This window comes from Zalophus californianus, chromosome 7 (genome assembly GCF_009762305.2).
Source record: "Zalophus californianus isolate mZalCal1 chromosome 7, mZalCal1.pri.v2, whole genome shotgun sequence".
NCBI lineage: Eukaryota > Metazoa > Chordata > Mammalia > Carnivora > Otariidae > Zalophus > Zalophus californianus.
Window position 1 is genome coordinate 123,439,693 of NC_045601.1, and position 71,243 is coordinate 123,510,935.

The 71,243-nt window shown below is 48.7% G+C and overlaps 1 protein-coding gene across 3 annotated transcripts; it reads right to left on the reverse strand.

Annotated features, from left to right (window-relative positions):
* Nucleotides 1-15,056: 15,056 nt before the first annotated feature.
* On the reverse strand, nucleotides 15,057-43,369 carry PXDC1 (PX domain containing 1). 3 transcript variants are annotated; one of them, XM_027603486.2, is made up of 6 exons: nucleotides 43,114-43,369; nucleotides 28,939-29,030; nucleotides 27,810-27,927; nucleotides 20,205-20,316; nucleotides 15,950-16,074; nucleotides 15,057-15,590 (listed from the first exon to the last, which is right to left on the reverse strand). In XM_027603486.2, the coding sequence occupies exons 1-5, from the start codon at nucleotides 43,367-43,369 to the stop codon at nucleotides 15,957-15,959; spliced, it is 696 nt and encodes a 231-aa protein (XP_027459287.1). In that variant the 3' UTR covers nucleotides 15,057-15,590; nucleotides 15,950-15,956. The 3 variants fall into 3 exon arrangements, with proteins under 3 accessions (XP_027459287.1, XP_027459285.1, XP_027459284.1); XM_027603484.2 differs by having other exon boundaries at nucleotides 15,057-15,593; XM_027603483.2 differs by having other exon boundaries at nucleotides 15,057-16,074.
* Between the last annotated feature and the right edge of the window lie 27,874 nt (nucleotides 43,370-71,243).

Consider the following 71,243-nt stretch of genomic DNA (forward strand, 5'->3'; position numbering starts at 1 on the left):
AGTTGGAGCATCTTCAGGGCTCACTCATGCAGCTCTTGCACCTGGAGTCCTCTTCACCCATCCCTCCAGACCCAGCTCAGACTCGCCTTCCATATGCTCTCCCTGGCCCAGCTTGAGCCCCAGAGCTCCCACCCTCATGTCAGCTACCACAGCTGTGCTTGTCCACTTAACACATCCGGTACTGTAGGGATGTTGTTCCTTTGCTGATGTGTCTGTTTTGTTCAAAGGCCAAGCCGCTTGGATTCAAAGGCCATGCTTTCCACACAGTAATAATGTTCCTAGTTGGAGTCAGATACATTGCTAACATACACTGAGTAGGTAATTTGTACTGGGCCCTATCCTAAACCCTCCCCAGGAATGCTTCACTTAATCAGCACAATAAATTTATGAGGTAGACATTAGGATTCCCGTTGCAGAAATAAGGACACTGAGACTGGTAGAAGCTGAATGATGTAAACAGGTTTCCATAGCCAGTGAGAAGAAAGCTATGAGGGCCTCTGCACAGCTGTGGAGGATGGGGGCCTCTGCAGCTGGAAGCAGTCACTTGTCTCATCCTTGCACTACTTTGCTTGATGACAAAGCCTGCATGAAGACAGTTGATGAAAATCTAAAACTTTTGATAATTGTTGTAATTGCTGCAAGACGGTAATTGTGGGGTGCTAATGCCAGAGCCCCCTAGCCTATATGGGGCCTCTGTGTGAATTAAGAAAAGGTGCCCCTCTAAGTGGGCCCAGGGCTTGACTGGCAGGACTTGTGAAGAGGCGCCTTACCTTCTGGAGGCTGCCTCCCTCCCCTCACCAGGCCACAGAGCCCAAGGTTGACTGTTAGCCCCGTGCCTGCCTTGGAGCACAGCACTGCTTTTGCAGAGCATGGAGGTGCCCACAGCTCAGACTAGCCGAAGGTGGGTGTGTGTGTGTGTGCTGGGCGGGGGGGGGGTGGGGGGGGTGGAGGGGTGGGAGTGGCGGAATGAAGGAGCCCATAGTAGGGCTCTGGGATCAGAGCCGAATCTCATTCCCTGTGCAACCTTGAGGAAGCGAACTCACTATGGAACTCATTTTCTTCATCGAAAAATGAAAAAGAAGGGAAAAATGGTGATGATGATGGTGGTGGTCATAAGATTGTCCCACTCATGGTGTTACTTTGAGGAGTAAATGAGAAAATGCTTGTAAAGCTCTTGGCACTGGGCCACTCTTAATAAACGTGAGTTCTCATTGTTTTCAGTCAGCCAAGACGGCGGATGGATGACACTTGAAGGGTCCCCAGGAAAAGAATGGGCCAGCATGAAAAGGGACTCTAAGGGATAGAGCCAGTCAGCGGGTTAAGTGTCTGAGTCTTGATTTCAGCTCAGGTCATGATATCAGGGTCCCGGCGTCGAGCCCTGCATTGGGCTCCATGCTCAGCGGGGAGTCTGCTTGGGATTCTCTCCCTCTCCTTCTGCCTCTCCCCCTCCTCATGCTTTCTCTCTCTCTCAAAAATAAATAAATAAATACTTTAAAAAATTTTTAAAATAAAACTTCATGGAGGGGAACCAGGCTTGCCCCTCCCCCGCGAGTATGCTGTGAGCCTATTGCTAGGAGTGTAAAATGGTATAGCAGCTATAGGAAACATTTTGGCAGTTCTTCAAAAAGCCAGACAGAATTACTATATGACCCAGCAATTCCACCTTTGGATATATACCCAAAATAACTGAGAGCAGGGACTCAAAAAGATGTTTGTATACTCATGTTCACATCAGCCTCATTCACAGTAGCCAAAAGGTGGAAACAACCCAAGTGTCCATCAACATATGAATGGATAAACAAAATGTGGTTGATACATATAATAGACCATGATGGGGTCTTAAAAAGGAAAGACATTCTGACACATGCCACAACATGGAGGAATCTTAAAAGATATTGTGCGAAGTGAACTAAGCCAGTCGAAAAAGGACAAATACCGTATGATTCTACAACCATGAAGTACCTATAGAACAGTCAAATTTATAGAGACAGGAAATCAGATGGTGGGTGCCAGGGGTAGGGAGGAATGGGTGGGAATGGGGAGACAGTGTTCAATATGGACAGAGTTTCAGTTTGGGAATATGAGAGAGTTCTGGAGATGGATGCGGTGATGGTTGCACAACCGTGGGCAAGATGAGAGAGGAGATCAAGGAGCTAAGGCTACAGTGTCACCGTCCCTGTGAGTGAGGAGAGGGGAGGTGAGGAGAGCTGCCCCCTGGAGGTCAGGGATGACTGTGGCGGCAGAGGAGTACCAGCCTTCTTTGCAAGGGGAGAGAGCTTACTGGTCTGCCTGCCCTTAATGTGCAAAGCTTGGAACACCAGGGCTGTAGGAAAATGAGCAGCTTCCACTGAAAGGGGTGCAGGGAAAGGGCTCCTGGGGTAGAACCAGGGCTCTGCTAGGGTGGAAAGGTGAAGTCGGGCAAGGGAGGGGCACAAGGCCCCAGAGAGACTGCTCCCGCCATCTGGGTGGGATATCTCAGAAAATCCCAGCCACCTTGTCAGCAGGAGTCCACATTTGTCTTGGGATTGAGTTCCCTGTCCTTGGCACTGTCGATTTCCAATTTCAGGCACTCCAGGCTGAAAAGAATTTGTGCCAAAGATCTGGTTCACGAACACATTCTACGACAAATGATCAAGAATGCAAACACACAAGAAATCTTGGCAGACTTATCACCAATTGAAGATCCAATATCATCTGGCCCCAGGAGCCATGGCCTGGGTCTGAGCACATTTCTCCCCGTCCAGAAAGTATTGGCAAAGTCGCTCTTCACACTGGCAGAGAGCCGAGCCTTGCAGTCAGGGTAAGTCATCACTGAACAAACGCCTCTGTCCATACACAAATTAAATCATCGAGGAGCCTTGTCTCCCCTGCCAAACGCTGTTCACACAGCCTCTTGTTTACTAGTAAACCCATATTGCACATGCCAATTCATCGTCTTGAATAATTAATGCAGCACATATGAATAATTAAGGCTCAGTTGAGACCTATAGCTGAGAAATCCTACAGTCATTAGGCTGTTTCATGCAGTGTGACGGAAGGAACCAAGAAGTCTTTGACAAAGGTACACGGTGACAGAGGAGGAACCATCATCCAGGTAGCCAGTCCCACAGGGAGCCATATGAGGTCACAACCACCTGCTGCCCAGTCCTCGGTGAAATACCATCTCACCCCCTTGTCATTTTATAGCCCAGTCGCTCTGGAGCTGGTGGTTCCTCGTGCTGTGTAAGGCTTCAGGCTGCCTGGATCCCTGTTGCTGCAACATCTTCTAAATTCCAGAACATTCACTCTTTGTGTGTGTGTATGGGGGGGAGTTTATGAGCGCTTTAAAAATAAGAAGGTGGGCATTCGCAAGTCCTTGGAAAAAAGAGTGTACTGGGGGAAAGGTAGCCAGTCCCATGGGGGAGTGTTAGAATGGTGCAAGGCACTTCGTATGCACTGTTGCCTTCCACTTGTCCTCTGGAACAATCTTGGGAAGAAGCTGGTAAACAAAACGCGCCCAATCACCCTTCCTGCTCAGGGGCTGTGCTCCTGCCGTTCCCTCTCCTGAGCTGTTCTTTCCTACCACCCACCCCCTCACTAACCCTCCCTCCACATTGCAGCTTAACCACCACGGCCTCAGGGAAAGCCCTCCCAGACCCTTGGGCTACAGCAGGCTCTTACTGGATTCTCATCCCTGTTGTGAGTAAACACTGCACAGTGTGCCGCGCCCCCCCTCCAGCTAGAACGCCAACTGCCCTACCCAGGCTCCCAGTGTGGCTGAACACAGGCAGGAAAGAGGATTTACACCCACATCTGTCTGACTCCAAAGCTCAGGAGCTCTTGACCACACCAAATGGCAGCAGAAGGAAAGAAGGGGAGAAGGGAGACCAAGGACATTAGCACTCATGATCATGGCTCTACAGTGGCTAGGAAGCCACTGAACTAAAGTCTAAGTGTCCTCCTGAAAACTTGTGGAAACTGCCAGACTGAGATGGTGGTGGTAGAGAGAGGGCTTGCCTAACACGCTTGCCCCGCTGTCAAGTCGGGGAAATTGGGTCCTCACAAGTCCTGAGACAACACCTGGCAGTCCACCATAGGTTTGCTAAGACAGTTCAGGGTCCGTGCCCAACACGATTTCAGGGTCAGCTCCTGGATATTGTCGTGATACCGAAACCCCCATTCTTCCCCTGCTCAGAGATGGAGCCCTGAAGTCCCACCGTCTATCTGCCCTTTGGTTTGAGATTTTGATCCCCTGATAAAATGTTCGATACCCAGAGGAGGGATGACTCCCTATACTATAATCAGGCTTTGGTAGCCCAGGGTAAATAAGCAGTCCGGTAGTAAGTGCGAGACTCTGCTATGAGTTTGCAGAGTGATACCAAAAGATGGTTAAAGCAAAACAGGGTCCTTCACCCTTTGTCTTCACCCTGTTTTTCTCTGTCTTGTTCCTTGAGCATATTCCTCAGATGCATGCAGAGTGTTTTCATCTTAATTATCTGTGAAAACATCAGAAATGCCCACTGAGTCAGCTCGATGATCTATCCAGCTCATGGTCACCAGCAGAGAACATGAGGATGCCCATGGGAAGGCAGCATTTGTTGGCACCTCAAAAGCCCATAGGCCCTTGTCCCCCTTTTCTCAGCTTCCCTTGGAAACAGCTGTAGATGCGCAAACTGCAAGTCACTTAACCTTTCTTGTACTCACATAGAAATAGAAATTTGTCTATGTAAATATGAACAGTGTGCTTCATCTTTAAGGAAACAAATATAAATTGTTTAGGCCAAATTCCAATATAAATTGCTTCCAAAATAGGGGCCCCTGGGTGGCTCAGTTGGTTGAGCATCCAACTCTAGATTTCGGCTCAGGTCATGATCTCAGGGTCCTGGGATCGAGCCCTGGTTTGGGCTCTGCCCTCAGCAGGGAGTCTGCTTGGGATTCTCTCTCTTCCTCTCCCTCTGCCCCTCCCCCTGCTCTCTCTCTCTCTCTCTCTGTCTCTCAAATGAATAAATCTTAAAGAAATGTTTAAAAAAAGTAAAAAATAAATTGCTTCCAAACAGATGCCTAGAGCAGAATCTATCACCTATTGCCCACATACTATTTTCTAGACATTACTAAGAGTTTCGCATTCCTTATTTCATTCAGTCCTTGTAACAAATCTGTGAAGGAGTTCTCATTGTCTGGGTTTCCAGGTGAGTAAATTCAGACTCGGAGAGGTCATGTGCCTGGCTGAATTTATGGCTGTTCCGTGGTGTAGCGAGATTCAGATCAGGTCTATCCAGCTCCAAAGATTATACCACAGCTATGACGCTCTACTGCGGGATTTGTAAGCTACCACAGCAACTTTGACCCTTATCATTAATACATAACTATAATAGAAGAATTATAGTAGTAACTACTTCCCTATTAAAGTGGGACAATTATGAACCATGATGATGTAACAAAAGACTGGTGCTGGAACCTATTCTAGTTAGGATAATCAGGGTAGGGAAAGTAAGAAATTATGCTTTACAGAGCAGGTTTGGCAACTTCATGTATGAGAAGGGAAAAAGCCAGGCTGGAGGAAGAAAGGGTGGTACCCGCCCCCAACATCAGGCCCCTCCAAATCCACTGAGACCAACATAGTCTTGGCCCTGCTCGGCGTCAATTTTCAAAATTGATTTTCAAGAAGATAATAAATGGTGAAATCTAATCGAGCCTCTTCGCTTTTTAGAAAAGATTTGAGGGGCGCCTGGGTGGCACAGTCGGTTGGGCGTCAAACTCTTGGTTTCAGCGTGGGTTATGATCTCAGGGTCCTGGAATGGAGCCCTGCATCAGGCTCTGCACTCAGCGGGGAGTCTGCTTGGGATTCTCTCTCCCTGTCCCTCTGCCCCTCCTGCTTGTGCTCACGCTCTCCCTCTCCCTCAAAAAATAAATAACTCTTTAAATAAAAAAAGATTTGGGAAAATAGAACTTCTTAGGAATGCTCTATTCAATTCACCAAGATTTGTTTTTACCTCACTGTGACAGAGCCAGCAACACAGGATGGATTATGTGGGTTCTAGACTGTGTGTTTGGGGGCTGGGGCAGAGGCAGCCTTTAAACAAAACATATGAAGCAATAAATCTACTGGAAATCAGAAGCCCCATTCGTGGTGAGGCGATGTTTTGCTGTTGGTGGATGACAGGGGGGTACGCTGTGGGCCATGGGGATGGAGAGGGCCATGAGCAGCATCAAGAACTGTGGGAGCGGGGTGCCTGGTGGGAGACAGGCAGGCTGTCAGGGCGCCACACAGAACAAGCTGGATTCAGGAAAGGCCCCACCCTGTCAGGTGCCTGGATGGTCCAGCAAGCCCAGACTAAAGTCTAGCCTTCCTGATGAGCAGATGTGGAAGGGGCTGGGGCACCCAGATCATAACCCAGCTGCTGGCAGGGAGGCTCCGAGTATCCAGCTGCTACCTGCTGGATGAGCTGGGATCTTCTGAATCCAAACTTCCACATTGCTTCTAGAGATCCAAGCAGCCAAAGAACCCATCCCCCACAGCCCCAGGAGAGCGTACCCAGGGCCTTCGTTGTCCTCGGGTACCGGTCACAGCTATTTTCCTATAGCAGATTAGCCAGACACAGAGAATGTATGATTTACACTTCCTCATTCTTTTTTCCTACTTTTTTTTCTGGTGAATGAGAGGAGAAATTCTTTCTGGAAAGTGGCAGGTACAAACCATGCCCCCATGCCCTGACCCCACCCGGACTACTGAAGCTCAAGTTGAGTCAGATTCCTAGAGAGAATAAATATTCCCCGGGGCAGGTGTCTGTGGGTGTTTGGGGAGAAAGTATTAACCTGTTCAGGCCACAATGACATGTTTTCTTGACACACCACTGTTTAGCAACTTCCTGCACGCGAAGCCTTTTTCTAGGGCCGGTGTGATGAGGTGAGCAAGACACACTGGGCCTCTGGTCTCATTTAATCAGATCCAAGGGGCCCTGAAGGAATTCCTGAGACTTTCAAGGTGCTCAGCTCTTGTGTGCATGCCAATCACAGACCAGCGGACTCTAGTTCTAAAGAAAGGAGTTCCCGGGCCTGTGACACTAACCTGTAAACCCCAGCTTGGAGTGCAGGCCAGACTCAAGGATAAAGACCACATCTGGTGTGGACGCTGTGTATCTGACCCCACAATCGAGGCAGATTGAAAGCTCAGACTGTTCTGTGACGTGACTGCGGTCTTGAGGCTAATCAGAGGCTGAAGGAGTCAGGGGGCGCTGTCTACAACAGTGAAGGAGAACCTTCAAATGCCCTACCAGGGAGTTGGGCTGTCCACACTTTCTCACTATCCTTGCTTTACTGGAATTATTTTTTCTTCCTTGTCCTTCTTTTCCTTCTTATTTGTCTCCTCCTTTACCTTTTTCTCCTTCATACTATGCTTTGTTCTGTGTTTTCACAGGCTAGCTGCTGTCTACTCAGGACTGAGCATCTTACACATTTCTGGACACTCAGTGCAGTGAACAGTGCCTGGGACATAGTAGATGCTCAACAAGTGTTATTTTTCTTTCTCCTCTTCCTGCTCCCTGTCAAGGATTGGGTTGACAAAACTCCTGTGGTTTCCCAGGCCTGGATGTGGGTGACAACAGTCATGTCTCATCAACCTTCATGCCTCAGGGGCTGGGAAGTCATTGTCAGCTGTCTGCCTAAATTCTCAGAGGACTAAGTTCATGGATTTTATTGCAGACTTCTCTCTCCAAAGCAAGGAGGCTCCTGGGCTGACTTAACACCACACATGAAATGAAAAAAATAAATAAATAAATTGGGTGGAGAATAAGGGTCAATCAGACTATTCTCAATGAGTCAAAATTTGAAGTCACTAGGGAACTTTTAACCCAATCATCCAATGATTCCAGTGCATTTCTGAGAGCCCTAGTTTGGATGTTGCATGTTTCCATTTAAACACATTATCAGCTAAAATCAGCAAAAGTCAAACCTTTCCTGCTGGGTTGCGTGGGATGCCAGACGGATACCTGGTCATCAAGCTCCTTTTGAGTGAAGAAAAACAAAGTGTTCATAAAATAAAAATGTACATTCAAAACCACAAAAATGAGGTTCATCCCACGTTGGGTGGCAGTCTTGCCCATGGGTCCCACTCCCACTAAATCTCTCTCTCTTCAGGAGAAATAAACTTCAGAGGGAAAAAGCTCATATTCTAGACCTGAAACTGTGCTTCAGATCCAATCAAGGAATTGGAGACCATAACTCATGTGTCTGCTACCCTGGCTTGATCAGTAACAGGGACTAGAGTGACCCCAAATACTTAAAACACAGAATTAAGATTAGGCCTTTAAGAGATGTCATAGATTCATTGCAGTACTGGCTCCAACTTGTTCAAACCTCCCTGTACCCATGTTGTTGGCCGCCATCTCCCTAACTGACTCTGGGCTCAAGCCAGTGGACAGTAACGAATATGATGGGAACAGACTTGAAAAGCACTTGCACATTGGATTTGCCCTCTTTCTGTCCTTGGAATCCTGAGTTCCCATGTGAAAAAGCCTAGTCTGGCCAGGTGGAGGAGGAGAGAGCACGTGGAGTAGGGATGATGAGCCACCGCACAAGCTCTCCTATACCAGCTCTCCACAGAGAGCCCAGCCAAGATCAGCCAAGTCCCAACCAGCAGAACTCCCCAGGAATCCCAGGACACGTTGCTGACCCACAGGACTGGGAGCTAAATAAACAGCTGTTTAGTCACTGAGTTCGGAGCTTGTGTTATGCAGGAAAAGCTGAGTGATACAAAAGCAAATTTCCTTCATTTAAAAACAAAAGAAACCAAAAACTCCTACATATCTCTCATGTTGAAAAATACTTCTATAGTCAATGAGACCTTATTCTACAAATATATTCTTATTCATGAGAAATTTTATATGTTCAGGTATACCTTTGCCTCTTCTGTTGCAATGGCAAAATATTTGAAGCAATCTCATTTTCCATTCATAGAGGCCCAGCTATATATTCACATGCATTGTTGGTGGGTGTACAAAGTGGTCTGGCTCCTATGGAAGACAATTTGACAATGTCTACCAAATTATAAATTGGTGTACCCTATAACACAGATGTCTTGCTGTGGAGGAATTGCTCTACAGACCTACCTGTGTGTGTACTGTAAAAAGGTTATTCTCTGCAGTATTGTTTGTAATAACCGAAGAAGATTGGAAACAATGCACCTGTCTACAGAAGACTGGTTAGAGCACTCCCACAATGAAATGTTGTACAGATGCCAGCCAAGGATGAGGAAGTTCTTCAGAATGGATAGAAAAAGATGCTCAGTGTAGGTTGTTAGGTTAAAAAAAAGGCATGATGTAGAGAAGTATGCATAGTATGCTACCTTTTGTGTAAAAAAGTGGAGAATAGGAAAACAAAATATATATATACACATGTATGCTTATATTCATATAAAATATAAAAGTATAGATCAGTATAAAAGTTTAGACCAGTATAAACAACCCTGATCTACAGATAAGGAACAATGAAACCGGTTATCTGGCTGGGGGAGAGGGGTTGGGAGAAATGGCATATGGGGGAGACGGGAAGCAACACTTTTACGTATCTCTTTTTATTCCAATCAGGTTTTTGCTCTCGTTATTCCACCAAAACTGTGCTTGTCCAGGTCTACGGTGACTTCCACTATGCTAACATCCAATGTTCTTTTCTCCATCTTCACCGTATTTCATTATCAGGAACATTGAAAACACTTGATCTTTTTCTGTTCCTGAAATACTGTCTCTGCTTAGCTTCCAGGACTCCATGTACTCTTGGTTTCTCTCTTACCTCATTGGCCCTTCTCATTCTCCTTTGCTGGTTTGTTGTCTTTTCTCTAGCTCTCAGGGCACAATCTTCGAGACTCTTTTCTGTCTAGACCCACTTGTGTGGTGATCAAATCCAGTCCCATGGTTTTAAATAGTTTGTCCTTTATTTTGGTAATTCCCAAATCTCCACCCTCAGATCTGCTCTCTTTCCTGAACTTCAAACACAAGTATTAGTCATCCCAAATTTAAAATATCCAAATCATTTCCTGCTCTTCCTTTCCAAAACCTGCTCTACCTTTGGCATTTCAGTTGAGGGAAACCAAATGATCTGGTTGTTTGGGCTCAAAATCTTGCAGTCACCCTTGAGTCCTTTCCTCTCATACCCAATGGCCAACTCAACCACTGCTTCCTACTTCCAATGTTACCACCATGGTCTACCATCGTCTCTTGCTGGATGACTGCAACACCTCTTTCCTAGTGTCCCCACTTCTACTCCAGCCCCTCGGGTCTATTCTCCACCCAACAGCCAGAATGACCCTTATCTATGTCATATACTATTACTCCTCCATTCAAACTCCCCCAGGGGTTCCATCTCACAAGAAAGCCAATACTTTCCAATGGCCTACCAGGTCCTCATATCACCCCCAAGATGTCCATATGGTTTGCTCCCTCATCTTTGTTCAGATTTAACCTTTGCAGGTGTACCTGCCTGACCACCCTCAACCAGCCTCAAGTTCTTCATCCGGGCTGATTTTTCTCCAAGTCCTCCAGTTTACTGTCTCACATCTATATAATTCACTTATTTTGTCTATTGCAAGCCCCTTTCTCTAGAAATAAGCTTCATTGTTCACTGCTATATCCCTAGAATCTAGAACAGTAGTACCCAGTGGGCACTCGCTAAGTATTTTCTGAACAAATAGTGAGTGGATGAATGGACAGATAATATTTTGAAATATGTGGATGGTTTACATATTTACAAAATTAAAAAAGAAACAGAAACAGAGAAAGTATTATGGGGAAATAAAAGAAAAAGGAAAATGTTGCTTAGCTAAATAAATACACATAGGTAAAAAGAATGAGGTAACTCTAAGAATCTCCAAACTAAATTATTAAGTAAAAAAGCCAGGTGCATACATTAAAAAAATATACACATTCATATATACTTCTGGAGTGGACCCAAGAAACTGGTTATAATGCTTGTCCCTAGGGTAGCCAGGGCATAATGAGCAGGAACTTGTTTTTCAAGGAGTACCACTTTGTATTCTATTGAATTTTGTACCATGTGCAAACAATAGCTGCCCCAAAACTAAAGTCAAATAATAATAGTAAAAGGTTGCCATTTTGAGTTATACTAAAAAATTAACAATTGATTAGAACTAAGATATGCAAATTCTCCTTAGAAGAATGGATCCCAAGACTTGACTGTAAGACCTGTCTGAACTACTGCAGAAGTAAACTTGTTCAGTGCCCACCAGTCACCATCCGGTGGAGAAATCTTGACCAACCCAACCAAGTCTGAGTGTTTGGTTCAGTAGGGAGCCATAACTGTTTTACCCAAAAGAACATAAAGGACGAAACCCTATGTGTCCCATCTTCCCACCAACAAACTTCCTGGATAAGTTTCTCTACTGAGCAAGGATGCTGCAGGACCAAGAAGAGGGTCTGCCCTCGCATAACCCTCATCTGAATATTTGAGTTACATCTGCCTATAGGCAAGGCCATCCTGACTTGGGGATGTTACTGCTTGGTTTTTCCATTGGTGAGTTCATCTCTATTGTCTCTTCAATCAACGCTGGGGGTTTCCAATAATCTCATAGCTTGTCCATGACAAATTTTCACTTGTCCACAGAGAAATGAGAAAAAACACAGAACAGTCACTTTTAAAAACTTAATGTGTTGACTTTGTGTGGTGTCAAAATGCCTTCCATAGAATTCTAAAGCCTTGGTACCAATGATATTTCCAGTAGTATTTAATCTAATTAATCTCCTCTCTTCTAATTTCCATACTCATGAACAAGCTTTAGATCATTATTCTACTTTTCCCACTTGCCAGGAGTGAATACACTGGCCAGCCATAACTTCTTAGGATTCTGATTTCTGGATCAGTTGTTTCTATTGTAAATAAATAAGTGGCCAGGCATTTTGGTGTTTAGACATCTGTCTCAGGATTGTTTAATGCGAATATGCCACAGAAGAAAAATTTGCTCTCAGGATTTACTATCTTAAGACCAAGAGCAGCCCTTAGTTTATGGCAAATTCACAACCCTCTGCCAACTCCTACCACCCCTATCTTCACCCCAGCCCCAAAATAGACAGGAACAAATAATAGAAATTCTAACACTTTGCCCAGCAATCTAATAAAGTCAAGCGTGTCTAAGATATGTTACGCTGCGTACCTGCCAAGTCCTTTAGTCATTCAGACGCTGATTAGAAGTAAAACTTATCACCTTTGAGCAGACCACCGAGTTCTGAAGTGCTTCAGGACACATTGTTAATGACCATGAATGCTAAGTTACATAGACTTCTAAAAAAATATGTATATTCATATTTATTTGGTATTTTCATAAAGAAATATTACAAGTGTGTGCTAGAAACTAATCAGTGTTAGGGAAGATGGGATGGGGACAGGAATAGGAACAATACTTTCTGTATAAAACCCTTTAAATAATTTTGAGTTTTGCACCACAGGCATATGTTACCCATTCAAATTAAGAAAAAGCAACATCTGTATCTATGTGGAGCTTTGTACCTGTTGGAAGATTTTTGCATGAAGCATAAAGTTATGTCACATTTTTAGTTTCCTCTGTGTCCTCAGCAGGGGATAAAATCAGATCCCTTTGTAGACCAAGGACTCATGGGGATTAATTTATGTGATAACTACATCTTCTAGTTTCTGTATTTGATGCTTAGACATCTTGGGGCCCTGCTCATGTTGGAGGGACTGCACCTCCCAGGATTAGCCAATTCCTAGAAATAGTGAACAACTTGCCTTTGAGCCCGCCTTTAAATGCAAACCAACCAGTGCAGAGCCCACACCCCACCACCTACTTTATGGGCTCTCACACTCTGGGCCACTGTCCACCTGCCCTAATCACCCCAAAGGCAGGTATCAGACACCTGGGGGCAGCCCTGTGCCCCAGAGCCCACTGAAATTATTCAACCTGGCTAACCCGAAACCTGCTTACCCTGCCTCGCCTGCTCCTCTCTGTAGAAATCACAATAAAGGCTCTTACCCACAGCATCCCCTGTCCCCCCAACCTTCTCTGCCTCTTGATCAGCCCTGCTGTTTCCCCATGTGGCCCTGCTGGTGTTGTGTCTCCCTCCTCTTGGGGTCTGTGAGTGCCAAACTATCTTTTCAATGGCTGTCATCTGACCTGTTGGCCTTGCCATGCCCATGCCCATACAATCATAAAATCTATATTTGAAACAGTATGCACCTGGAGTAGGAAACTGGTCTGCAAGAAGTACTTTAGCATCCCCGACGTGGGTGAGAAATTTCACCTGCAATAAAAATGCTTGTAATTTGACAGAATGCCCTCTTAAATGAAGACCAAGAACGAATTCGATCCCCAGGAGGAGAAAGCGGCTAAGGTTAGGATACATTGCTCAGGGCAGTTTGGCTGCCAGCACCCTGCATATATTTCTATTAATGAATGTTCTATCTGTGAGAACTGGGTGCTTCTTAATGAGCCCCCAGTCTGCTCAATTACCTGGTAGCTTGTGCCCGTCTGCTGTCCCACAGCAAGGACGTGGACTGCCCGGCATGTCAATTCTGCAGGCTCATCAGAGGGCAGACCTAGATCGTGTCCTCATTGTGCATGTTCACTTCAAGCAAACCTCATCCATGAAAGACGGCATCTATTTACAACACAAAGAGCAGATGATCCCCCTGCCTATAAATAGCATTTGCTGAAGGTTCCTTTCAAATAGAAAATGTAGGTGACTTTCATTTGATTTGCCAAAAAATCGTTTTAACTGCAAACCCCTATGCAGGGGCCTATCCAGTGAGTTTTCTGACATAAGTCAGTAACAAAGGGGACTGTCCAGGCCACCGCTGCCAAGGGCCTCCTGGTTACCAGGGCAGAACGAGGGACACGTCACAGAGGAAGAAGAGAGGCAGGTTGTTCTAAAGCAGTCTCTGGAACAATGTGTGGGCAAAAGTGCAAACTTCCTACGTGAACTTGAACTTGTCTGGTATTGATTCTCTGGACTGACAGTTTAGAAGGTGAAACTTCCTCATTCTTTTACTTGGAAAAGCTTCTTGTCCCTGGTGTTTTTTTGTAACACTTCAAAATTGGGATATTTCACATAAAACGTCAGATTTCCAGCTCCTATTGAAAACCTGGGAGGACTGGCCACCTTGGGCCCACACTCCCGGCTGGAACAGTCCGCTAAACGGAGTGGTGTTAACTGTTCCTTTACACAGTGCACGAGCTCTGTGTTGGCTCCAGTCCCCACCACTCCACACTGCCTTCCCACAGGGATGCTGAGTGCCAGCGACCAATGACCACTGCACTTAAAGAAATATTTACCTGTACTTCGGATTCTTTCAAATGTCAGAATGAGAAGAATGAGGCTACCTGTGTTTTTTCCAGGAAAAAAAAAAAAAAGGAAACCAGAGAATGTTCTGATGTGCTTCATAGGAGAACAAATATCCAAACACCTGACGCCCTAGTCGAGGAAACTCATGGTGCACTGACTGGAACCAGTGAAGAGGCTTGTGGAGCCAACCTTGGGCCCCGATGGGGAAATGCGGTCCAAGTAAGCAGAGGAGCTTGGCCAGCTGCTGGGTAGCGTGGAAGAAGCACCTCTGGGGAACAGGGATCCTGAGGATCACCAACTGAAACATAGATGGTCATTAACTAAACATGGTGATTGATTCTGATCTTAACTGCGAGGCAAGCAGCCCTGTCCTTGTAAAGAACTGAATTTACCCCGCAAGAGAAGAAAGGCAACTGGCCAACCCCCATCAGCCAGCCAATAGCCTGTTTGAAAGCAGGATGCATTCAACGGAGCACAACCAGAAGGCAGAAGGGAAAGGCAGATCTCATGGAAATGCCATATGCTAGGCGACTGGGTCAGAGGAGGGTTCCTGGGGCTGCCAAGAGGAACATGGAGAAGGGGGGCAACCCCAAGTCAGAAAAACAAAAATCAAAAAACATAAGCTGTTTGTTCACTTTTCAGTTTGGACAGGTTATTCCCTAGGGTGAGAACAGAACACATTTCCTAAGTAACAATGAGACCAGAGTGCTCAGGGCTAGCCCTGAGGCAGCAGGGAATAAAAAGAAGCCATACCTTTAGACACCAAACATCCTAAATCCAGGAGCAGAGTAATGCACTTTATTTAATTAAAATAGATTAAAAAACAGACTGTGTAAAAGAATTAGGATTCTCAATAATTTACTATTATTTACATTAGCAAATGTTGGTCGTTAGTAGACCCCATGAGGAGATAAGCACACAGAACCCAGACCTGCCTGCGCACGCCCCTCCCCCCCGCCCCCGCAAGGGGCAAAGGGGGACTTGGCCAGTGCTTTCCTGCTCATCTCCCTGCCCCCCCCCCCCGCAGGTAAATATGGCAATGACGTCACTGAGAGCTTGGTAAACAGCAGGAGAGGTGAACTTCCCACAACCTGGGGTGGTTACAGCACGGCTACTCCACTGAAGGGCTTTAGAGATGCTGGCCGGCCAGGCAGGAACTCTTTTCTCTGGAGGAGAATCGGTACTTCTCAGCCCCCGCTTACAGGCACCTGATCGGCAATGATTTGCCCTGTGTCTGTAGCCAACCCTCGCCGTCCACAGGGAACCTTCTGTAAAGAGCCCCTTTGGCTGACGCCAGACCCACAGCTTCTGGAGAGAAAATGAAAACCAGAAATGAAAGCCACACATCCGGGTTCCCAGGGAAATCCTGGATTACCTCACATTCCCTGCCCGTGTTGTCCAGACCGTGGCAACTTCTCACCACCTCCCAGGCCATGTCGTGTGTGCTTGTCGTGTGAGGGAATGGTGGGGAGCAAGGGGTGGCCAGGCGGCTGTGGGAGGCCCTGCACCGGAGGAAAGCCCCGCTGCTCCAGGGGCAGGACACCCAGGCCTCCTGGGCACTGTCACCGAGGAGATACCCCCTGACCCAGGCCTGGGGCAGCAGGGGGGCCCCTGCAGCCGGGGCAGAACCAGCAGTCAAGGGCCTGGGGGAGGTGGGGGCCCACCAGAGACTCAGTCCAAAATGTCCGTCTCGAAGGGGACCAGGTGGTAATAGGATAGGTTGGTGACATAAGCTGCTGGGTCATCACCATCTTCCAGCTCTGAGGTAAATTCACCGCCATTCTCAAACCTGAAAAGGAAAGTTCAGAGGTGAGGCTGGGGCTGGCTCACTGACCAACCGCCCCCGCCCCCCCACCAGGCCCACTGACATGGAGAAAGAAAGGGCAAAGGTCATTGGCAGGAGGGCGCTTAGGGGTCAATGCCAAACACTGTGGAAGGGCTTTCCACAAGGCTCCTCATGAGGTACGGGCTCATCAGACCAACGGGCACGGCCTTCTCAATGCAGGTTTAGGAAGAGTGGGAAGAACCATGGTTACAAATCAATGAGGCAAATGGACCCTTCTCTAAAAAGCGTGACAGCTCTGGTTGTTACTGCCTTAGACACTGCTATCCCTATTTGGGAACCAATATTTATTGAGGCATTCATTCATTCACTCATTCACAGAGTGATTCTTTTTCTCTGTCCAGGGATGGCTCTGCGTCCAGCTCTGGGGACATGAGGCAGGAAGCAAGGCAGGGAGCCAGTCCATGGGGACGGGAGACCACCCCATGTGGGGCCCCCACAGACAACAGCATAGATGAGTGGGAAAAGCCACGGTGGTCACAAGCTCACAACCCAACCACATCCGGGGGACATGTGTGCCGGTGACTTCGGGACCGAGAACAGCCATCCAGAGAGGATCTGGGTGGGGGGGCTGGGGGAGGTCGTGGAGGGAGGGTTCCTTCTAGAGGGGCGGTGTATTCAATGTGGGGGCTTCCACGGGGGAGGGCAGGCAGGAAGTGCTGAGGAAGAGTATGTACTCCAAACATAAGGCGACTAGTGCCTTCCTGATAGGGATTCACGAACTGAAACCATTTCCACGCCCCTGTTTAACCCAGACATGGCCTCCTGAGCTAGAAAACAAGGCTCCAGATTTTTAAAACGGAGAAACAAGTGCCTGAAGGACATTCTGCCCAGGAAGGGACACAGAGATGCTGCTTGTGCTTTCTCCATTTTCCTCAACTAAGGATCAGTCCCAACAAAGCGGGGGCAGGGTGGAGGCGGGCAGAGGCTCGCTCGCTGCTCTCCGGGGCTCTCCCTGGAGGAAGGGGCCCGCGTAGCCCACAGCGCACCGTGTGTCCCTGAGTTGATTCCTGGCACTTGAGGGCCTCACTAACTAGGACAGTTAGTTGGAGGAGCTCCACTCTACCTGGAGCTGGAGCTCCAGGTTGGGTGTGACCAGGTAAGACTGGAGCCGCATGGGGGGCAGAGAAAAGGCCCAGCCCCCGCGCCACGCAGAGCGCCTCTTGCAGCGTCCCACTGATTCTGACCATGGGGCTCACTTCCTCTCAGTCTAAGCTGGAAGTTAAACGAGGAGGAGGTCTGCAATCAGCTCGAAAAGGCCGAGGAAGCACGTTGTCCTCTATCTCCACAGTGAGGGGTGTGTGGGGGGATGCGCGGGGCCTCCCCTAATCGGCCGCAGGGGCAGGGGCAGGGCCGGCTCCTCCCCGCCCCCCCCCCCCACGGCCGGCCCCGGTCGGCAAGGCTGCCGAGAAAGATCTAGCCGCGCACCGACACAAGTGTGCACAGCCTCCCAGGCAGCAAGTCTCACGGAGGTAAGACCAACTCTCCGACTTTATTCCAGGACGTGGTCTCTTCCCGGAAACCAGCACTGGGAAGAATTAGAAGAGGACTCTTGGATGCAGGCCAAGGGGAGGGACAGGGCCAAGATGAAGGCCTGCCCAGTTTCCTACCCTTCCTCCACCTCCTGTCCTCAGATCAGATGACCCTGAGAACCCAGGGAGGGAGGGGAAGCTGGGACACTGGGGGAAAATGAGTCACCAGGCCAAGTCCAGTGGCCTCCGCCAGTCCCCAGTGGCCCTCGGCAGGCCTGGCAAATAGCTCTGCTCTGAACCTGTGAGGACAGAGTCGGGGACTCGCCTCAGCCCTGGGTGGATTTCCTGGGAGCCCGGCAACCACGCCAGCCAACCAGGAGCATCACCAGGCAGAGGCCCCCACAGGCCCGCTGACTCACACCCTGCTCCCGGAGTGCCGTGGGGTCTGCGCCTGGGTTCGGGGACCTCCCTGCCCCAGAAGCGTGGACACCGCCCTCTTGGCTGCACGACACAAGTCCTGATGGCAGGCTCGACAGCGCCGAATTCACAGTGTCGGGGTCAAATGGTCACCCTCGGGTACCACCGAGGACGGCTGTGGCAGGGAGGCAAAGCCTTGTTCCTCAAACGTCATCTCTCTGTGACCTCCCGTCTCCATCGTCAACCCCCATCACCTGCCTGACAGCCCCGTGGAGTGTTAAAACAGATTGCTCCCGAGAGACAGCCAGTGGCCGACCATCAGCTCAGCCCCGCTGCCCTACATCAGCCACCCAGAGAAAACGCTGGCAAGCCCGCATCAGGAATTCCCTCTCAATGCTCCCCTGAGCCGTACGGAAGCCACCGTTTCTTTGTTAAGCCTTTCTGGGATCACGGAGGCTTTTCTTGCTCGGTTTCCTGCCAGCCAGGCATCCTGGAGCCAGGGGGCCCCATGCTAAGGGTGTGTCATCCCTGCCCATGCCAAGCATGGGGTCACGTTACTACCCTTGCTTTCTCTCTGTGTGCTTCTCACAGTTCAACCTACTTGTCAAATCTGGCCAGGTGCAGGAAGGCCTCTGAGGCCTCCTGACGACGGAAAAGGCCCCCTGGGGAATACTGTGGAGCCAGAGCTGGTGATGAGGGAGGGTCTGCACCTGTCCCTCATCCACCAAGACAACCCCTCACTAGAAGCTCCCCCCATAAAGCTAAAGGACCTCTCCTCCAGGTCACACACTTAATACATAGCAATCTCGTACCCCCTCAGTGCCAGCCCTGTGCTATCATGAGGACCCCCGGCTCGTGAACGAATGAGCTATCTATAGACACACACCATGGGTAGGATGTCATGTGGTGTCACAGCAAGGCATGCAAAGGGACAAGGGCCTTTCAGAGAAGGGCCACCCCCGGCAGCCTTACCAGCATATCCTCTTACACAAGCGTTTCATGACATCCATGGTGAGGGTATCCTTGTGCCATGCACCCCAGAGACATCTGAGAAACAGAAAGTGGGAGGTGCTGGCCAGGGCCGGTTCCACGGGCCTGTCGGGGCTCCTACGGTGCCCGATCACAGAGCAAGGGTCCAGCGGAGGCGGCTCCAGCCGCCTGCAGGAGCTCAGGGACATCCTGGGCCTGGGTGTGTCTCCGCACAGGAGTCTGTCCTAGTGCGTGTTTATTTGCAGCTCAGTGGGTGGGGTAGGATGTGGGACTCCAAGGCCCCTGCAGCCCAGAGCACACTGCTCATGGGCCCACAGGGAGACTGAGCACCCAGCACTGCCTGTGGGGGCTCCTGGGCCAGGGGGGCTCCCATTTACCATCTGAGACCTTAACAGTGACCCTGGGAGGGCCTCAGGGGCCCCACTCTGAAGAGAAGAGAAACCAGGAGAGGTGAAATGACTTCCTGAAGCTCACATAACCAGGAGGAGCCGTGGTGTTGACCTTGACAGTCAACGGAAGCCAAGCTGAGATGTCCCTCAAGCTGCCTCCCAGTAAGTCCCAAGGACATGACCTGGAAATGTACCAGGGATGAAGGAGGCTGTGCCTCGAGGGGACCCCAGGTGTCGGGCTTTCCTAGAGCACTTACCGCTTATCATGCTTAAAAGTTCTGTTATTAGAGAAGGAGGGACAGGGAAGGCGGTGGAGTCTTTGGCTGTCCTGTCTTCACGAATCAGACACATCCTCCCTCCCCTCAGGGCCCCAGCAGGTCTAGGCTCCAGCCCGTGAGCCCTAGAGAGGTCACCTCAGAGCCCGGAGAGCCTCCAGACCTGTGATGTGACACCATACAGGTGACACTTCTCCCCATCCCAGGAGACCAGGCCCTTGGAGCGAGGAGGCTTATGGCCGCCATACCTCCACAGGGCCCAGCACAGACCAGACCCTGAGGGCTGGCCCTCGATGCCCCCTCACAGCCAGCACCTTGGTCAAAGGAACTCTGTTCCCACAAGGTTTATGAAGCAAGCTCTCACTGCCTCTAGAAAAGGCAAACACTTGAAACAAGTATCCAAATACAGGTAGGATGGCTCAGTGTCTCTGGCCACATCTGCTTCCTCTATGGACCATGAACTCCAGCCTCTGGCACCAGCTGACAGTTCAGGGATCCCTTCTATAAAACTATATTCAAATCAATCTACTTACAAATGCTCTGTCGGATCCACACCCAGATGTTGGTCTTTTCCGTTTGGTATACTGTGGTCAATAACGATGGTTTCCGTATTTGCTAAGCAAAATCCATTGGATCTCATGATTTCTGAAAAAATGAAAGCAATGAAATAAATATGGAGGAGGGGCCAGATTTTGAAGTTTTGGGCTTATACCAATCTCCCTACTTTCCCCTCCATCTAGTGCCCCAAATTCTCCCCCACACTCCAAGAGAATGCTCTACACCCCAGAGACCCATCCTGGAACTCTGCCAACACAGACAGGAGCCGATGCCAACCTCCACAGAAACCACACCTGAGGACCCTGTGCAAGCCAAGGGGCACATCCCTCCTTCCAGAAAGATGCTCTCAATTGTACCAGCACCCTCCCCAAAAGCCTTCCCCATTGGTTTAAAGCTGGGGTAGAGAGAGTACTGAGCTCACGTCTATCGGTCTGGGTTTGGGTCTGGGTCCATCACACTGCCACAGGGCTTTGCACAGGTACCCGATCTTTCCTGTGCCTGAGATGGGGATGACGGTGTCTACTGCCCTGGGTCGCTGTGAGGGTCAGCTGAGATCAGTATGCATTTTAAACCAAATGGGCAACCTCATTTTTTCCCTTTATATTAGTTCTATACACAAATTGATTTTTTTTTTACCTGTACACACAAATTTTGGTAATTTAAAAAGGCCAACAAAGTAGTCTACATTGGCCTTACGGAGTGAGCCTCCAAGCATGGAGGTCTGGTGCTTACCCAGCCCTGGGAGAGTAGAGGACAGGCATGCCTGGATGTGTGTCAGCTGACACAACCCCAAGCTGGGAGCCTGGACACCGAAGCTCAGCCCAACCATGAGCTCCATGGTCTTGGGACTCAGTATCTTCAACTGGAGAATTTCAGAATAGTACTGGATGATCTCCAAGGATCCCTTCAACTCTAAACTCCCAGGAACTACCGGATTCCATCAAGCCACCTGGTCCATTTAAGTATAAAGAGTCAATGTGGCTTGACTGACTTCTCATATCTGGTGTAGCTTTTATTTACGTTTCCCCAGGGAATGTGTTTCTGTCACTTTGGTAGATTAAATATGCTCCAAGAACTGATCTGGTGGCCATTACCAGTTCTCCTTGGTGTTGGGAGTTCTCCAGCCCTCTGGGAGGCTGCCTGAGCCCCTAACCTCAGCTCTTAGTCAGCTAAGCACCAAGTTCACAGCCCTTGTCTGTCCTCAAATCAGGTCCTCTCCTTGCCTCGTCTTAAAAAAAACATGCTTAAAATTGATTCTGAATTTCCGGGGCATTCTCAAATCCAAAGGTTTATATCATCTTCCCATTCAGAGCCTCACACACTGAAACACACAGCTCGAAATAGCTTTCCTCTCCTACTGGCCTGGCACAGGTGACAAAAACATTCCTCACTGTCCACGGTCTCCCTGGGCACCTGCCACAATCGTTTAGGGGATTGTTTTCTTTTAATTTCTTTCTAACGTCTCATCATAATTTAGAATTTTTTTTATTCCCATGCATGGATTTGCTTTTCTCATAAGTATAATTGTAACTTCCTATTTCTTTTTAATCTTTCCAGATATCTGGTTCTCAGTTCTTCGAATTTCTCTCCATGCGAAGAGAATTAGGGAAACAACACAAAAACGAACAAAGAAAAAGAGAAGATTTCCTCCTCAGCCCCACAGGAATAAAACGACACTTCATCAGTCAGATTTGCCAAGTAATTGCTACCATCTCCCCTTGACTTTCTGCAGAAGTGACAGCTCATGGCTTTGGTCTTTTGAAACACTAGCCCCCTTAATCACACTCTGGGTGACATCAGCACATGCCCTTCCCTGCCCTTCCCTGCCCTTCCCTGCCTACCCCGCCCCTCCGGGTTGAAGCCCCCACGCCCTCCCAGTGCGAGGACAAGCATGGAGAGCCTGAAGTCATGAGAAGGAGCACCAAGACCCTATGAAAAGTCAGTGCTTGGAACCTCCGGGATCAACGACATTTCTACCTGCGAGATGTTTACCCAAGTCTGAGTGAACAGACTCTGAAGAGGACTACATTGTAACAAGAAAGATTAAGGTTCCCTTGCCTCTCAAATCAAAATGTACGGGCAGCACAGATCCACTTTCTTTATTGCTTTTCATTAACTCTGACTCAAATGTGTGTGTCTCAGAAGCACATCCAACCTCAGCCGGCTGACAGTCCCCAGCACTTTCTGCCACCCCTCTGCTAAGGGAGTTTAGAGGGGGAAATCCTAAAGTGAAAGCACATGTCAGTGCAACAAAACATTTCTGACCATGACGAAGAGTGACCTTGCGGAGGAACTTTCGAACTTCCTAATCTGTCTTAAATGTGAAATTTGGAGCTCTAAAGAAATGGAGTCTTACCAGCCCCCACAAAACAGATTTGTAACAAATCACTCCTTAACTCCCCCTGCAAAGAAACCTCTGTACACAGTCATGTGGTTTAATGGTTTGCAAAGCAAGTTGTAAACTCCAGTTCTGCTCATGCCTGGGGAGCAGGTTGCTGCCTGCTCACTTTCTTCATCTGTAAAATGGGCACACTGGTATCCATCCTTTAAGCACAGGTGTAGAAGAAATGAGATGGTGTTTATAAGGAATCTAATAAATGTGGGGGCCTGGGTAAGGGGTAGTGGTGACTATCATTACTGCTAATGTCTTCATATCTGTTCTGTCATATGCAAATAAACAGAACCAAAGAAGGTGTTATGATTACAGAACAGTGCTCACATCTGAAGCCTATCTCCAAACATGCATAATGTGAACATCTTAGAAGTCGGCTTAGTCCCAAAGGCAAAAAGCACTGGCCAGTGTAATTACTTTAATCCCATACATGACTGATTCCATGAAACAGTTCACTTTCAAACTACTTTTCTGCATTCATATTTTTTTCACATGAAGAGCTCTGCTTTGCCATTTCTTAACTTTCTATTTTGAGCTAATTTTAAATTACAGAAAAGTTACAAAAACAGTATAGAGTTCTCATGTATCCTTCACCAGCTTCTCCTGATGTTAACATTTCAGGTAACTATGGTGCAATGAGCAACGCTGGACTTAACTAGACACCTCCCTTATTGGAGTGTCCCCGGATTTTCCACCGATGTCCCTTTCTTCTGTTCCAGACCCAACCCAGGATCCTCTGTTGGGGAACCTTGTGTTGCTGTGTCCTAGTTTTGTGCAGCCTCTGACGGTACCTCCCGTCTCTCCTCATCTCTCATGAAAGTAACACTTTGGGAGGGGCTGGTGAGTTATTTTATCGATGGTCCCTCAATTTGTCTGATGCTTTCATGCTCTGACTGATGTGGAGCTTTCCAGGCAGGAATCCTGCAGAGTGACCCTGCCTCCCCTCCCTGCATTCTGTCAGGGGGTGTGATGTCAACAGGCCTTGTTCCTGGGCTGTGCATCAGGATCACTTGCATAAGAAGTTTCTGCCAGGTTCACTCTCTTTGCAGTGAATAAATATCTTGGGGTAGATGCGTTGAGACTGTGCAAATTCTGTTTCTCCTCAAAATTTTCCCACTCATCTTAGCATCCACCAATGGATAGTTCTTGCAACAATTACAGTTGACCTTGAACAACACAGGTTTGAAATGCATGGGCCCACTTACATGTGGTTTGTTTTGTTGGAAAAATACAGTACAATACTATAAATGTATTTTCTCTTCCTTAGGTTTTCTTAATAACATTTTCTTTTCTCTAGCTTACTTGTGTAAGAATATGTAATACATATAACATGCCAAGTATATGTTAATGTTATCAGTAAGGCTTGAGGTCAACAGTTTTGGGGAAGTCAAAGTTATATGTGGATTTTCAACTGTGCAGGGGGTCAGAGCCCTTAACCCCTGCGCTGTTCAAGGGTCAATGGTACGACTGTGGCATGTACCCGGTGATGATCTGTCTTATTTTTTTAGGTGTAGAGCCATGTTCTCATCTGCCCCATAGGCCATCATTCCTCCAGTTTGGTAATTGCTATGTTCTTCTTTTTCTGCGGACATTAGCTCAGTCCTGAAAGCATTCACAGTGTAGCTTCTCTCCATCCAAATCCTCTCTCCCATTGTATTTTCAGTGGAGTCCCGTAATCTAACAAAACCTAAAGCACCGTCTTTTTATTAATTGGCGAACTGGACTAACCTTGTACGGTGAAAATTAAGGTTGAGATTGTACAGGTGTTTGGTTAATGAAATACAAAATCAGAATTTATTTCCAGCTCCCCACCCCCCCGCTCAAACCTGAATAATTAGATTTTTGCAGCTTATGTAATTAGTCCAAGTAGCCAGATCACGGCTGGGGTTTATGCTTCCTTTTAAGCACAGACACAACCACCATGTATAAGTTTTTCTGATTCCAAAAACATTTAGATTCACGTAGGAGGAAGACTGTTTAAGGCTGTACTGGCCCAAAGCATCCCGAGGAGGCCACAGTGTCTCTCACTGCCCTGCTGCGGCCGCGGGACGTGGCTAGCGCCTGGCGCCATCTAGCGGAGCCCCGGCCCCTAAGCCGTCTCCACAGCTGTGCGCTCGAGCCTCTATGCACGCCTGGGTGTAAAGAAAAGCCCTGGACAGCCTAGGTCAGCGTCTGTCCCCCATGGTGCCACCTCCCTACGTGCCACATGAACAGTATACAAGGCATTAAGAAATCGGAGAGAAAAGTAGGAGGAAGGGTGGGGTGAGCCGCAGGGAAGAGGCATTGTCAGGAATGAGTGGAATTTAGCAGGACAGGATGGATGGGTGGGGTTTGTGTGAACAGAGGGAAGATGGGAGCCCACAGAACAGCAAAGCCCCACCAAGGGGAGGCTGACAGTCTGGAGCAAAGGGTTCTATGGTGACAGCCTCAAAAAGCTAGAGTGAGCCAGACTCTGGCATGCTGGAAGGACTAGGGCACTTGGCCTTTATCGTAAGTGTAAGGTTTTGAGAAAATGAACGAGCCCAGCAAGTCAGAGTTCCAGGATGACCGACCTCAGTATTCAGGGTCTGTCCTGGGGCACAGGGGGAGGCTGAGAGAGAGAGAGAGAGAGAGAGAGAGAGAGACCTGTGGATATTCCCAGGTGTGGTCATGCTGCCCAGAGCCTGAAGTTTCGAGCCTGGGGGGCCCCGAAGCCACAAACACCCACATGGGAGAACAAGACTGAAGAACACGGCTTGCCCATGTGTAGACTAGTTCTTCAAAGGGATGTTAGTGCTACTGTACATAAAGGTTTCATTGGAAAGTATTTTTGAATTTACCATAGTTCACTGTCTTAATATATTTCTTTCCTTACTCAGGGAATAACAAAAGTATATCTCACATCCCAGGGGGACACCCCATTATCGTCTGCATATCTACACACTAACTTATGGTGAGAAACACTCGCTCAGACAGACTGAGGGCTGGCTCGTCCTGGAGCAGAGATGGGGAGGTTGGGATGCTTCCAAGGGAGAAGCCCCAGACTTGGTGCCCAATCGACTGGAGCAGATGAAGAGAATGAAGGCCCCAGGAGACAGAATCTTAGCTCTGGAAGGGTGGCAGAGGCTTCTCCCAGGCTGCCAACCCTGCGAGGGATGCCTCTGACGGGCCCCCTGGCCTTTGCAGGGAGGCATGAGGCTTTCCGAAACAGACTTGCAATAGGTATTTCCAGACTCCATTGTTGGGCGGAGCTCAGGTTGTTATAAAGTGGTCTGTGCTGAGCCAATCACTGCAGTTACTCCCCCCCAACAGCAGTGTCCCTGCAAGCTAAAACCTGCCCTCACTTCTCACAAAAGACCCAGAGAATGGGGGTAAAGCCTCACATGGGAGGCTACAATTACCCCTGTTAAATTTCACCTCATTATTTTCAGTCCTTTAGGATAAACGTGGGTCATGCGTTTATCTCTGTCACAGGTAAAAACAGGACAGTAGACAGAGAGCTGGGAGTGTTCCCAGGTTGCTGCCCTCCAGGAATTAATGAGAAGCAACTCCACGCAGCCCAAGTCTGTCCCTCTCATGCTTGGGGCCTTCAGGGTCAACCAGAAGCCAGTGTCCAGCTCCTGGCCCTCAAAGAGTTCTGGTGCTCTTTGCTCTCCTATTGGCTCAAAACAGAAAGAAAGGAAGCAAAATGGAGACACCAGTGTTGGGACTCTTCTGCTCGGGACGAAAGAAGAGAGACTTGCCCAGGCTCTAGGTGACAGCACATAAAACCCACCATGAGTGACAATTAGTGTCCCAGAGCCCTCGCTGTGCCCTTCAAGACTGGGGTCCATAGACACCCAAGCAGGATAAATGACTACCATTTCTCCTATGAAGAAGGTTCTGGATACTAGGTGCCAGTTAAGGAGGGATGCCCAAACACCCCTGCTCTTCTTCCTAAGAACACACAGGAAGCTATGTTGGATAGACACCAAAAGTAGCAGACCCCAAAAAACCTAGGCCTGCCAGTCATCCTGCACACACACAGCCATACCCTAATGCAATTTCCATTCAGGTCCGCCGAACATGCCCACCCTCTCCACCCATCCCCCACACACAATTAGCAATCTCACCGCTGCTGTGGCACACAGCTCAGTAAGGACACTTTTCTACCAAAGACATCCGCCACCACCATCCCAATTTGTCCTCTGTCTCCCCATCACTGCGAACCCCCAATGCCTTCTCAGGAGAGAGCTCTGGGCTCGGATGCACTCTCATCTCCTTACTGTTCTTCATCAGCTTCTGGGGTCTTCCTCCTGCACTGCTCCTTCTGCTCTCCTCCCTCCTCCATTTGGAAATAGAATGCTGGGCGCAGAATCCCTCTTCCTCTCCTTCCTTCAGATCAACATCTTCTGCAGGCTCTCCCCTTGAGCCAAGCTCTCTCTCCTCTTACAGCTGCCTTACCTCCCTTTCCACCGGCCACACTCCTGCATGACCCCACTCACATGCCACCTCTTTGGCCCAACCAAGCTGACTGTCCATTGCCTGGGGGAGCCCCGTGTCTGAGACTCCGGGATGGAGCTCTCTTCCCCACAAAATGCACGTAGCCTTCACCAAAACAGTAATGCAAAAATAAAAAACTAGTGCTCTAACAACACGTGCAATCCAGATGCAGAAAGCTACCAAACAGGGAGAAGTCCCAGCATTCCGCGCCCCCTTCCATCCACCCCAGCAGCTCCTCTCAGCCGACATTCGCTCTTACTGCTGCGGACATTCGTCTTTTTGGTGCTCGAAGGCGTGGTCCGGTGTCAACGCTATTGACATCTAAACTGTGTGCTCCCCTTTCTGTCCTGGGTGCCCTAAAATCAAAGTCACTGCCACATTCTGTGAACGATCTTATTTCAGCAGGCTAGACTCCTGATTACAGTCGTTCGCTTCCCAATGCCGCATTAATGTGTTCATCATGACACTGTTTCTTAAGAAAGTTCCAATTGATATACCGAGTTACTCCCTTTGGAAATTGGAGAAGTGTAAACTGTAGGTCGGTGGGTGGAAAACACTGTTTCATGAAAATCCGGTAACAGCCTCCACCCACTCTTACCATTCTTTTGGATCGTCTTTCTGGATCCCAAGGGTAGAAGGTGTGCCCAGCGAACTGGGAGAGCTTCCGGAAAACTATGGCCATCCACAGCAGGACCTGGCCTCCCCATGCCTTCCCTCTAGCTCTTACCTGATATTTTCACTGGACTCTGAAAGCTGGGTTGAATTTTATGTACGTTGTCATTTTTTAACACCTGATCCAGAGGAGATCTTTCAAAGAAGGTGAGCACAACTTCTGATCTGGAATACTGAGAGTAAGTGCGTTAATGACTAAACTTGAATCCTCCCTGGAGATGACCTCGTGTGAGGCGAATGCCCCTGCGCCGTTCAGATGCTCGGGGGGACTGTGTGGCTCTGCAGGCCATACTGATGAGGCTGCAGTCACGGCCCACCTTTCACTTACTAATGTTCCCACGTGGCAAAAATGCAGGGCCCCAGGGACGGACAGGATGGGGTGAATGGAAGCGATGGTGAGATTTTCTTTCCTTTTTTTTTTTTTTTTTAAGATTTTATTTATTTATTCATGAGAGACAGAGAGAGAAGCAGAGGGAGAAGCAGGCTCCCAAGGAGCAGGGAGCCCGATGTGGGACTCGATCCCAGGGCCCTGGGATCATGACCTGAGCTGAAGGCAGACGCTTAACCATCTGAGCCACCCAGGCGCCCTCGATGGTGAGATTTTTCTAAGCACTTGGTATATGCCAGGGTTTCGCACACTTGTCCCTTCACCTTATGATAAACTGTGAGTGTCCTGACTTTCCCCATTTGCAGAGGAGGAAATGGACCCCACGGGAGTGATGTGGGCCCCAAGTCCACCCAGGGTCTTAACCACCACTCCACACAAAGCTTCATTTAAAGGCCATCTGCCAATGTGGATGCTAACACTCTCCTTGGCTCCCATACACCCTCTTCCAAAACACCCTCTGCAAGACCGGTGGGCTTCTGAGCGGAGGGAAGAAAGCAAAGACCATGGCAGTGGACTGGCAGTCCCAGACAGCCCTACCAAACCAGGCTCTGGACCATGTCTCTTCCTAGTCAGCATCTCCTCGGCCCCTTACTTCCACTTCTTACCAAGGAGAAAACAATGGAGCCGAAAGAGCCCACAAAAGTCTTCCTTTCCCCTGGTTGTATCTGCCCCTCCCCATGGCCTGATACGTCCAGGGAGGGAGCAAGCAGGTAAGTGAGCAAGTGCATTGGTTATCTGGAAGCTGGCAGGATGTGTCCCGAGCTCCCACCCCCAGCCCTGGGCAGATCGTACTTACTTTGCACGGCATGCTTATGATGGTCTTTAGCAACTTCTCCACCTCATTAAGCCTGGTCTCTATATCGTGGGCATCCTTTATGGCCACCAGTCCTAGAATTGAGACAGAAAGCCGAAAGTCAAAAAAACAAAAACAAAAACAAAACCCAAACCAGGAAATGTGCTCCTAAATTAAATACAGAACAACAGATATCCCCATGACAAGGAGGCCATGGCCCAGCGTTCCCCCTCCACCTAAGATGTCTGGGTGTATTTATTCAGCCCTACTCTGAAAGCCCTGCTCTCAACCTCATTTTAAGTTTCAGTGACTGAATGAATGATTTACATGTGCGCTAGGGTGGATGATGCCCCCCCCACCCCCAAAAGGAGAAGTCTGGCAGGCTGGGAACAGTGGAATGAGTGGGGAAGGCAGGTGTAAGCCAGGGATCAAAGTCCCCTCTGAATGGGACAGTCTGGGCCAGCCCCGTGAACAACCTGGACAAGCCAGGGGAGGTGGCCCACACCTGCCCAGCCCCAACCACATGGGGAAAGGGCTTGCTCAGCTGACCTCACCACAGAGCATATGTAAATGGAGCCCATATTTAGATGAGTCATTTAAATGCTTAGGTTTGGAAGGAGGAAAGTCAGATCTTCACCCAGAAAAAGAACCAAAGTGGGTATGACTCACAGCATTTCAGGAATCTGAACATCTACCCTCGTTACCCATAACAGGGGCCCCGAGTGGCGGTTGGGAAGGAGAGACTTTTGTTTGTAAACTACGACAGCTGGTGGCCTGGAGCCCTGGGTGCGCTTCCGTCTCCCCGGGAGCAGGAAAGAACCCGGTCTCTCCTCATTTCGGTTTCTACACATCAGCGTCCTAGAGATGTGGGAATGACATTCCCCAGGACATTGGCCTCTTGGCCATACTTCGTGCCACCCAGCATGATGGTCCCCATGAGCCACTACCAAACCAGGCTCTGGGATCATCCCAGAACTATGATCAGTTGCTGAGTCTAAGGTTTTCAGTTCCGGCTTGGTTTGGTTTTGCAGGAGAAAGGCTTGGTTTTCAGGCAATTAATCGACTGAGCCTACCGAAGTCATTGAGCTAATTTCCTATAAATTACATGATTGAACACACAGTCCCTGGAACCAGGGGCAGCCCCAAACACAGGGCGAGGACATGTCTGAACACCCGCACTGTCGCAGGGGGGATCCTTCAAGCAGCCTGAATCGTGGCCAAGGCCAGGAATTGTTCTCCCAACTTCCTAAAGCACAGGCCCCCTCGGGTGTCAGAGGGACTGTCTGGGCCTGCCTGCGGGCCCAGGCGGCCAGCCAGCAGCTGGTCAGGGGTCAGGAGCCCAAGGCAGCTGGCTGGGCCGTGGCTCACCTGCTGAGCAACCTGGGGCCTCTGTCCACATGGCCCAGGCACACACCCCAGCATGACACCCCAGCAGTCACCGGAGAAAGGGACGGGGCCTTCTCTACCTTCTCCCCTCTTCCTTGGGTTACCAGGCCCCACCACGCCCCCTGCACATTCTGGGGAGCAGAGAGAAGAAAGAAAAGAGTGCCAGATGCTCAGGATGCTTCTTCCCCAGGCCCCGAATTCCTTGCTTGGAAATACACACACACACACACACACACACACACACACACACACACGCGCGCGCGCGCGCGCGCATGCTTGGCACCAAAATGCTTTCATTTTCTGCTTGCTACAAGGGAGTCTACACAGGAAAGATGCCCAATGCAAAACCCTCTGGAGAATTGTTTTTAAAGAGAGGACAATTAAATAAATCATCCCCACCGAACACTTTATTCTAGGATGAACAAAACTATTATTCAAGTTCAACTTTCATTACCTCTAGAATACAAGTTTTAAACGAATCAAGTTGATGACATGGTGGTTGTATTTTTATATTCTGTAGGTACATCTGGAGAAAGATTGGATGCTTCTTGGATGATCAATGTATGCAGCATATGTATACCCATTTTATAGGATATAAATCATAACTGAACAATCTTTAGTAGATTAATAATTCTTGCATTTTTGCCTTAGTGATGTATTTTTTGGGTACATCTTTGATTTAACTAATGTTCAGCCCACAGTTGGGTTTATTTATAACCTCAAAGTTATATATATAGTCAGATAAATACATTCTGCTCTATACTGATCTTTTTTTTTTTTAGGATGGCTTGATTTAGCAAATAAACAGGACACCTATTTAAATATAAATTTCAGATAAGCAGTGAATAATGCAATAGTATGGATAGACTTACACTAAAAAATTATTCACCATTTATCTGAAATCCAAACTTAACTTGGTGTTCTGTATTTTATCTGGCAGCCCTATCTTCCTGGTAGGGTATTCTATTTTCCAGAATGAAGTATAAAAAGGCTAGAAGTACCCTCCCTGATCAACCCCAGCCCACCTTACCAGCTCTGTGCCCTGAGACTCCCCATACCCTCCTACCAACCTCAAAGGTCCACACTAACCAAACACACCCCCCTGCCCTCCCTGCACCTCCAGGCTCACAAATGGGAACATCGCACCCATCCCTTAAGGGGTGGGCGTATGCCATCCATTCTGTGAAGCCTTCCCCACATCCGAAGAGGGAACTCGAGCTGCCTCTGGGCTCCCAGAGAACTTTCCTGACCTCTGCAGTATTCACTGCTCAGCATTGTGACTGCTCCTGGACCCGCGGGTCTCCCCAAGCCCACCGTGTGCAAACCTGAGGGGAGCAGGTGCCTCTGTTCCGCTCAGTTATCATCAGTCAGCACAGGGCCTGACTCATGCAGGGGATTCGATGTTTACTGGCTGTTTGTTGACTGATTAAAGTTGCAGAAGAGGGCACAGAAGTCAAGCATTAGTGATTTCTGTGGGTGTTCTCCATCTTGCCCCATAGGATAGTAACCCGAACTCATGCTTCTCAGCACCATGCTCAGCCAGCCCCCGACCAGAACCTGCTGCCAACCAGCTCGAGGTCACAGGCCTGACAGCCAAGTGGCATCGTGTGTGAGTCATCAGCCATGCCAGCTTGATTTTGTTTGTGGAAGTGTGCAGAACCATACTGCTTCCTTTGACCTGTCTTTATGTTCCTGAACAGCAGCCAGATGGTACTCCTTGGAAATGTAAACATGCCCCCAAATAAAAGGAGGCTCTGGAAATTTAACCAGGCAAAGGAAGATGGCTGGAATCTGTCGCTGCAAGAACAGAAATGACAGGTGACTGCTTTTTAACTGGGTCATACTTCATCATTTGCTTCTCCATCCTGGCTTCCCGGGTGACAATCAAGCTGACAATGTGGATCAGCTTCCTTACGGTGCTGTCCTCCTTTCTCTAAGGAAAGGCATCCACCGGGCAACAACCAGCACTGGCCTCTTCCCCAGCAGGGGCCTCAGCTAATCAAAGGCAGAGGGATTCAGGAAATGATGGATCCAGCTGAATGCTGTGAAATCCCCCTAACAGCAGCAGATACCTCAGCCACCACCACCAACCAGAGCTCAGAGCACAGCAAGCTCCCCCAACACCCCAGACATGGGCATGAAAGAGTCACTACCCTCCAAGTGGCTCCCCGCAGCCTGACCTTTCCCTTCATTCTGGGGCCCCGGACATCACCCTTCTCAATGGTTTTAAAAATGCCTCCCATCAAATGATGGCTACCTTACATGTGTTAGGAAAATATTTTTAAGAAAGACAGACCCACAACGGCCACAGTGCAAATATGAACTAAATCTTCATTTTGAAATTTCATACGCACAGGGGTTCCTTCCTTCAGACTTCTCGGTTTCATAAGGGGTGGAAAATTTAGACACCTACGGCGAGACCCGAAATGATTATAAATTCTCAAAACGTGACAGCGCTGAAAGGTGAAGCTGTGAACAGAACATGCACGTGGGACATTGTATTACTTTCCAGGGGCAGGTGGCAAGAACCGAGCTCATGAAGGACTGCTACCCCAGACAGATTATACGCACTGGGGTTTCCTTCTACCCTACCTGCTGTCTTTTTCCTTTGTGACCCAACAGCTTCGGTTTTTAATGGCTGGTAAAGCTTCTCCAAATAGGAACTGTTTACAGTAAATAATACTTTTAAAACTTATTTTCAAAAATAGGCTTAAATACAATAATCTAAATACTTTTGGCTTTTATGTTCCAAATATTGCGGATGGAACAAGAATTGTGTGGGGATCTTGTCTGACTCCGTTTTCCTATCTGTGATGGTAATAACAAGAAGTGTAGGCTGTCAAAGGGTTGTGATGCTGCACAGTTGAACAGAAAAACTAGAGCGTCTATTGGTTATGAGACTGTCATTCCAGAAGTAGCCAGCAGGGGGTGGTAGCACTCTGTGGAACCAACCGGGTTTAGCCTAGGACAGAAGGGAGGAGAGTCCAACTAGCACATTTTAACTGTTAGGAGGTAGACTCAGAAGACTTCACAGCCCCTGGAAATTTTTCTAATTTCTGATAAAGCATAATCACTAATATAACCTCCATTTGTAAAATTTCACTCTACCCAGTTTGTGATGCAGAAGTTTTAACCAGATTAGTCTCAAACAAGTAAAGATTTGAATCCGAAATCTTTGATTGATTGATTATATATCAATTACAGTGAGTTGATTTAAATATATATGGGGGCCAAAAATCAGCCTAGAGCAGCCAGGGTGCCCTTTCTTTCTAAACTACTTTAGCACTGAAAATTGAGAAACTAAAATGTGATTCTGTCATTTTCAGGATTAGCTTTTTTTTTTTTCTTTTTAAAGATTATTTATTTATTTGACAGAGAGAGAGGGAGGGAGCGAGCACAAGCAGGGGGAGCGGCAGGCAGGCAGAGGGAGAGGGAGAAGCAGACTCCCTGCTGGGCAGGGAGCCAGACGTGGGGCTTCATCCCAGGACCCTGGGATCATGACCTGAGCTGAAGGCAGATGCTTAACTTACTGAGCCATCCAGGTGCCCCCAGGATTAGCTTCTTTATGCAAACACAAACACCTGACTTATTCTTGGAACTGAAACTGAACATGCTGGAGTCAGCACAAAGACTTATCAGTGAGAGCAAACTTAAACAAACCAGTTTCCTAACCTCAGAAACCCTGGGTCCAAAGTCCCACATTTTCAGTAAGTGGAGGCTTTGGGATGAACACTCTGGTAACTGTGCCAGGCTTCCTCCACGGCTGGACTCTGGAGGTCGGAATCTTTTTTTTTTTTAAAGATTTTATTTATTTATTTCAGAGAGAGAGAATGAGAGATAGTACAAGAGGGAAGAGGGTCAGAGGGAGAAGCAGACTCCCTGCTGAGCAGGGAGCCTGATGTGGGACTCGATCCCGGGACTCCAGGATCATGACCTGAGCCAAAGGCAGTCGCTTAACCAACTGAGCCACCCAGGCGCCCTGGAGGTCAGAATCTAACCTGAGTGCCTTCTGCCATCATTCCTGAAATAAAGACAAGGTGCCTCTTGGATCAGTTGGTAAGGAAGAATGTCCTTTTCAAAGCACATTAAGAAGTGCCCATTACCCCCAAGAACACATCTCTTAGAGGAGACTCACACAATAGAGCTCTAGGGAAATTTTCTGTAAAGCAAACTTTCAAATTGAGTCAAATAATAAATTAGGTTTAAAGATTTCCTTCTCCATTTAATAAATGTGTCCATCAGCACTCCGTACAGCAAGGCAGACACCTCCGGTGAGGCGAGGAGTGCGGGGTCATCTTGCATGCATAAGAAATAGGTATTCTTTAAAGGTGGCCCGTAATAAGAATTTTAGAAGCAAAATATTTTAAATCTTCTAGGGAAATTTTCAATGCTGATTTCCTAAGTACCTGTTTTCTAAATAGGTAGCTGACATTCAAGAAGTGGAAAGTAAGAAATGATGTGCTTGAGAGCATAAGGGTTCTTCAGTGCACACTTAAGTGTCTCAGTGGGAGTCCTAACTCCCAGGGAGCCCATGGTTCCTCTACTCTATGGAGGTCTCCCCGTTCCATGTGTGGGGTGTCACGTAGCATTTCTGGAAGGACAGAAAGCCCGTTTCCCCCTCATTCCCGGTGAGGTTCTCCCTCCCACCCTCCCTGCATCAGGCTGCCCGCTTTGGCGATGCTCACACCCAGCTGTAAAAGGTGGGAGCTGCTGGGTATTAATTTCTCCTCTGCATCTTTCCGAGAATGAAAAGCAGGGCAGGGAAACGAGCAGGAGGACACAGAAGAGGCAGAGAAGAAACAGCACTTCCCAGAGGATCCAAGAAGGGGCTCAGAGGAGAAGATCCTCCTTTCTCTGCTTCTTCCTGCACCTGGGAGGGGCCCCCTTGAATGATGTGTTCTTTAATCAGCAGGAGAGAATGAGTGCCAGACTCCAACATACTGCACCCTTCCCCAGTCCCTCCTTTCCTGCGCCTCTTCATTATTCTCTCCCAATAAAAGCACAATTCCCTTACTGAACTTCCCACTTAAAGCATTTCAGAAGCCACTCCCGCAGCAAGTCTGTCCTGGAACATCAAAGGTAAAATTTAGGGCACACCATCACCTGCTAGGCTTGCAAAACAGGAAGCACGCATTCACCCACTCATCCTAAACTACCCACTGGCTCCCAACTCTGTGCCGGGCACCCTATCGCGCGGTGGGGGGACTGGGGCTGGAAAGACAGATGGACCCCGGGCTCCCCAAGAGCTTTCCTGCTAGCCAGGGCAAACACTGGCCACAAAGAGCAGGGTGTCACCTGGGGGGCCAGGAAGACTCACAGCAGGACCACCCTCGCCAGGCTCAGAGGTCTGAAGGGCGAGCAGATACAGGGGTCCAGGGAGGGACGAGAGGAACGGGGAGTGGGGTCAGGAAGTGTGGAGGTCCTAAGGAGGCCTGACAAACTGCATTAAGGGGTTTACCCACAGCGGGCACTGGGGAGTCTTGGCTTCCCATGTAGGCTCTGCTCACAGGAACTCTACCCACATGGCAGTTGTATTTCTTCCAGTAATATATAGTCACCCTAAGCTTCCACAGTTATCTCTGCCTTGTGAAATTGCCCCCTGGAGCACAGTCCCCAAACCTGACCCCTGCCAAGCACCAAATTCTAGTTTCTGGATCGGCAAAGCCACAGGCCTCGTCTGCAGGGGTCCCATTGAGGTATGTAACAGTAGTGACCCCCTTTGTGGGCTCCCTCTTTTAGCCTGGGCAGGGGCTGTCACCATCCCTGCCTCCTAGGGACCCGAGGATGGGGTGGGGGGTGCCCGGGGAGCGGATGCGGTCAGGAGCAGCAGGTGGGGCGCCGGACCCACACTCGCCCATCTGGACGACTCTCAGTGAGGATGCTGTGTGTCCGAGAGCAAAGGGCAGAAGCTCTAGGGACCCGTGCTCCTGAGTCCAAAGCCGGCAGCTCTCAGGTCTCAGGTGTCCAGCCTGGTTCTGAGTACTTTGTGGCTGTCAGTGCTTGGGCCCTCCAGCAGCCCTGCTGGGATATCATCATGCGATTTCATCAATCAGGCACCCAGGACTTGAGGAGCTAAACGATGGCCTGAAGTCACTGCACGAGTAGCAGGGGACAAAGCAGGCCTCTGTGTGCTTCCAGAGCCTTCCACCACTCAGCTTGAGCCTCTCCCACAGGGACCGTGAGATATCCCCAGGAGAGTCACTATGACCCCGACCCCTCCCACCTGGGGACCTGGTGTCCCCGGGTGGGTCCCCAGTCTTGCAGGGCCTGGAGGATTTTCTCCCGCAGGAAGCAGGATGGGCTTCTGCTGGGATTAAGATACTCTATGTAAAAGTTTTAATCACATGTTATTCCTTCCCTCCTCCCTCTTCTACCCTCTGTCCAATTACTGCTCATCAGATTTTTCCTGCTGATTCTAAGTTACGTATCAGCAAAGGGTGATTAAGATGTTTTGTTCTTAAAACAAATATGAAAGCCTGCCAGTATAAATTAGCCACAGAGCTAAGTGGCCCTGTTCACGGTCATGACTCGATTTAGGGGGCGGGGTGAGGAGGGCGGCCTGGAGGTGTCTGTCTGGAGAATGTCGCATCATCCAGCCCGTGGGTCTGTGCTGCTATCACTGAAGGGAGGCCACAGTCCGGCCAGCAAAGAATGGTATACAGGCCCCTCTGCCCTGTTTCGCCCCCCTCCACCCCGCAAGGACAGGATGCAGATCAGGTCATCCTGGGGAGCTTCTCAGCCTGTTCCAGGACATGGGGGACCCCTTTGTAGTGATGACAACCAAAAGTGTCCAGTGGATGCCTAGTGTCACCCAAGAAAGTAAAAGTGAACACAAACACCAATAAAAAGGGATTTCAGAGGACCAGCAACACCAACCACCGGTCCAGACACACTCCTCAGGTTACTGTCACCTCACTCCCTCCCCAGGATGGCACAGAGGGCACCCAGGGCAGCGGAGTCTACTAGTGAGGCCACACGGGGCAAATGCATGTGGGGCTCATACTCACTACCAGCCTGTCTTCCCGTCCTGAATCCTACCGCACTCCATGCTGAGCTTCGCTGACAAGTGGCAAACTGATCAAATCCCCACTATTTCACTTGCGAGACGCTGTCACCTTCCACTGGCATTCAAATCTACCCTCTCCTTGACTCTTCACCACGCAGGAACATCTTTCACCTTTTGGAAAAGTGTTTGTAGAAACAGACAGCAGAGACACATGAGGCCCAGACTTGTTTTAGAAGGGAAGGGGACCCGTGTCCCTGCAGGCCAGCCCGAGGGCACCCGGGAGGCCACCAGGAGGCTCACCGGTGCTGTCTGCTTGAGAAGCAGGCAAAGTTTCTCCCTTGGAATTTGGTGGAAAGTAACCGTGACCTAGAAGCAAGCCACCTAACCACCTGTGTCAGTTTCTGGCTGGCTCCTTCTCTAGCGGAGAGGTGAGGTCGGGTCACCTGGGGCCCCCCGGCACAGTCGGAGGGCTGATGGGATGAGTTCACAGGACCAAGAACCAATTCAGCTGCGTGGCCACTTGCAGAGAAAGGAGAGGGCCCCGGAGCACCTGGAAAGGAAATGGCAACGAAGGCCCGGTGCACGTTTGGGGAAGCAAGATAAAACAGAAGGCAGAGAGAGATCAGGCTACATGGGGGCAGACACAGGGGCGTTGGACTGGGACAGCATGCTGCCCCGGGGGCCTGGGAAAAGCCCACGCACCACGGATCTAGAAGAGCTTCAAAAATACATCTGTGAATCAGAAATCCCCAAAATCCCTGTGGGAAGTAAAAGCTGCCCGTCTGAAGGGGCAGGATGCCCTAAAGTGAAGCAACGCAGGGGCTGGGGGATGGGGAGCAGTGTTGGAAGCAAAGGGCAGAGCCACCCCCAGCAAGCAGGAACAGAGCTTCTCCCCTGCAGTCCATGTGAGAGTAAGTGCGCAGGCTCAGGGCCTGGGAGCATGGTCTGGGCTGTGGGAGCTGGGCAAGCATATCTGCGTCCAGCCCTTTCTGGTTCTCTCCTGGATGCCTTAACTCCGGTCCTCAGAATCTCAAATCTAAGACCATACCATTTACGTGTCTGAAGGTAGATTAATGTCCTTGGTGATAAAGGTGAACAGGGACCTAGATGCTAGCACCATACCCCGGCCCTCAATGACCCGACCCTATTTGGAGAAAATGCTAAAATACCACATTCAAGCTGGGGCCCTCCACCAGCCCTCCTGCAGGCTCCCCCACCCCTCCCAGTGAACGGCAAGTTCCACTTTTCAGGCCAAAAGCTGTAGCAGGCCCTGACCCTCCTTTACTCCCACATTGGGTCGCTCAGGGAATCTCCTGCCTCTCCCTGTCAGACACATCAGTGTTTGACCACTTCTCACACCTGCTCTGCTGCACCTGGCCCCACAGCCTAGCACCTGTCCCCCATCTCACTGCCTCCGCCCCCCCGCCGTGTCCCCCTCCAGTCCTTCTCAGCACAGCAGCTCAGATCTGCCCACTCCCTCCTCCCTGATCACCTACTCTCCACATCCTTCTCCCAGCTCCAGCCATGATGGCCTCCTCCGCTCATTCCTGGAAGCCACCAGTCCTATGCTGGCCTCAGGGCCTTTGCTCTTGCTCTTGCGCTGCCTAGAATGCTTGCTTCCCTAGGTATTGACAAAGTGGCTTGTTCCCTTCCTTCCCTCAGGTCTGGACTCAAAGGTCACTTCCTTTGAGACTTTCTGGAGAAGCTTATCTGAAAGTTAATTCCTCCCCCTTGAAGTCATAGCCCCTTTCCTTGCTTACTTTTTTCCTTCTGAATATTTATCATTATCTAACATATGATTTATTTATCTTTGTTTATGTTTGGATTTCTCCCAACCACAATATGAGAATCACGAGGGCAGGAATTTTGGGGGGGGGGGTCTCTTTTGATCACTGCCGTGTCTCCACCACCGAGAATGATGCCTGGCACGTAGCAAGCACCCAGCAGACACTCACTGCAAGAATGAATATGAAACCAAAATGTTAGATTTCACAGTAATCAAGAATCAAAGATCACCTGACTACTTGGGAGATATAATCTCTTGCTGGAGTGGTGACCAGGATGGCTCAGACTTCACAAGGCCTGAAACCGGTGCTATTAAAAAAAAAAAATCAAAATAGTCAAAGAGCCCCAAACAGTCAGTCAGAGAGTCTGCATGTTTGTGTTTTAATGTGTAAACCTTCTCAGATGTAAGAGATGGAACGGGCAGGAGACCCTGACCACAGGCAGGAAACCCAGACCAGGCAAGTATTATGCGGAGGGAATTCTGGTTCAAGACTCAGTCCCACTGGTGTAGGGTGTAGAAAAACCAAATGGAACCCCTTGATCACCCAGAGATAATATCCACAGGAAGCAGCTATCTCCATCTCTTTGGGTTGGGGCACCAGAAAGCATGGGTGAGGACCTCAGATCCAGAGGGAGAAGACGGTGAGGTGGAAAGCCAAGACTCTAAGAGAAAAGCATGGAGGAGCACAGACGCAGGACAAGTCCTGAGGTCAGCCTTGCCCAAGAGAAGCCAGGAAGGTAAGTGAGTGAGCGAGGTCCCTCCACTCGTGCAGGGCCTGAAGCACCTTCGGACGTGCGTCACTGTGAAACATTCAAGGCCACGGATGGTCCCCGAGCCTAACACCACATGTGTGTGCCAAAGGGAAAGAAAAGCACATTCTCTCCACTCTCCCCCACTGCAAGACTTGAGGGACTAAGAAAAAGGCTCAGCAACCCTTTAATATCGGAGGGGGAGATGAACCATGAGAGACGATGGACTCCAAGAAACAAACTGAGGGTGTTAGAGGGGCGGGAAGTGGGAGGTTGGGTTAGCCTGGTGATGGGTATTAAGGAGGGCACGTCCTGCATGGAGCACTGGGTGTTATATGAAAACAATGAAGCGTGGATCACTACGTCAAAAACTAATGATGTATTGTATGGTGACTAACATAACATAATAAAATAAAATTAAATTAAATTAAATTAAATTAAAAAAAATGCAGTGGGGGCTAAGGCTTTCACGCCCCGTGAGGGCGTTCAGTCAGACATTTGTAAGAGCTACCAGCCTGCTGCAGCACGAGCTCCAAAACCCAGATCTGCTCACAAAGCTTGTTAATGAAAGTAGAGGGCACAAATCTAACCCAGCCCAGAAGGATTTCAATAAATTTCAAGCCAGGGAATCTGATGGGGAATTATCCTGAGGAAACGTGACATTTCCCATACAACACATGCATCTGCTTGCCTTTTGTATTTACAGTTTGTATATCCAGACAACCTTTTTATGCAAATAATAAATCTGCATGGAAGTCAGGTAGAATCTTCTCCTGACATTACTATTATGTATTTGATTCAGTGAACAATTTCCCCTGGACTTAAAAGAATCTAAGAAAGGAAAAGGGCTTCCCCTGGGATTCCACAACAAAACTCAAGGGGTGCCCTGGGGCAGCACCAGCTTGCCTCCAGGCAGAGAATCAAGGACCGGAACAAAGAATTAAGGTCATCCCTTCCTCTGGCCTCAGATCCCCACCTCCTTCCCTCCAGGGCTTGCCGGCCCAGCCCTCACAGAGGTCTCCGCTGAAGAGGACTCCAGCCCAGGCAAACGGGGCCAAGAGTTCCAGTATAACGCCCTTTCCACCCAATCACTGGTTCTCAGCCTCAGCACCTCTCCCCATCGGCACCTCTACCAGCAGCACAGCTAACACCCAGAACCGGTTTCTCCCTCCTTCAGATACTTGAGCAGCTCTCCTGTCCCTCTGAATCTTCTTTTCTCCCTGCTAATCCCTCTCTTCCTAAACCTGTCTTCACTCTCTCTTCAGAGACACTCTCTGCGTCTACACTTCAGGAACCCAGAACTGAGCCAGCACAACTAAGCACAAGCCATGAGCACAGGTGGGTCGGAGCCAGGGCGTGTGCAAGGCAGGTTGGGTATTTCACACTCACCACCCTTCTGCTCCAGGCAAGTCTATTTCACTACCAGATCCCAGAACTTCCCCACTGGCTACAACCCTTGCCTGGAGCAGCTGATGCTGAGGCTAACAGTCACAACTAGTATGTATGGAGGACTTACTGACTATTACGAGACACTATACTATGCATTTGAATCCTCACCAAAAAGAAAAAAAAAAAGTAGCACTATTACTTATGTTACAGGGGAGGAGGCCAATTCCAGCCCATCTGCCTGCCTGGGGTCCCAGCTGAGCTGTGGCACCTGACCAGAGTGAGACCTGGCAAGGACAGGGGAGGGCATATGCCTCCGCCAGCCCTCAGGGGCTCTAATTTGTTAATGGCCAGCCTTGTTCCAGAAAGGAGGTAAGTCACTGAATTAACCATTGTTCCTTCAGGCAAGCTTTCCTGATTTTGGCATTCATTTGTTTAAAAACTACAACATACACACCCAAATAGCAAAGCCAAGGAACACTGCTGCCATGCTTGAAATGACACTCAACTATCTCTGGAATGGCAATAAATGTGAGAATCTGGGGAGCAACGAGAAGCATGAAAGGCAGGCCATCTCACTCAGGGCCTTCAAACTCACTGGCTTTGGGAGCCTTTCCAAACGATGTGTCTGCCAGAGGATGTGTCATGAGAACTGAGCTAATTATCCATATAATTCACACACTGGGGCGAGGGATCAGCAGGAGGAAGTAGAGGTTATCTTCAGACCTCAGGCAGACCAGCAGCTAAGGAGACTTGTTTGCGCCACCCTGAGCTTCGGCAGATGCCCCCAAAGGTGCCACCAGGTCTGTTTAGGAGATTGTGGAAAGGAAGGCCTCTGGGTGAAGTGTGACCATTCTCAGAGCTGCAGGTGGTCACAGCGGGTGGCGGAGGGAAGGACTGCTCAGAGCCCTACAGACTTCCCCGGCCCCTTCTCCCCCAGCCTTCTCCCGCCCCTCCCCCTTCTGGGCTCAACTTCAGCCTCTCTCACGCTCTTCCTTCCCTCTTCCAGCCGCCTCTCCTCCTGGCCTCCGAAGAGCAGCCTGTGGGATGGGCGCCAGCCTGGAGTAGGAAATGGGAAGCCACAGCGGTTCTCTGAGAACTCGAGGCCCCAGGAGCCTGCGCAGTCATAAGGCCAGGGAGGAGGCGGGCCGCAGTTCATCAAACCCCAGTGCGGTCCCACCCCAGGGGTGGGGACCTGGGCTCTCTCCCCTGCCGTCGGCAGCACGGAGGCCCATCCGTACGAGTGACAGAAGGCTGCGTGGCACCTCGGACTCGGGCTCCTCTGTCGCGGGAGACCAGAGGCGCAGCCCCTTCCAGCAGAGCACTCCGAGGGGGGCGGCTGCCAGACACGACGCGACCCCAATCGGACACTGTTGTTAACTCTTCCCAAACATTTCACCAGCCCTCTCCTGTCGCTTTCGGGGCGGGGCGGGAGTCACAGCCGGCCCTCCCGAGGGTGAGGAGGGAGGGAGGCCGCCACTCCGGAGCAGGGGCTGGGTTGAGAGACCTGGGGGTCACCCCGACACTGGCCGCTGTACTGGTACTGGTCAGTGACTCGTCCTTGGGGACAGTCGGGGCTCCCGTCTTGCCGATCTCCGCCTGCAGGGCCTCAGGGCTCCAAGAGCTGGCTCCTCGTCCTCCGACCACTGCCGCCCTGGGCGCCCTTCATTTGGGGGCGCAGATCTAAGCGTCCCCCGTCCCGTGCCAGGGACGGAGGGGAAAGCCGCAATCTCGGCTTCAGTAACTGCCCCTCCGGCCTGCATTGCACTGTAAAACGACCTCGTAACCACACCTCCCCGTAAGACTCCATCCGAGGCGCCCCCCCCGTCCTCCTTCCCCCCACCCGGTGCCCGCCGCCCCCGAACCTTGCCGCAGCGGCACGCGCGCTAGCTCCGGCCGGTCCTCGGGGAAGGCGTCGCGGAGGCGCTGCCACAGGCGGCCGAGGTCCGCGAAGCTGCGGTGCAGGTAGAGCACGCTGCGGTCCGACCACTCGGTGCGGATCTCGAAGAACTCCTCCTCGTCGCCGCGCCGGCTGACGATGAGCCTGCGGATGCCGTTCACCCAGCAACCGCGCACGAACATGTTCACAAGCGAGGTGCCCTCAAACACCGCCGAGGCCATGCCGCGGGCCGCGCATGCCCCCGCCTCCGGGGGCGCCTTCGGCCCCCGCCCGCTCTCCGGCCCGCTCGCCGGGCCGGGGGTCTGCCTGAGGTCTGCCCGGAGCCGGGATCGGGCCGGGATCTGTCCCGGGCCGGAGTGCGTCCGACGTCTCCGGGGCCGGGATCGGGCCGCCGCCGTGTGCCTGCGGTCTGCCCGGGACCGGGGTCTCTCCGGGGTCAGGGTCCGTCCGAGGTCTGTCGGGAGCGGGGAGCCGGCCGGGGTCTGCCTGCGGTCTGCCCGGGGCCGGGATCCGGCCGGAGTCCACCGGGAGCCGCGGTCCGTCCGAGATCTGTCCGGAGCTGGGGTCCGTCTGGCGGCTGTCAAAGACCGGAGTCCGTCGTGACCCGGGTCTGTCCGGGGTCCGCCCCCAGCCTCCGCGCGCACTCGCGGGGAAGCGCGGCGACAAGTCGGTCGGGCCGGGCCGAGCTGCGTCTTTATAAGGCACTTCCCATCGCGGGCGGCGCGGTCGTCGACGTCGAGGCCGCCGCCGCCGCCGCCGCTGCCGCCTTCCTCCCTCCACCGGGTGAGCGGACGCGCCGCGGGCTGCGAGCGGAGGGGGTGGCCTGGCCCGCCGCGCCCCGCGCCGCCCACGCGAAGCCCGCGCTGCTGGGGCAGCCGGCACCCCCGGCCGCCGGGAGCCGGCCCGAAACCCGAGCGCAGGGCCCCGCCTCCGCGCCCCCCGCCCGGACCCGGACCGCCCCCGCCGCTTCCTTCCCCTCCCGGCCCCAGAGCCGCCGGCCCGTGACTGGACGAGGAGCTGGGGAGGGAGGGCGGGGCAGGCCTGCGCTCCCGGGGTTCTCGGGGCAGACTTTCTTCTCTTCCGTGTCTCGCTCCTCGGCAACCCTCGGCTTGGGGGCTGCGCGCCCTGCCCCGCCGGCGACAGCGAAGGAAACTGCACGGGGGTCGGGGCCGGGGACCCGGGCTGGGCGGAGCGCGAGGGAGGCTGCGGTGCCGGGGGGTGGGGGGGGAGGGCGGGGGTCCGGACGCGCCGGGCGTCGGGACTGTTGCTCTCGCCCTAGTCTCTGCACCGTCGCCCACCCACCCCGGGCTGGGCCGGGGGCATGGGCTGGGGACCGAGGTCCGCTCGCCCCGCGTTCGCCCCGCGCTCAGCGTCCCCTTCCCGCCCGGTGTCCGCTCCCCGCCCCGCGTCCCCCCCGCGCATTCCAGTCGTGCCACACACAGCCCGGACACCCGCTGCAGACAGACCGGGACGCGGCGGGACACACAGACAGGGAACGGGCGTCCATTAGGACTTGGCCAGCCAGCCAAGCGGTCGCCCTCCAACAGGAGAGGGGGTTCCCCCCCCCCCGCTAAGAAGTGGGACAAACCTTGGTGGGAAAGGAGTCTCCTGGGAAAGAGCCCCCCGGAGTGAGCTGGGAGCCCTTTGTGAGTCTGGGATTTTGAAAGTCGAACTGGGGAAACTGCCCACCTTGGAAACTGGGATTTATAGCAGCCGTGATTCACAGCCTATTTTTTAAGCTGTTCCTAATTGGAAGATAATTTCAAGCAATAATTTAAGAATTGGAAGCTGGTTCCAGAAGTGTCTCCTGTGACCTCACATCGCCCTAGGCAGGGGTGGGAGAGCCAGGGCTTAGGCCCCCCTTCAGCGCCTTGCAGAGTTCTAGAAAGCACAGAGAGCCCACCTAGGGCACAGAAACGTTAGAGGTTGAGGGCAGGTTGCTGGTCACTTGACTCAATCCAGCCCGAGATATGTCCCCCTTCCCACCCCCCCCACCCCCCCCACCTCCCATCACGGCCACCAGGGTTTATTCAGACTGCTCCAGTGACTTGAGGTGTTCTATCTCCACGGTTCACCATCTAGGTTTACCTTTATCTCCCTGTGCTGGTCTTGGTCCCCGTTTGCTGTGTAAACTGGGAGAAGGACTTTTCGGCAATTTGGCATGCCCTGCCCCCACCGTGGTGGCAGTAAGTGTGGTGCGACTGATAGGCTGACTGTGGGAGTCTGCCCTGGGCACCGAGGGGCCTGAGGGCAGGGGCTCAAGGAGGCACGCAGGGCTGCGTTCCTCCTTCCTCAACAAAGCCCCATTGAGGCCTCCCTTGCAGCCACCCTCCCAGGACACACACCCTTTTGCTCTCCAGGCCACTGGGCTGAACAGCCATTGCTAGGACTTTAAAGGCCAGAATTAAGGTGCTTTTACGCATTCTGTAAACACTTTCCTAGGAACAATCATGTCTGGGGTCCCCCGTTGCCAAGGAGACCTAACTTTGTGAGACTGCCCCTCAGTCTGTGCCAGGCATTCCTGGTCACCAAAGAGAAGAAAGTATTTTCCTATCAGTGATGTTTGTTTGAAGAGACCCAGAAGGAGGGAAAACCAGAAATAACAACTGCCCCAAAGCCATGAAAAATTACAGAAATTCAGATTAAAACACAGTGAACTATTTTTCATCCATTGCATTGGTACAGATTTCTAAAAATCTGTTAAGAAAAATTATCCCAAATCTGAAAAGAAGACCAAGAGGATGGTCACCCCCTCTCAGTGTATGTCCTTTCAAAGTTACTGGGTGTTGTTTTAAAGCCCAAGGATTACTTAATTTTCTAGGAGAATGTACCATTGTTTGATGTTACTATTTACTATTAATGAAAGGGTAAGACTCTGTAGGGTTATATATTAACGTGTAGATTTGTGCTTGATGGAATGCAAATAATTTTTGCCCCAGAGATAACTTCACAGTTTATCATTCATTGCCCTGTAGGACATTAACCATTTTTATATCTAGTCTAGCAATCTTATTTTAATATATTTTAAGGATGATATAAACCTTTTTCTCCAAATGGTCGTTGAGTCAGCTTTGTCATCTTACAAATTTTCACATTAATTAATGAGGGGAATAAAATTTGTGACACATGTTCATGCCATATTTGTAGAAACATTTGACAGTCACATTTAACTTTTGAAAATGATACTCGGGCAAGTCTGACATCAACAAGAATTTTTGCAGGATTATGGACAGATAGATTTTTGAGTGCATCAGTTGGAGCAGGCTCTTTGGAAAGCGGATTAGCAGTGGTTGTTAAAATTGAAAATGTGAATGACTTGTCACCCAACAACTGCTAGGATTCAATCCTAGAGAAGCATTTCCACACTGGCACTGACAGAAAGGTACCAAGACACTCCTCACTGCAGTGTTTGTCACGGTAAGACATTGGAAAGAACTTCAATGTTCATCAAAAGTGGGGTGAATAAATTAGTGACACGACAGAATACTATATAGCTGTGAAAAATGGATCAGCTATAAGTATGGATAGATCTCAGAAACAAGATGACTGATGGATATAGCATAGGAATAAAGATATATATAACAAAACAGTACTAAATTTGGGAAGATACCTGCCAAATTCATAAAGGTAACCTTTGGGGTGCTGAATGAGTCCAGATTACAAGGGTGTCGAGAACATTTATCTATAATGTTCTTATATACATTTCTGAATTACATGAATGTGCACACTAATTTTTAAAAAGGACATGGGTGCTGTGGGAGGCTGGAAGTCCATAGCCAGAGTGCTCCCGAGTGCTCACTTCTGGGTAGTGGGAAAAATCGCTAATAAGATTTCCTTCTTTAAAAAAAAAAAAGATTTTATTTGTTTATTTATTTGAGAGTGAGAGAGAGCACGAGCGAGGTGGGGGGGCAAAGCGAGAGGGAGAAGCAGATTCCCCACTGAGCAGGGAGCCCAACCCAGGACTCGATGCCAGGACCCTGAGATCATGACCTGAGCCAAATGTAGATGCTTAACCGACTGAGCCACCCAGGCGCCCCGAGATTTCCTTCTTAGTATATCTCTGTTACTTAAATATTATCTAATGATGATGATGAAAAAAATCTCTGAAACAAGTACCAAAGCTTCTGACTCCTGGTCCTGCCCAGCCCCTGACAGACTCCAGCTGTTGAATCTCACACTGCTCACTTGAACTTTCTTGGCCTGGACTTTCCTTTATGTGAATTAGGAATTGTAAACAAGAATGTTGAAAAGCCCATGTCTGCCACAAGGACAAATAACGTGGAAGATGGCAAAAAGTGTGCAGTGGACACCTTTGCGGGCCCGTGGGATGTAAGCGTGAGGACCAGACACAGAGGAGGAGGAGCAGTTTCAGGCTGTAAATGAAGCTGAGTAGCCCGCTCAGGGCCTGCGCTGACATAATAGAATGTGAAAGGGAGAACGAAGAGGAGCTCTTGGGGTCACCTGCGCATCTTCCCAGCCTGGTGCAGAGTTACACAGGTGCAAGAGAGGGAGAGCCCTGGTGTAGGTGAGAGCCTGGGAAACCCGATACGTCCATCCGATTAATAAGAGTCAATGAAATTCAAGACCTTACTTTTGAACGGATGTTTGTTTCCCTGTTTCTCTTCTTCGTCTTCTTCTTTTTTTTTTAGATTTTATTTATTTGAGAGAGAGAGAGAGAGAGAGAGAGCGCGCACGTGTGTGCGCGCGCACACGCACAAGCGGGGGGGGGGGGGGGGGGGGGAGGGGCAGAAGGAGAGGGAGAAGCTCCTCCCGGCTGAGCAGGGAGCCTGAGTCAGGACTCAATCCCAGGACCCTGGGATCGTGACCTGAGCTGAAGGCAGGTGCTTAACCGACTGAGCCACCCAGGTATCTCTCTGTTTCTCTTCTGCATTTGCTTTGTTTTGACTTGTTGTTATCGTTTTGTTTTGCTTTAAGTTCTATCCTTTCTAGGCCTCACTGTTAACAGAAAAACTGTGCAGAGGTTGGTAGCCACTTCTCTGGGTGGCCCTCAGTGTCGCACTCCTTCTGCGTCTAACACCATAGGAAGCTGGGGGCTCACGCCAGAAAGTGAGACGGGGATGGGGGAGGCGTCCTGGCCGCAGGGCAGCCCTAACCCCACCGGCTCCACCATGTCTAACCCCCCCTCCTAACACTCTACGTCCACCAATATGCAAAATCACAGCTAAAGAGCCCTTTTTCGTCACTGCTGCTTGGGAGCGTTTGATAAACTGTTCACATCAGCACCAGGATTTACTTTTCAGTTTCACCTCCCCAGTTCCAGGCACGGTAAGGAAATTTGGGGAGCATCCCGCAGACCATAGCTCTTCTCTGTTTTTCTTCAAAAGAAGAGCAGTGGGAGGGCCTACAGCTCTGAACATTTGCAGTACATTAACTGATCTGATCCGCCCAACAGCCCGCGGCGATAGGGGGTGGGGAGGATAATGGTCCCTTGGCCGATGAGGAAACTGAAGGCTCCAAGAGGATCTAAAGTGGTCCCAGCCCATAGCTAGCCCCAAACTGAGGGTCTCCCTTGCTCATCCCACCAGCCTTTGTCTGGCGTTGGTCCATCCACATTGGCCTGTCTTCACCATCTCCAAGTGCCAGGCGCCTCTACCCAGCACCCACTCACGGGCCTGACAGGACTTCCCCATACCCTCTACCACCTGCCTTGGCCGGCTGATTCCCACTCACATTTTCGACCAGTGCTTCTCAAACCCTAATGTGCCTATGAATCCCTGGGGAGCTTGTTGAGAAGCAGATCCTGATTCATTAGGTCTGGATGGGCCTGAGAGTCTGCATCTCTGCCAACTGCCCAGGAGATGCCAGTGTTCACCGTCCGCAGGCCCCACTGGGTAGCAAGGCTAATTCTAGCATAAACCAGACAAAGTGAGTCTGGGAAATGTCAGGAGACACCGTTGTACAATCTCATAATGCCTGCCTTCATTCCTAATCGTAACTAAATGTTAGTCATGTTTTCCTGGAGAGAATGTAATCTCCATGGGGACAGGGACGAAGTATAACTGTCTCGTTCATATTTGCGTACCCAATGCCCAGCACAGGGCCTGGCACCTGAGGAATGCTCACTCAATACCTGTGGAATGACTGAACAAGCCAGAGAGCCAATACCGTTCTTCCCACCAGAATGCCATCCCTTGATTTCTGACAATTAGACATTTGGGAAATGTCATCGTGTATCATCAAACCCCGGGCATCAAACCATTTTAAAAAGGGACAGACCAAATTGTTCATGATGACAATCTCTCAGGAATGGGATTTTATTTTCTTGTGTGCACTTTTATGTTTTCCAAATTTCACGCAGCAATCAGGCATATGAAGGTCATTTAAAAGTTCAAGTTCATCTAAGCTGATTCTTTCTTGTACACTACGTGGTCACCTCTCCTTTGTCACTGCAGATGCTCAACTAGCTGTGTTCGTAGTGTATCCGTTTCCTGACTAGGAAGGAAGGTCAGACTGCAGATGAATACTGAGGCTTGCTCAGGCCTCAAATCTCTGTGAATCTGTCCATACAGTCCCTCTCATCCTTGTTACCCCCAAGGGATCTTAATATTATTAGTATAGTGGTGAAAGAAAAAATTCTCCCTCTATCTTTTGAGGTCTTCCAGCTGGACTAAGAATTAAAATTACATGAGCAAATTAGCAGAAGAAAAACCCCTGAAGTTTTATTAAATGTGCATGGAGGCCCAATAATAAAATTCTATTTTTAGACAAAGACAATAAATCTGTGAGGAATTGACAAGACAAAGAAAACTTAACTTTGGGAGCTTTAATTAGTAAGAATTTTTTTTTAAGATTTATTTAAGAGAGGGAGAGAGAGAGAGAGTGCGCATGAGTGGAGGGGGAGGGGCAGAGGGAAAGGGAGAAGCAGACTCCCTGCTGAACACAAAACCCAAGCTCAATCCCAGGACCCCGGGATCATGATCTGAACCGAAGTCAGATGCTTAACCGACTGAGCCACCCAGGCGCCCCACAATCAGCAAGACATTCTAAACAGAATTTGGGCTGGGCAGTAGATTAGTTAAAAGTAACAGGGGTTGTTTATACAGACTTCTCAGCCCTGAATTCCCTCTTTCTGAAGGTAAGGATGTCTCTTTACCTTCTGGTATAGGGAGGGTACCTCTCCCATGGGAGATTTATTTCCTGCTTGCAGGGAGAGAGAGGAGGGTCTGAAAGTCCTTGCACAGGCTGTCTGTTAAATAACTTTTATTTAAAATCGCACATTTTGGGGTGGCCTGCCTTCAGCCCCTACACTGCCCACCTCAGCTTTGTTTTTACTGCCAAACTAAATATTGTGTCACACTATCCCTTTTCTGAGGATGGAATTTCTTTACTTCAAACCTAGATAACAGACTTTACTCATCGCTACTGCCAAGGTGCTCGCCTAAAGTTGCCATTTTTGAGCAGGACACTCTGAAAAATCAGTGAAAACCCAAGACTGTTTAAGACTATCAGCTTTTAGGGCACCTGAGTGTTTCGGCTAAGTGTCTGCTTTTGGCTCAGGTCATGATCTCAGGGTCCTGGGATTGAGTCCCAAGTTGGGCTCTGTGCTCAGTGGGGGGCCTGCTTGTCTGCTTGTCCCTCTCCTTCTTCCTCTGCACCCCTGCCCCAGGCTCCTGCTCTCTGTCTCTCTCTCAAATAAATAAATAAATAAATAAATAAAATCTTGAGAAAAAGGGGGGGGCTGTCAGCGTTAGTCTCGGCACTAAATAATCCCATTAGTAAAGGCTGATGGAGTTCACACTTTTTAGTTACTGGCATTCAGTAAATATGCTTAGATGTATAACCTGTGTGAGGTGATTCAGCAAACAGCCTGCGGACAGGCAAAATATATGTACCTCTTCCCCCGACCCGTTCCATTTTACCCAATGGTACAAATGCATGAATACATGAGATGATTAACATGATTTTCTGGTTTGAAGATAAATGCTGTTTTCACATTTATTAACTCATTGAAACATCCACTCAAGCTGTTTTCTACAGGCTACCCTGAGCAGAATTAGTAAGCCAGTTTGTGGAAACTATACAGGAAACATAAGGAAAGTTTCAAGATCAAAGTGGAAATATTAAGGGATAGACATCATAGCCTGTGATACAGTGACTGCCCATAATATTTATATGAGGGCTATCTATTATATTAGGACAGATGTCAGGCCTCTTTGAATGGCTAGATTAAATAAAGGATCATGGTTACTACTAGGATTCTGTATTCCACATAGAAATAAAATTTCCATGCCTGAACTTTGTTTTTACCGTTTTGAGCCAACATCGCTGCTCATATTTTTTTTTAAAGATTTTATTTATTTATTTATTTGAGAGAGAGAATGAGAGAGAGAGAGAGAGCATGAGAGGGGGGAGGGTCAGAGGGAGAAGCAGACTCCCCACTGAGCAGGGAGCCTGATGGCCTGATGTGGGACTCGATCCCGGGACTCCAGGATCATGACCTGAGCCGAAGGCAGTCGCTTAACCAACTGAACCACCCAGGCGCCCCCGCTGCTCATATTGACCAGCAATGTTAGCCCCAAACAGGTAATATAATTTTAAAATCTTTACTGTTTAGGTAGATCATACAGAGATATAGATATGTATTTTTTGAGTCCACGAAAGATTTAAGATGACTTGCCAAATTATATATACAATAAAAAATGCATAAATTACAACTGAAAGCCTAAAAAAATATAGTAGAAGAGAAAAAGGAGCAAAGGAAATTTGCTACACAGATACACAGGCCATAGAACCTTATTCGGGGGCACCTGGGTGGCTCAGTTGGTTAAGCGACTGCCTTCGGCTCAGGTCATGATCCTGGAGTCCCGGGATCGAGTCCCTCATCGGGCTCCCTGCTCAGCAGTGAGTCTGCTTCTCTCTCTGACCCTCCCCTCTCTCATGCTCTATCTCATTCTCTCTCTCAAATAAATAAATAAAATCTTAAAAAAAAAAAAAAAGAACCTTATTCGGTTACCAAATTTGGATTGTAAATGGCTTCCAATCTCCCAGTTAAACTCCAAAATGCAGCCTGTCCTCCAAGACCTCTATAGGACCTGCTGCATCATCCTATGCCCCCAGACCCCTACCCCCCAGCCCTGCAGCTTATCCCCTGCCATTCTCCCCCTCCCACAGTGCGCTCTGCCACAGATAAGCCAGGCAGACCACTGCAGTCCTTCAGTTACTGCTGCCTGGGCATGAAGGTGCCCATGTCCTCCCCGAGGGCTCCCTCCCTCCCTGGTCTCTACCCAAATCTACCCCCTTATCCGAGGGGCCCGCCCCCGCCACCCTGCCAAAAGAGCATGAGGGTTCCGCCCATCACTAGCCCCTTCTGGTGTTTTCCTTTTCTTCAGAGCACACGACATGATCTGTCCCCTCCCTGGCAGGTAAAACTTGTGAGAGCCACGGATGGCTAAGGTTCTGACTCTGGCCGGGGACAGAGTGCAGGCATTTTTTACATGAGAGAAGGTCCATCCTACTATCTGATGCTCAGTTGGTACTTTTTTTTTTTTTTTTTAAAGCACATGGATATGCTCTCAATCGACAGGACAGATTTCTTGTCTGGATCTGGGTAATTCTCATAACTGTGATGTCCCAGGAGCATCCAGCTCTACATGGTGTAGGGCAAGGAGGATCTGCCGCTAAAATTGCCTGTAGCCCAGAAGCTGCTCTACCGTGTGAACAAAAGAACCGTCAAGACCCTGGGGTTGTCTACCCTCGGGCTGCGCCGTGGTGATTTGGGTCTTGGAGAATTTCAAAGCAACGTGTAGTAATTGCTGCATGTGTATACATACAGACAGATAACCAACATGGATTATCAGTGATCCTACCAGGCTGACTTCATTGTCAAATAAAAGATGCCTTCAAGTAATTGAGTTTGGAGTACATTTACCACAAATGAGAATTTGGGTATTAGAACAGACATGCTTTCTGCCAACAGCGGGAACCGAGTGTTGATAAGGTCACCTCTGGCACATCAAAACAAATCTATATAATGAGCATAAAGAATAAGTTTTAGACCATTGGAAAAAGACAATGCACAGGATATTAAATGGTATTCCAGAATTTTTGTTTATTTTCGTAAGTATAATAATGGTATTTTGTAATGAAAATATCCTTGTTTTTAGGCTCTGCATGCCATAGTCCTTAGTAATGATGTGCCATAATGTTAAAAATTGCTTTCAGTTGGCTCCACAATAAATACACAAATGGATGGATAGATGAAGTGAATACAGCAAAATGTTAATAATTATTGAATCCAAGTAAAGGATTGCAGTCCTTTATTACACTATTTTATTCTTTCAACGTTTTTGAATATTTGAAAATTTTCACAAGAAAAAATCAGAGAGGGAGAATATATTTTCATTTCTACTCCTTTATAGTACCCAGATAATCTAAATGTGATTTCAAATCAGTAAGTCATAAATTAACAAGAAGAGAGGGGAAAAGTCCTGTTTTCTTGCCTTGAGAAACCATTTATTTCTGCTGATAGTCTCAAAGTGATATTAAGGCTCAGATTGTGTATAAGCATCAGTGGGTAAGGATTTTTATCAAGCACATTAAAATTAGTCCCAGAGTAATTCCTATTCACTGAGTTAAAAGTCAACGAAAAAGCACAAACAATCGGCATCTTGTGTGTAACTTATAGTTATATTTCAAGGCTCCTTAGTCCTGAGACACCCAGGCTTGCTGGGTGTCCTACACCACCATCACCGTAGGACACAAGAATCCTCCCCCCAAATTAAGTCCAGGATATTGCATTTTATACCCAAGTTCCCCAAGTTAGATATTCAACAGACTTTAATAGAATCATTTCACCTGCTAGCTAAAAGGGACTTTAATGATCATTTCACTGTAGTGAATGTTGATTGTACAATTATTAATGCTTCTGAGGGTAGAAATATTGCCCTGAATGCACCTGCATTAGTTGAATGACAGAGAGACTCTAGATTGGTACTGGGTAAACATTTTCTTCTACGAGTGAATGAAAAGGAGATTGGGGCACTTTAGGCTCATTCAGGAAATTATGGGGAAAGATTTGGGTCAAGTTTACTCCATTTGATATGTGCTCATATCTGTCTACCCAACACCTTGTCCATTTAGTGCCTTTTCAATCTAACACGTCAGCCATCAGCCATGTAGGTGAGGTGAGCAAGGGCTCCTACTCAAGAAGAAGAGATGCTTCTGAAAAGATTCGATTGCCTCAATTTCCATGAATTTGATTAGAATGAGCAGGCATTTGTAATGGGGGTGATATTTTTCTCCGAAATAATCACATGCTGGGGATTTTCCTTTTGGCTTTTGTGCATATTCATCTTTTCCTCCCCAGATTTGTTCAATGCAGGTATGGCCATATTGATGAAATCCTCTGCTTTTACCCTTCTCTCCTCTCCATCTGGCCTGAATATGTACTTCCAAGTAGCAGTCCAAATTACTTAATTGTCTGCCCATTCCAGGTATTTCAGCTTAATTGTCAAATTTCTCCTATACGTTATCCCATGACTGTGAAGCCCTCACCAATGGGGCTTAAATTCTGCCCAGACATAAAGGGCTCAGTGAACTGAAATCAGAAAAAAGCTCAGGGCAACACAGCCCATGCCACTGTCTTGGTTCAAGGAATTGACTTTTATAGAAGTAAGTACATTTGTATTAGTTGTTACGATGGATTGTTCTGGCACTTACCCAGACAGGGAAAATAATGGAAGTTTCTTTTCCCAAGGGCTCTTTAACTCAAACATTCAAAATGACCTGGCTTCAGTTCGCCCAGAGCAGAAGTCATAAGACTGAAAAAAACAAGTAAATAAATTTTTAAAGGGATGGGCAGAGCACTGCTTTCCAAAAAAACCTCCAATTCAGGCCAATGATTGAAAAGGAGCTAAGAATAGCTCCTGGAATGTTTGCTTCCTCCTTACTTAAATTTTTGTGAAGTTGTTGTAACACTTATACTAAACTTCCAAGTGAGAAGAGCATGTATGTGTGGGAAGTATATGCTGGAGGAACTATCCACCACCAGCACCCCCCCGCCCCCGCCAAATTACATACATTCCGAAGACCCAAAGCTAGCTCTGAAGACCAGTGTTGGGCTACAGCTGTAGTTTAGAAGCTAAGCAATTGCAGACTACTCTGGTAGGTTTTGCTTTTTGTTATTAACCTATTTTCAAGTTCAGCAGACTGGCATCCCCTTTGATTCTGATTATAGTCCTAAATCTCCAAGTTCAGTGTCAGCAGATAACAGTGTAATAGTAAGTGAGATTGTTTTCCTGGTTTGCTGGTGCACCAACTGGCCCCTCGGGGGTTGCTGCGTGGGCATGCTTGGGGCAAACAACCAAGGGTTACAGGTTAGCCACACATTGCACACCCATAACCACACCCTCCTGAAATGTAAGCACGGTCTAGTCTTCCGAGGCCTTTCTATAATTTTATATTCAATGGTAATAGCTCTTGGTGATTAATTTGGCTGCTTTTGGTCACTTCCAGGAAACGGGTTTTGACATGTCGTCAGTGTTTTTCGAACTGAGAGAAAATGGAGTCCAGGAGAGTGTTTTCAAATTGATTCCAGTGATTTTAAGTCCCATGTTGAAGCAATGTAATTATTCCTTGAATGCAGCCACACACATATTGTTCCATTATTTATTATAACTATTTCATTCCGAAAAGGGTTTGAAGTGGCTTCCAACACCACGAATAAAAGAATGATATTAATAGCTAAGAATATTAGGTAGAAGCAGAGCATATCCAAATTATTTCACTTCCCTATTGCGCTGGCCGTTCATTTTGGTTCATGAGGTATAAGGGTGATTGTCCAGGGAAAAATGACTCTGACTCTGATAATACCCTGTTCCAGTGAGAAGCTTCGGGCAGGCAAATAGGACTAAGTGTATTATTCAGGCCATTTTTTTACACCATTTAACTGTCACATACAAATATAGAATTAAAAGCATTTTCATAAGGTAGGTAAAAATATTTATGCATATTCCAAATTATCCCAAATTAGATATTCCATTGTGTAGGAAGCTTGCCCTGTCTTCTTGCAAGCTCAGACACCTCCTGCCTGCAAGGTTTATTCCTGAATAGCTGGACTTCTCCTCTGAACTGGTTCTGAGCTGGGAGGCACTTCCCGGAACCCTTATATCAAAGAAAGGATTAATACCTAATTCTTTTAGTGGGGGTAGTGAGCAGGAGAGAGGGAAAAGAGGGAGGGTCCTCCTGATCCAGTATGTGGTGGTCTCCCGGGTTCTTCAGTGGAACAACAACATGGTAGAAAATCCTTAAGAATAAGTTTCTATGTGGGTGTGGTATGAAGGAGCACACTTCCTAAGGAAATGAAACTTCTAAGTGCCTCTCTCACTTTATTGGTGATCTTAAGAGGAGGGTTTTTTGTTTGCTTGTTTGTTTTTCAGTTTGCTGGTTATAAATCCAGGTTCAAAACCTATGACTGTTTACCCAATTAACCACTTATTTTTTTTTTTTTACATGTATAAACTCCTTTCACTCCCATTTTAATTTCTTTAAAATATATTCACCCAACCCTCTCCTCTCCCTGTGAAAGTCCCTCTTGGCCCACATTCCCATCCTTTTACCACTCATTCATTCCTTCATGCCACAGATTTTTTATTGCCAGGTGGAAAAGCAAGTAAGAAGAGCACCAATATGTGTGTGTGGAACTCTTCTGTATTTTTGGCTGCTTCTTTATGAAAGATCAACAGTTCCTCTGGGCCCTGAGGAGTCACCAGGTGGTCAGGGTTTTCATTTATACTTTTTCAATTGACATTTGTTAGCCTAAGAGATCATGAATTACCGGCTCTTGGGGACTGAGAGAAAAGAAAGTTGATTTTCTAGAAGCTGATCATCTGGTACCTCTGATAAGTTCATATATCAATTTTTAATTCCACCACTGTTTAATTTTCTGGAAGAAGAAATCTGTGCTATAACGTGAGCAATACCTGCCTCCTCCCTGACTCTAATCCATGTGAGCTCTTTAGGATGCTATTTCGAATTTAGTAGGTAGGTAACTCTGCTATCTCTACCTTCTATAGACTGCTACCCGGAAAATAAGTATTGGGATTTTTTTTTTTTTCTACACTTCCCCAACCATCAGACCGTTTACTTCTGCACCAATTTTCTCACTTATTTTAAGGTACACATGCTCTGTGGTAATGAGCTCATGTACAGATTGAGTTTACATTTTGAGAGGAGGCCCCCATGTTAGACCTCTCTAGTAAGTTTAAAACAGCACATTAGATTTGTCATAGCAAATTATCTCATGTTCTCTTTATCACATTCACATGCATTTTTCTTGTCCTGAATTTCCTTAGCCTATGGACTAGGGGAAAAGCTCATCAAGGAGAGAAGCTATGGATATGTACTCTTAATGAATAGCAATGTCCCAAACTTCCCATTTCATTCTTCTGATGAAAAGAATTATCACCATGTGGCATACTTCTGCTGTAAGAATTTTTGATGAAATATGCTAATAATTTGTAGCAGTTAAGAGCGTTGTGTCTGAAAGGAAGGGAGAGAGAGGAACACACAATGAATTCTAACAATGGATCGAGAGTAGCCATGCCCAACTGCAAGGGATAAAGATGAAAATAATCACTTCATTCTTTACCCTGCTTTTTTTTTTTAAAAAGATTTTATTTATTTATTTGAGAGAGAGAGAGCACAAGCAGTGGGAGGGAAGGGCAGAGGGAGAGGAAGAAGCAGAATCCCTGCTGAGCAGGGAGCCTGCTGCTGGTGGCGGGGCTCGATCCCAGGACCCTGAGATCATAACCTGTGCCAAAGGCAGCTGCTTAACCCATTGAGCCACCCAGGCACCTCTCAACTAATAATCATTTTTAAGAACTACCAAAGTCAGACACTGTCTGATATGATATGATATCCTTTGCTTGATTTCCTATCAAGCAAAGGATAATCCTTCATCCATCTTAAATAATTCTTTCTAAAAATTATTTTTAAAAAGTTGATGCAAAAAGTATAAAACAAAGTTAATACATGCAGTGGTAAGAAAATTAAGCAGTGAAAAAGGGAACACATGGAAAGTAATCCCCTCTCTCTTCCCTGACCCCCTCCCCCGTCCCCAAATCTCTCCCATCTTAAGCAACCATTATCACTTGAATTGAGCTTCCTTCCAGAATATTCTATACCTACACATCCACCTTCTTTTTTTAAGATTTTTATTATTTATTTATTTATTTTATTTAAATTCAATTAGCCAACATATAGTACATCACTAGTTTCTGATGTAGTGTTCAATGATTCATCAGTTGTGTATGACAGTTGTGTAAAAGACACGCCCTCCTTAATGCCCATCATCCAGTTTACCCCATCCCCCCACCCACCTCCCTTTCTGCAACCCTCAGTTTTTCACTTTACTGCTTCAGGTCTTGTGCCTGTCAGCAGCCAGGTGGGGCTTCATCTGCATGTGCCTTCCCAGAGCTACCCATCCATGCTCTGCAGAGCCAGCCAGGGCCCAGAGATGAAACTTCCTCTTGGGGCGGGGTTGGGGGGGGCAATTCTGAACCCACCACAGCTTTTCTTTAAGGAAAAGAAAGGTCTCAAGATGACTTTCTATTTTTTCATTACTTCCCAAACTAATACAGACACATTGTATTTGCATAACATATTTTTGTCCACTCCGGGACCCCATCTCCAGCTTCCTGAATATGTATTTTAGTCTGTGGGATCTGGGAGCTGAGTCTCTAATCTCATTACCAGCCCGTATGCTTCCAGTGAGTTAGTCTGCAGGCTTTAGAATAGGACCGCCAGTTTGTAAAGCCTAGCTAACAATTACATTTTCATCTCTTAAAGATGGTAAATAAAAGAATGTTTTGTGGTGAGAAATATATCAGAGATCTCAGCATACGCAGCCCCCACCTCCCAGCCTGGCTACTTTGCTTGCTCAGCGGAGGTGGGCGTTGTAAAACTCCCTTTCCAGAACCTTCATCTTCACTGGGAGAACCTTGCAGAAACTACTTGCAAAACACAGCGTTGTTTAACCTCCTTCACCAAGACGCTCTAACTCGATTGCCCTGAAGAATCATTTCCGGGCTTGGAGACAGCGTTCAACTATTGAATGAAATGGCATGGGGTCCCAGACTGATTATGAATAGACTGTCCACCCCTAAAAGAATGGGACAATGGACAAGTTACAGTTTCAGAAAATATAATAATAATTTTGCTGTGACAGGTCAAAGACAGAGTCAAAAATCATTCTTCAAAGTTATTCCCCAGCCTCTCTTTGGCTTCTCTCCTTGGGGCTGCTTTGGGGCCAAATGCCTTGCCTGGATAATTTCTTTTAACCCTTACCACAATCCTAGGAGGTTGGGTTTTTTTTGTTTTTGTTTTTGTTTGTTTAATCTTCATCCAGACGAGGAACATGAGGCAAGAGGTCCCACGGTAAGAGACCGTTCTGAGACAAGTGATTGGATCTGCTGGCTTGCGATAACCTGCAGCTTTAATCCTCACCAAATCCTAGCTCTATCCCTTCAGTGTCTTCCTGCCTTCCCTCCAGCTTTCTAAGATCTTCCAGGGCAGGATCATGTGCAGATCTGGATGCCTTCTGCCAGTTGTGTTCTGCCAGCTGACGCATTTGCTTTCCTGGCTTCTTTTTGCTTCGAGAAACTGCTTTCTGACAAGATGGGTGTTTCCCACAGCAGGCTCATCATCAGAATCATCTGGGGTGCGTATAAAATATAGAGGGGCCCCAGCATCTCTTAGAAGTTGATTCGTGGGTCTGGGGGTGGGGACCAGAAGTCTCTTTATTCGACAACCTCCAGGATGATTTTAATAATCAAGTTGGAGAAAAGATGCCATTTCCCCAAAGTTTTTCACTCATGCAACTCCTTTTTCTTTTCTTTTCTTTTCTTTTCGGGGGAGGAGGAGGAGGAGGGGTAGGAAGGGGCAGAGGGTGAAAGAGAATCTTAAACAGGAGGCAGACTCGGGGGCTCGATCCCACAACCCTGAGATCATGAGTTGAGCCAAAATCAGGAGTGGACACTTAACTGACTGAGCCACCCAGGCGCCCTGCACCTCTTTCTTATGATGTATAATCTGAAGAACTCTTTCAAAAATAAGAAAAATAATTTTATTATTTTTGCATGACTTTGACCAAAAGCTGTTCTCATTTTAGTATCTTATTTTAGATCAATGTGATATCAAAGATTGTCATAAAGTATTTCTAATGTAAGAGTAATGCTCACAATTTATAAGGTGCATTTTATTTTTCTCACTTAATGAGTGGCTTGTGCTATTTAATATGCTTTCATTTTATATGAGAAAGCACAATTTGTTGACTTTTCTTTTTTTTTTTACAGAGAGAGAGCGAGAGCACGCACAAGCAGGGGGAGGGGCAGAGGGGGAAGAGAGAGAATCTTAAGCAGACTCCACACTCAGTGCAGAGCCTGATGTAGGGTTCCATTTCATGACCCTGAAATCATGACCTGAGCAGAAATCAAGAGTTGGACACCCAACCAACTGAGCCACCCAGGCACCCTGACAAACTTAATATTTAAAATGACCTGTTATATTGTGTTTGGTTTGGGCAAACAACAAATATTAAAATGCAGCTTGAAAGTTAGTCATGTTATGGACATCAAAAGTAGAACATTTTATCATTTTCCTATTTTGTTTCAAAATGATTAAGATAAGAGAGTGGATGTTTCTTTTTTTTTTTAGATTTTATTTATTTATTTGAGAGAGAGAGAGAGAACACAGGAGGCAGAGGGAGAAGCAGACTCTCCGCTGAGCAGGGAGCCCCATGTGGGACTCGATCCCAGGACCCTGAGATCATGACCTGAGCCGAAGGCAGAGGCTTAACCGACTAAGCCACTCAGGTGCCCCAAGGGTGTTTCTTTTGTTAAGTTTTCTTTTCAGTAAATGGAAAAGAAATTGGTAAAATAGTTCCTGTATTTTCTCTGTTGGACAATGGTTTTGAGGTACCGGAGACTGACGTCCTTTAAGAATTTTGATTCAGTGAATGTGACTGGTAGAATTTTTGAGGCTTATTTAAGGAATGATTATGTCATAATGATTATGAAATATTATTTTCTTTATACACTTGTATTTAAAAGTCAGTATTTCAAATGCTTTATCTAACCAATGGCCCATTATGGGCATGAATTTAACAATGTCAAACTAAGATGAAGAATAATGTAAAATCTGGTGGCCGTCACAAGCACCAGCATGGTTAGCTGTCCTCAGCAAACAGAGTGACAAAATCTGAACACTGCTTCCATGCTCCACCAGGCGGGCTCACTCCCTGAAGACTTAAAAATGCAAGCTTTTAGGTGGGAAAGGGAAAAATCTCTGGATAATTGCTTTATTTATTATTTTATTTTTTTAAAGATCTGATTTATTTATTTAGACACAGAGAACCTGAGCAGGGGGAGAGAGAATCTCAAGCAGACTCCGTGCTCAACGTGGAGCCCAACGTGGGGCTCCATCTCAGGACCCTGCGCCAGAATCAAGAGCCTGTCGCTCAACCGACTGAGCCACCCAGGCGGCCCTCATGAATTATTTTTAAAATGAAAGTCGAAGCAGGTGCCATTAGCACCTTCAACAGTAGGAACCCCACACTGTACTAACACTGGTCAGGAGCTGAGAAGCAAAGGTCTGTGGCCCTGGTGCATTAGCGAGGGTTCTCCATCCTGATCGCCCACCCCAGACCATCAACCAGAACTTTTGGTGGGAGCTTCCAGTGTCAGGACTGAGCGCCTCAGGCGATTCAAATGTGTAGCCGGGGTTGAGAACCATAGTTGCAAAGCAAAGGGATGAATCGGACACTTTGACAAGCTTAGTAGGGGAAAAATATTTGGGGGCAAGTAGGTCTTTCTCGGATGTGAAATGCCATTATAGGATCCTAGCCATCTCCCCTAGACCAGCCCCTGCTTCAGTGTCTTCAAAGAGTCCACAGTGGGATGGATTGGCTTAAGGAGACCGTACATCCCAAAAAAACCATTTTGCCTGAAGGATTTTGGAAACTTACCTTTTAAAGTTCACAAATTTGCAAATGCAGGCTCATGGGGGCTCGCACCCACATCACTGAGCACCATCCTTGCCATGCTCCCTGCAACCCAGTATGAAAGTGCTCTCCAAATCCTCTTTCATTATAAGAGATCGCAGGGGATCCCCGCTGGCTTGTGCCGTGCTGAGCACTGAGAACAAACTGATGAAGAAGATGCACCCTCCCCCCTCACCACCACCCCGGGCCCAGTCTGAGGAAAACCCATCCACCTGGGGACAGATAAGCAAACGTGGGATTACAGTTAGCTGTGGTAAGAGATGTGATGGGCACCAGCAGTGAGCTGGTGGATCAGCATCTGAATCCTACAGAACCTCACCACTGCCTCGACTCCAAAACTTACGACAGAGACCAGCATTTGGACAATTTCTCCTTCTTCATATACACATATATAGTACATGTTATATATTTTGCATTTCTACATATGTGTATATGTGCTGAAGTGTATATACACATATGTAGTTTTTGTTGTTGTCTACAGAACAGGTAAACAACCACAAAATATTCCACTGAAAATTTTTTTCCACTGCAAGTGATGAGCTTATTCCAAATTGTCCCTAAATGTGTCATCTCTGGAGCAGGGGGCCAGTGGGAGAAAAGCTAGGTAAGTAGGGGGGGTTAACTGTGGGAGGCTTTGCAAACCAGGCCGGACATTTCACTCTGGATATTATGAAGAGCTAACAGGAGTTTTTAAGTGTGTGTGTTTGTGTGTGTGTATGTGTGGTGTGTGCGTGGTGGATGTGTGTGTATTAGGTGTGTGTGTTGCATGTGTGTATTTGTGTTGGATGGGGTTTTGGGTGTATGTATGTGTTGGGTAGGTATGTTGGATGAATGTGTTAGAAGTGTGCATGTTAGGTAGGGTGTGGGGTGAGTGTGTTGGGTGAGTGTTGGGTATGCGTGTTCAGGGTGTATGTGTTAGGTGAGTGTGTTGGGTGTGTCTTGAGTATGAGTGTGTTGGATGTACGTACATTGGGTAAGTGTATTGGGTGAGTGTTGAGTATGTGTGTTCAGGGTGTGTATATTAGGTGAGCATGTTGGGTGTGAATGTGTTAGATATGTGTGTTTTGAGTGAACGTGTTGAGTGTGTGTGTATTGGGTGAATGTGTTGGATGTGTGTGTTGGGTGGGTGGATATGCTGGCTGTGAGTGGTGTATGCATGTGTGTGCAAACACAGGCACATGTGTGTGAGGAGTGGACTTATCCTGGTGGATACCTGGTCTTAGTTTGTGCGAGGCATTGTTGGTGGATATTCTTTAGTGGTTTGTAAGCGGCATTGTCAAGGACAGTCTCTGGCTGGGGGCAGAGAGAGCTGGTAGGGGGCTGTTGGGAAAGGGGCTGGGATAGGAAACACGGAAAAGAGATTGGTGTCAGAAGTTGACACTAACCAGATGGGGGGCCCCCGGAATGGATAACATGGCTTTGAGCTGTGCTCCTGACCCTGATGGGGCCTCTAAGGGAGGTGGGGAGCACAGGAAGGAACTGGAGAGAAGCCTTAAGCTCATGTGTGGCTTGGCCGAGTTAGAGGTACAGAACTTTCTTGCTCAAGGGACCACGAAACTCAAGATACTAGTTAGAATATTGTCGAAGAGAGAGGAATGGCAGGAGGAAATGTTTGGCCAGGGGCAGGAGGGGCATTAGGTGAGGCCACAGACCTGGGCGGAATGGCTAGCTGTTCGAGCAGCGCGTCCCTGAGCTCTTGGGCCCTCCATCTGGTCAGCTCTGTGTCCCAGGCAAGCACACTGTCCTTTGAATGTGGATGGAGATAGTAGTCAGGACTTTGAAATGGCCAAGAAACTCTAAGGAGAAAATCGAAAGTTGCCCAAGTGTCCCCAAGAACCACCAAGGACAGTAGAGAGCTGCATGTTAAACAGCGCCCCCCCACCCCGGGGTCCCTGTCAGAGGGGCCTTCTGCGTGGTCCATACAAACCACCTGGAAGATGCACCCAGGCCACGGAGCAGTACTTGCATGGGGCTCTTTCCTTCTCGGTGTGATGTTGCCTTCTTGGTGTGAAGCAGCTGGTAGTGAAGTTTCTGGTCGAGGGCCTGTGGGGTGGCCCGTGTGAGGGGCAGGGAATGCCTGGGGCCCCTCCTCTTGACTGCGTTCCGCTTCTCACCATGTGCTGTTCCTTTCAACAGCAGAATTCAGGAGGGAGCCCTTCAAGTCAATGCTTTTCTCCTCCAAATACATAGATCAATAGTGCCAGTTGCCAGCAAAGCAGGAAGAAACAGTTTTCAGACACCCATTCAGGACCCATCTCCACTACCGAAAGCTAGGCAAGGGAAAATGGCTTTTTTTGGTTTGTTGCTCTTTCCCACCACTAACATGTCATTTTCATGCAGCAGCTTGAAGTTCCTTCTAAGAAAATAAAATGAGATGAAATCAGCAAGGATGTGTAGCTACACGCACGGCTAAATGCTGATAGACTGTCCGCCTGCCAAAGTGTAAGCTCATCTCATCTGAAGCCTCCTGCTCAAGATGAAAATATAGCCCCTTCTTTACCCAGAAAAGCAGTATGTGTTTAAGGGAACCCAGTTCAGCCTACAGTAATTTCAACTTTCATTCCCTCACTCATAGCTGAAATCCATGTCTACTTCTCAAACCATCTTCACATTAATTTGTTATTTTTATACGACATCGAGGCATGAACCTCTCAAAGTCTGGCAGGGTGTTTGTGTGTGTGTGTGTGTGTGTGTGTGTGTGTGTGTGTGTGTGGCTTATTCCTCATTCATCCAAGGGTACTTTCTCTCTCAGACTTTCCACAGCTATGGACACCCACAGTCCTGCTCTGCTGAACAAACTGAGGTCTGGATGAGGAATAGAAGACCCTGGGAAGACCCGGGAATGCGTCCTCCCGTGGGCTGTGGCATTGATCACTGGGCACACTTGTCATTCCACTCACACCAGCAATAGCTCCCAGCCCCCCAACCCCCTTGGCTGTGTAGCAATTAGCATGAAAGGCCATATCGCGGCACCCGAAAAATTGCACTGATTCCTGTCCTAATTAATCCTGAAACCTTTACTGTTCTCTGCTTCAAATCTTGCATGTCTGAACCAGCCTGAAGTTACTCAGGGTGTCTGCATTTGACGGTAAACAGCGATGATCTCCTTCTTAAAATGCTAAGTATGCATCATTTCTGGGTTGTTGGGAAAAAAAGAGAAAACTTCCACTTGGATATTACCTGAAAAAATGCTGCATTGTGTTCTAGGTGGACTCTCCGCAGGGTCGGCTCAAGACAGGACAGCAGTCTGCCCTTTGGCCGGGCTGGGGAGCTCCTCCCAACACTGATTCCAGAAGGTCCTTGTCAGAACTGTCCCAGGTGGGCACTTGGCAGAAATCTGTCCAAAGCCACGTTCGATTCATTCCCCGTGGTCTTAGAGCCAAGAGCACTTTTGTGCCCAGGAGGCTGCCTCCCGCTTTTGCTTCTTGCCAGGGCTGTCACACCCTCCTCATAGGAGTGCGCGAGCTCCGGAAACTCATCTGCCAGCACCCGGGGCCAAATTGCCGTGAAGGGCCCCCGAGAGGCTCAGGCCAGCGTGTTCTGGACTTGTGGGTGTGCTGGCAGTCCTTATATTCTCTTCTTTTGTTTATTCTTACCTGAAGCTATCAACACAAATGGAATTTTTACCACGAAATATATAATCACAGGCAAGGTATGGGCATCCGAGGATCAGATGGGGCCCTTCTTGAGGACAGTTTCCAGAGGCTCTCTGCTGTGCTGGGGGTTACCCATTAGATGATGGGGAGATCTAGGGGTGCTAGGGGAGGGACCATGGAGGCCAGAGCGCAGAAGGGGTCTCTGGGGGGTATGGCCTCCAGCGGATTACCAACAAGTCTGAAAGCACTGCAGTGTTTTAACAAAATCACTATGGCCTTACTGAAACATGGTGGGACACTTCAGGCCTGACTGCGCATCAAGCAGTTGCCTTTACTCCCGACCCACTTCCATTAGAAATGGAATTGGATTCTATTAGAATCCAGGGGCTCCGCACAGTGATTGGAGATGAACGAATGTGCCCTTTCCTGCCCCCCTGCCCCCCGCCCCAGGCAAGCTGGGCAGGGCACTCCTCACTCCCACAGGAGGCACTGAGTGCTGAGCAGAAGCCACGCTCATCAGGGTGGTGGCCGACCCTGAAGGTCCGGCAGGCGGTGGGAAAAGAGACTGCACAGCTCCGAGCAGCAGGAACCCAGGGCTGGGTGATGGCCACAGAAGCTTCCTGGAGGACATCCTCCAAAGAGGCCCTGGAGCGTGGGTGGGACCATCAGGTGAGAAATGGAAGGCAGAGCATTTCAGGGAAGCTGAATTTTCCCAGAGCGGTAAAAGTAAGGGGCACTTCGCAGAAGGGCTTAGAAATCCATAAACTTCGGGGGTGAGGTTGGTGGGTAAGGTGGGAACGGCACTGAGGACTTGGGCTGGAGACAACTCAGGAACGGGTTGTGAGCATATAAGAGACTTTGTTGTCCAATATTTTATTATGATAAAATACACATAACATAAAATTTACTATCTTAACCTTTTTTTTTTTTTTTAAAGAGGGCAGAGGGAGAGGGAGAGGGAGAGAGAGAATCTCAGGCAGACTTCCCGCTGAGCGTGGAGCCCGACTTAGGGCTTGATCTCATGACCCTGAGATCATGACCTGAGCTGAAACCAAGAGTAGGGTGGCTCAACCGACTGAGCCACGCAGCGCTCCCCGCCCCCGGACTATCTTAACCATTTTTAAGTGTACAGTTCAGTAGCCTTACATAAATTCATTTCGTGTGCAGCCCTCACCATATCCACCTCCAGAATGCTTTGCATCCCGTCAGACTGAAACTCTGACCCCGGTACACGTGGACTCCCTGTCCCCCGCCCCCAGCCCCTGGCAGCCACCCTGTACTTTCTGTCTCTATGAATCTGATGACTCCAGGGACCGCAGATAAGTGGACTCATACAATGTCAAACGTTTTGTGACTGGCTTACTTCATTTAGTGTAACGTCCTCAAAGCTCATCAGTGCTGTAGCCTGTGTCCGACTTTCCTTCCTTTCCTTTCCTTCCTTATATATTCCACGGAGTAATATTCCGTGGTATCTAGACCACATTTCATTTCCCATTCTTTCATCAGTGGACACCTGGGCTGTTGCCATGTTTTAGCCTTGTGAATGATGCTGCTGTGAACGTGGAGGTACACATGTCTGCTCCGGACCCTGCTCCCCATTCTTTTGGATATACACTCAGGAGTGGAGGTGCCGGATCAGACGATAATTCTATGCTTAATTTTTTGAGCAACCATCAAACCATGTCCCCCAGTGGCTGCGGCATCTCATGTTCCCACCAGCAGCACAAGGGTTCCAATTTCCCCATGTCCTCGCCGACACGTGTTTCCTGGTTTTGGGGTTGTGGCCATCCTAACCGGTGTGAGGTGGTGCCTCATTTCAGTTCCGATCCGCATTTACTTCATGATTAGGGTAGAGACTTTTGAACTCCTTCCCGTTCTATTAATTACAAATACATAGGAGATTTGAAAGAGTAGCGGGGATATCTAGATCCAGTGATTATTGGTATATTGAGTGTAAGCTCTAGCCTCTATGACACCTCGCCCCTGAACACTTTGGCATGCATCATTCTAGAGCATTTGAACCTTGGCTCATTGGTAATGGAGGAATTGTCAAATGTTCTTCACTATTGCAGACAGAGGGTAAAAATAATGCAGCAGAGAGATGTTTACAGCGGGAAAAGCAACAAAGAGGCCACCAAGATAGGTTGGACCAGAAATGCTGGGGGCTGCTGAAGGTCGGGTGCCCCAGAAGCAGACCCTGAGACAAGGATTCATGAGCAAGAGACCCACTGAGGGGGCAATCGCGGGGAGACCTGCGAGGGTTGGGGGAAGCGGGACAGGGACAGAGGCAGGACTCCAAAGCCTGCATCTGTAGAAGGAAGCCTCACCCCCTGCCATGGTTGTGGGGTAGGCTTGGGTTTAGGGCGTGCGCAGTCTCAACTCCAGACGAGCGAGCTTGGCGATCCAACTCTGGCATGGCAGGCAGGCTTGAAGGCCCTGGAGTTGGGGGGCGGGCAGGGTCCTCACGTGGCTCGCTACTAGGGCCTCAGCTAGGCAGGGGCTGTGGGGAGAAGCAGAGCAGAGGACTGTGCCGTGAGATCCCGGGAGACCTGGTGCCTACTGCGAAGGGCGAGGAGTGACATCCCGGTGTCCTGCCAGGGTGATGGGAAGCCGGGGTGCCATTCTCTGAAGGAGACCAAAGGGAGAAGAAGCAGGTTGGGGGAAGAAAAATGGTAATTGCAGGTTGGCATATGTTGATTTTGAGGTATCTGAGGACATCTGGGGGAAGTTTGGACGCAGGGAGCTGGAGGCCAGTCTATACCTGAGGAGGAATATAGAGCCCTAAGTCCCACATGATCAGACATAGGAGCGCATGGGATAGGATGCCTGTGGATTCTTGCTCGTCTGGGCAGGCAAGGGTTGGGCAGTTGGAGAACAGACAGCAGGGAGGCAGGGGCAGGTCACGTGCATTAGGGGGCTTTCTCCAGAGGAAGTAATTAAGTGATACAGCAATAGCACCTGGCACTTACCAAGCCCTTACAATGCACTCTGCATGGTGCTAGCGGAGCCGTGTGCACATTATCTGATTTTCTCTCCAAGAGATGCGTGTACTATTTTTATTCTAACTTGACAGAAGAGAAAACTGAGGCTTAGTGAGATCTGGCACTGAGATCAAGGCCGTAAAGCAAATAATGAATACAACTTCGGCTTTAATTCCCCAGTTTTAAAAACGTTTCTTCAAGGAAGCAGTCCTACAGTGGGAATGTGACCTGGGCATTCTCTAGCTGTTTTGTTGTACAAACAACTATTTAATGCTGATCACTCCTCGCCTGCCCACAAATGTCTCCTATTTCCTGTCATCCCGAGAGCTGAGCAAGCCTCCCTACAGCAAAGCAGAGAGTCTGTAAAAAGTCATTCATGGGGGCTCCTGGGTGGCTCAGTCAGTTGGGCATCCGACTCCTGATCTTGGCTCAGGTCATGATCTCAGGGTTGTGGGATAGAGCCCCACGTTGGGTTCCACACTCAGCTTGGAGTCTGCTTGAGATTCTCTCTCCCTCTGCCCTTTCCCTTGCTTGCTTGCTCTCTCTCTCAAATAAATAAATCTTTTTTAAAAAAGTCATCCATGGGGTTCCTGGGTGGCTCAGTTGTTAAGCGTCTGCCGTCGGCTCAGGTCATGATCCCAGAGTCCTGGGATCGAGGCCTACATCGGACTCCCTGCTCAGCAGGAGACCTGCTTCTCCCTCTCCCGCTCCCCCTGCTTGTGTTCCCTCTCTCGCTGTGTCTCTCTGTCAAATAAGTAAAGTCTTTAAAAAAAAAATGTCATCCATGAGGGCATTTTCTTAGCCCTTTTCATAATGTGAGGTGATCTGGGCCACTGTACCTTGTAAACTCTGAGAAGGGGCATTTTCACACATCTAAATGAGTCGGGGGTACAACCTCTTCAGGACAAAGCACAGCAGGAAGCCGGCCCCAGGGGACTTCTGTTGTAAATCATTTCCAGAGCTGAACAGAAGTGCTGGCTCATCCCCCGGGAGGTGGCAGCTGACATGGCTGTGAACTCTTTATAAACATGTCCTCTCGAGAGGCAAGGTAGGGTAGCTCTTGTATCACCCAGCAGATGTGTCAAAAGAAGAGTGTAGTGGCCAGTAGGAGAAATGCACACATCATGAAGGTCTCAGGGGTGCTGTGCACACGTTGTCCTGACCAAACAAAGGCATGTTCTAATTTTGTTATTCTGCCAAAGGACATGGGGTGATGTGGCAGTAGGAAGTGACCATACGTCTGGTGTGTCCAGATCAGCCCCAGTTTATGCCAGTTGTCCCAACTTGGAAAATACAGTGTATTTTTTCCTCCCTTTCTGCTCTATATTAAGTTTCCCATGCTAACTGATTTCAGAGGAGGGACGGATTTCCTGTCCAAAGCCTCCAAGCTACCCTTTTCCCAGACTTGGAAAATAGAGGGTCAGATCAGTCTCCCAAGATGAGAACACCCGTAGCCCTCACTTTGGGCTAACGATGGGACCGTGGCCACAGATTTTAAGTATTCTGTCTGTGGATGTGTGAGTGAATGAAGTCAACTCCCCAAAATAAATAGGGTCCGGTTTGTGGATGTGACTTTGTGCTCAAGGAAGCTTTGTAGAGACTCAATCATCTGATTGCAGGGATGTCTGTGCTGGAGAAGACCTTGGAGATCAGAGCGTCTTCAAACGAGGTGCCATCACCAGGCCAACGGGTGCCAGATTCAAGCCTCGGGTTTTCCTGCTGTGCCACCCTGTCTGTGAGAAGTGTTCTCCTGGGCCGTGGCGGCTGCCGTAGCCCCCACAGAGGGCTTGGACGGTCTTTGGACGAGAAGGCAGGAATGATAGCTGCCCCACCAAAAACGACAGGTGTGTGCCTGCCGGCCACCTTGCATCCCACGCCCCCTCAGCAAACCCTGCCCGCCCCCCCACCAAGGTGGCCCACGCATTCTGTTTGCACCCTTGCATGGTACTTTTTGGGGATCAGGGTGCAAGGTTTGAGGGAAGGAGCAGAGATTCCTGATTCCAGCCCCACCTAAGCCTCCCAGAAATCCATTCTCAGGTTCCACAGGAGCAGGATTGGATGCCATTACCACGTAGCATGGTAGCAGATCCTCAGCTCCAGTAGGACCTCCTGCACAATTAGCATCCTATTTTCTAGTAAATTAGATGCCTCGCCTTTGGTGGTCCCCCACCCACAGATGTGATTGCTTCAATGCCTTCCCTCCCCCTGCCCTCCCAGGAAATTTCAAAAGGATTCCATCTGGTATTCAGCATCTTTATGTTCGTTCTTTTTATAAATATGTTCTATGATGAAATTAAGGGTTAGGCTTTCTGGTCACGTGATTCTTCCTGACTTCCACAGTCATCCATCTTTTCTGGATTGATGCATGTTAAGTATTTCCATGTTTTCCCGCAACTACATCGTGGCGCCTGGATTCTCACTCTGTGTGTGGCTGTGCCCAGCTCCCAGCACTCGCTATGCCCCATGACCAGGTCTGTGAAAGCCACACGGGAACTGGTTC

Excerpts from the sequence above, each read along its gene's own strand:
- PXDC1 (XM_027603486.2), bottom strand. The coding sequence starts at position 43,369 with ATGGCCTCGGCGGTGTTTGAGGGCACCTCGCTTGTGAACATGTTCGTG. Across the intron at positions 29,031-43,113 it reads GCGCGTGCCGCTGCGGCAAG|GACTGGTGGCCATAAAGGAT; the intron begins GTTCGGGGGCGG and ends TCTCAATTCTAG. Across the intron at positions 20,317-27,809 it reads GAGTCCAGTGAAAATATCAG|AAATCATGAGATCCAATGGA; the intron begins GTAAGAGCTAGA and ends TCATTTTTTCAG.